Source organism: Prunus avium, chromosome 1 (genome assembly GCF_965620075.1).
Source record: "Prunus avium chromosome 1, drPruAviu1.hap1.1, whole genome shotgun sequence".
Classification (NCBI taxonomy): domain Eukaryota; kingdom Viridiplantae; phylum Streptophyta; class Magnoliopsida; order Rosales; family Rosaceae; genus Prunus; species Prunus avium.
This window is the reverse complement of record NC_142284.1, coordinates 16,592,277-16,664,365: the sequence shown is the minus strand read 5'-3', so window position 1 is coordinate 16,664,365 and position 72,089 is coordinate 16,592,277. Positions and strand designations below refer to the sequence as shown.

Here is a 72,089-nt window from a genome sequence, read left to right as displayed (position 1 = left end):
TTTGTCCTTAAGGTACTTTACTGTTATAATTATATTATTAAGGAGCTAACTAAAGTTCAGATACCAAAATTTTCAGCGGGGTCCTGGTCAAGGTTTCTAAAGGCCAAAATAATAACCAGACACCATGCCTAAAACATGGAAATGCAAAGAAGCCAATCTAAAGGGCTATCGAGCATAACTCAGAGGTTCCTTGACAGACATCCAGTTATTGTTATGGCAAATATCAAACATGACCAAGTGCACAAACAAAGTATAGATCATCAGTTCAGCAAGATAATAACAAAATTATTAAAGTGTTTCCCTATTTTGGACAAGAAGTCTACCAAGAAAGCCAAAAATAAAAAGGAAAAAAGGCTTACTTAATTGCTTTTGTCGCTGGAATTGTTAGCTCTAAGTATTAACAATACATATGCAGGTACATATTAACAGTCGTCGAGATATTAATGGTGTATTAATAGTGGTCAGAGTAAGAGAGTATGGAAAATATTTGTAATAAGAGAAAGTATATGAACAAAGGGAGTTTTATTGAAAGCTGAAGGAGAGTATATGAATAAAGGGAGTTTCATGATTTCCTACTTATATACAAAATTCACCTTCCTCAAGTGTTTACTTCCAAAATGCAATCACTGCATGTAACTCCACCTATTACCACAACATTGTTCTTAACTTGAACAAAAATAATCTTAGGAATAACCTCATTCCTCAGCTTCAACTAGTGATGCTTTCACCACCCGTCAAACTCCCAAGACTCAGTTGAGAGACTCAACAGTCTTAATCTTTTCCAACCTAAACACATGCACTCCACTAACCCCCTACTCAGTCATATGGAACAAGGTTCCATTAAACTTTCAATCTCAAACCAAATGGTTCCCTCACTAATAGAGATGTACTTATCATCTAGTTAGTGATCTCCACTACCCTCCTTTGGTTAAACCCATGACAACTTCTTGCACAAGTTTACTCCGAAACAATCGAACCTTTTTCCTGAAAATAATCTGCAAAACTCCTTCCAAGTTAACCTAGGGCTCAAACCAAATGAACCAAATTAGACCTTGGTCTAACCATTTCGATACCACAAGAGTTACCTTAAGGCCTCCATAGCACAATAATTAAAAAAATTATTTATCCCAAAAACCGTTATTCTTTCATTAAGTTTGCAAAAACTCCCAGTTAACTCAAACAACTTTAACAGCCCAAACCTTAAAATTCACTACATGTCAAAGGATATCCACGTTGAAGAGGTATCATTTCAGAACAGATCACACTACACTTAACTATACTAAGGATGCACACGAGGTGCGGAGTAGTCTCAATTCAGAACTTCATTTCAAATGTTCATACCTGTGCAGAGTAGTCTCAATGCACATGCTCAAGAAACCTCAACCTAGAAATAAATCTGCATATACACGTAGACTAACATCCCGACACACCTCCCAAAGACTATATGTGTGCCCTAATGGGTCCTAAAGACCAACTTTAATTCTTTTCCATAATTCCATCATCCTTTCCATAACGAACCAGGGGAAGGTACAACAAATGGTGCGTAGCCACATAAGTCCCATATCCCAAAATATATCCAAATTCCATATACTTAAATAATAAAGTAATAATCCCTGGAAATCCCATATCACATTGTAAACGCCAAGACTAGCCCGATAATAAAATCTCATAATCTTATTAACCCAAAATAACCAAATTCCAATCAAACCACATTTATGTAAGCAATTCCATATTTGAAAAACAATGCTCATTTAAAACAAACGTGTTGCGTCGATTCAGCTGCAGCAAAATGGATTCAGCTGCATCCTCAACTTGTGATACTCGTAAGTGCACGAGCCGTTCGGTAGTATAGCATATGTAAGTGCGAGGTTGATTCCACAAGGATTGGTGATTGAATAATCCAATTCAGTTTTTCTACACAAAACAAAAAAACAAGAAAGAAAATAAATAAAACAAGAAAGAAAGAAAAGAAAATAACTCAAGCAGATAAGTTCCCAAGTTCAATTAGATTAACGGATTGATTCTAGCTAAAGTATGATTAAGCCATGGTGTCTGGTCCTAACCTTGTATTCCTAATTCCCTAATTTGATCATCTATTGTCTAACCTAAACTAAGCATTAGGAATCCATTAAGCATAGAAGAACGTTTTAAACAACTAAGTATGTATCTAATCCCTGTTGTCGAATGTCCATACATACTCTTCCTATTCATAGTTCAATTCGAATTAAAGCATGGTGTCTACTCTTAATTCAAACCAAGATAGCTAACATGCAAGCCTAAATGGTGATCAATCATTCAAACTAGCATATTAACTTATAAGCATAATGAATAAGAACAAAAACCATAATTGAAACTTGGAAACTAATCAAACTTGAAACTAAAGAAAAGAATTTACATAACAATGAAAAGTAAAGTGGAACTAAGAAAAACTTAAGGAGAATTTCAGCACAAAGATTTCATTACAACAATTGAAAACTAGAAAGAGAAACTAAGAGAATTTGAGGGAGAGAAGGGAGGAGAGCTCTAGAGAAGTGTTTGAGAGCTCCCCCCCTTGGGAATGTTTTTGAAGCTTGAAGACTTCTCTATTTATAGGGCTAAGAGGGAGGAACATCATGATGAATTTCAACACCACAATTCCTCTTTTAATACAACTCATAACTCTCACTTCATCTTGTCTATGTTAGTGTGGTTGGAATCAATTTCATCCCATACTTCTTTTACTACTGCACCTCAAGCTTTCTTCACATGGGTTATCGAAGGTGTTCAATTGTGGCTGCCTTTTGCTGCCAACCCATGTGGGTTTTCTTTTGGTTGCTGGAAAAAAGATTCTTCTGAACCAGGCTTGGTGTAGGAAGGCCTGAGGTTTCAATATGTATCCAATGGAGCTCAAATTTGGATATGTCATAATAGACATGTAGGAATTTCAAAACATTTTTCCGAAGTTCATTTGAATATTAAACATGCATTTAATCAAATTAATCGCAGTGGAGGTCTATGGTGGTTGTTTAAATTCAAAAACAAAACTTCTTCCAAGTATCTTAAGCCATGAACATTGATATGTTTTTCATAAATGGAAATTCAAGAGAAAGGATAAGATCTAATTACCCTTGAAGCAATTATATGAACCAATTTGTGTGTTGGTCTTCTCTTGATGATTTCCTCTTTGTTGATCTCCTCTTTGATCTTTGATCTTTGCTCCTTGATCTTTCTCCTCCATGTGAGCCACAAAAGTATATGGCCTCTAAGTCTCCACACCAATGGAACCTTGAGATGAGAAGAAGTATCTTGAGAATACTTGGATGCTAGTGCAAGATTCTCAAGATTGGTTTCAATCTAAACCACTTTGAAAGATTAAAGTGTTTCACTCTTGAAAACTCTATTTTATCTCTCTTTGATCACCCAAACACATTTGGTTGACGTTGGATTGTGTTTGTGTGTTAATGAGCTTTTGGAAATAATTCCCATACACATTCACTTAACCATTTTCGGCCAAACCCCATTGGGCTTCCAAAATTGGGCATTATGACACTTAAACCATAATATTTAGGTGTCTTAAGCCCTTGGGCTTGATACCCAACCATTTGGACTTTCCTTAACTATTATCGAGGCCCAAATACGTTTTTACACGTAGTAAATCATCCACATCAAATCAATCAAATTGATTTCCTCATTCTCATTTGTATTACTCAAAGTTAACCATTTAAGGTGTGCGATCCATTAGGTTCTAATTAGCAAGGCAGTGGGAAAATATTAGAACTCTTTCTAACCAACTGGAATTAAAACCCCTTTTTAATTTTTCCTTTATTTGGATCGATCACAATCAATCCTAGGACTTCCACAAGCCAGGAGTGACATCTAGCAATATATCAAGGCTACCCGAGCTAACCAGAATAGATGAAGAACCTATTCAGTTGGAATTGCAATGCAATACGGTCCTTCTCTTATACAATGTTTCAAATCATATTATTAGGGTACGGATTGTTTATGTCAAACCCCTAATATGATTTATAACCTCATGTGATTCAAAAGAACATGATTGAGAACAACTTTCTAAATCAAGCTCAAAATACTTTGGCCAAAGATTTACTGAATCACATCTTGAAACATTCTCCTTCTTTATCGAAAGTAGAGATTCCTTATTGTACATTCACATGCCCCTATGATGAATTAAGAGATCCCAACAACACTTAAGACAAATCTTTTACGGCTTGCCTTTAAAAGCTATCAAAGATCAATAACGCATCATAGGACAACCATGATGCCTGAGGTCTAAGGACTAATTTGCATTATTGCAACTATGAGTTCTCATTTGACATGTAGATAAATACTCCATATGAGAACTACGGTTGATCGCATTCAGTGTACTCATTCACTAATGAGCACCCACATACTTGTATTAGTGTCAACTACACAAATGGTTTGAGACTAACCATCCTCCCAATTGAGCATACATAATATGTACTAATCTTGACGGTTTATCAATGCCCATTTGATAACCTATGATTAGGAACATTTTAGGATGCTATAGTTAGAGATTAAAGGTCTCCCGAATCTAATCTTCTTTAGATTACTTTATCTCTTATTTAGCATACCCTGGACATTTGTTTCTTTACACGATGTAAAAGATAACAAATTAAGTTTGCCTTTTATATATCATATATGAAATGTATTCTCACTACTACAAAAATCGAAATAGACGACGGTAATCCACTGTCGTGTATTCGGTTTTTCAACCGTCGTGAAATCGAGCGACATCTTTTGATGCATAAAACCACGACGGTAAATCCCCGTCGTCTATTATTTGTAAAGACGACGCTTTTACTCAAAACCGTCGTCTATTATGAAGTAAATACGACCCTTTTTATATGAAAATGGTCGTCTATTATGAAGTAAAGACGACCCTTTTTATATAAAAGGGTCGTCTATTATATGTAAAGACGATGGTTTGTTTATAAAAAAGGTCGTCTATTATAAGTAAAGACGACCCTTTTTATATAAAAAGGGTCGTCTATTATATGTAAAGACGACGGTTTTTTATATAAAAAGGGTCGTCTATTATGTGTAAAGACTATAAAAAGGGTCGTCTATTATATGTAAAGACGACGGTTTTTTTATAAAAAGGGTTGTCTATTATAAGTAAAGACGACCCTTTTTATATAAAAATGGTCGTCTATTATATGTAAAGACGACGGTTTTTTTTATAAAAAGGGTCGTCTATTATGTGTAAAGACGACGGTTTTTTTATAAAAAGGGTCGTCTATTATATGTAAAGACGACGGTTTTTTTTATAAAAAGGGTCGTCTATTATGAAGTAAAGACGACCCTTTTTATATGAAAATGGTCGTCTATTATGAAGTAAAGACGACCCTTTTCATATAAAAAGGGTCGTCTATTATATGTAAAGACGACGGTTTTTTTATAAAAAGAGTCGTCTATTATTAAGTAAAGAACTATGTTTTATTATATCAAAAGACGTCGGTTTTGTTAAAAAGCCATCATCTATTAAATGTGAAGACGACGATTTCTTGAAATATTGTCGTCTATTAACTCTAAGACAACGATTTTGTAGTAAAACCGTCGTTGATTGTATATAAAAAGACGTTATGGTGTTAAAAGAGGTCATTGATAATATATACAGATGACGGTTTTTCCAATAAAACCATCGTTTTATTATCTTTAGTTTTTTGATGAGTCAATAGTTATTACATAGTCAACCAATCTTTATTCTATTACATACATACTTCCTACCTATAATTAGAAATAATGGAGCTCACAAATTCTACTAATATGATTTTAACTTCATCAATTTGTTCTTGGGTTGACTTAGCTCTGCCTTTTTGCACATTTTCCAAGTTGTTGGTGTCGGAAAAGGAAAGACCTGCACGAAAGAGACCCCAATACTCTTAAACATAAACTTGTTTAGCAGTAACCTAACCTTAGCAAAAAGATCTATGCAACTCTAGAATGACAGCAGAACACAATTGGCATAATTGGCAAAGTACCTGTTCTTGTGGTGGCACCATAACAAATGAAAAATCAGAGATTCAGAAAATTAACAATGAAATTCCAAAATAATTATAGTAAACAACAAAAACAAAAAGTATTTTGGACCTGATGATGTTGTTGGTCCAAAAACAAACGGATCTAGTGAGGGATGGGTATGTTTTGCCTCATCTTCTTCGTCAGCTTCTTCTTGATTACGAAGGCCTTGTGGGACGGCTGTGCATATTTGTCGAGCGTGAATTCACTTAAGTAGCTTTTTTTTAGCGTGTTTTAAAAGACGACGCTTGTTAATGAGGGATAAGGTTTTCAAAGACGGGTGAAAATTTGAAAATTTGTCGAGCGCGAATTCACTTAAGCGGCCATTTTTTAGCGTGTTTTAAAAGACGACGCTTTTAAAAAAAAACCGTCATCTTAACATATAATAGACGACCCTTTTTATATAAAAAGGGTCGTCTTTACTTCATAATAGACGACCCTTTTTTTAAAAAACCGTCATCTTTACTTCACAATAGACGACCCTTTTTTTTAAAAAGCGTCATCTTTACTTCATAATAGACGACCCTTTTTTAAAAAAAACCGTCATCTTTACTTCACAATAGACGACCCTTTTTTATTTATACTTTCATTAAATACAACATAAGATTTTGTGGTATCCACTAGTGTAAATATTTTAAATTGAAGATCAAATTGAGTCATTGTATTCATATAGGGTCAAGGAGTGTAGCTGTAAAAAATCATCAAAATCGAAGTTAAAATAACCGTTAAATCTTGATTTTTCATTTATAACCGTCGAAATGTTTTGTCCCGTTACTTGATATCTAATTTATTCTTTTTTTCGATTTTTGGCGTATATGATCTCGATGTGTAAACAAACAAGTTTGACGGTTGGATTGTTGAAATTAGTTTCGTGGAATGCGTATGCCATCAAAACAATATATTCACTAACAATTAAGAGTTTATTTATACTTTTATTAAATATAACATAAGATTTTGTGGTATCCACTAGTGTAAATATTTTAAATTGATGATCGAATGCAGTCATTGTATTCATATAGGGTCAAGGAGTGTAGCTGTAAAAAATCATCAAAATCAGAGTTGAAATAACCGTTAAATCTTGATTTTTCGTTTATAACCGTCGAAATGTTTTGTCACGTTACTTGATCTCTGATTTAATTTTTTTTTTTCCGATTTTTGGCGTATATGATCTCGATGTGTAAACAAACAAGTTTGATGGTTGGATCGTTGAAACTAGTTTCGTAGAATGCGTATGCCATCAAAACAATATATTCACTAACAATTAAGAGATTATTTATACTTTCATTAAATATAACATAATATTTTGTGGTATCCACTAGTGTAAATATTTTAAATTGAAGATCGAATGCAGTCATTGTATTCATATAGGGTCAAGGAGTGTAGCTATAAAAAATCATCAAAATCAGAGTTGAAATAATCGTTAAATCTTGATTTTTCGTTTATAACCGTCGAAATGTTTTGTCACGTTACTTGATCTCTGATTTATTTATTTTTTTTCCAATTTTTGGCGTATATGATCTCGAAGTGTAAACAAACAAATTTGACGGTTGGATCGTTGAAACTAGTTTCGTAGAATGCGTATGCCATCAAAACAATATATTCACTAACAATTAAGAGTTTATTTATACTTTCATTAAATATAACATAAGATTTTGTGGTATCCACTAGTGTAAATATTTTAAATTGGCGATCGAATGCAGTCATTGTATTCATATAGGGTCAAGGAGTGTAGCTGTAAAAAATCATCAAAATCAGAGTTGAAATAACCGTTAAATCTTGTTTTTAAAAAACCGTCATTTTTACTTCACAATAGACGACCCTTTTTAAAAACAAACCGTCATCTTTTCATATAATAGACGACCCTTTTTAAAAACAAACCGTCATCTTTTCATATAATAGACGACCCTTTTAAAAAAAAATGGTCATCTTTACTTCATAATAGACGACCCTTTTTAAAAAAAAACCGTCATCTTTACTTCATAATAGACGACCCTTTTTATATAAAAAGGGTCGTCTTTACTTCATAATAGACGACCATTTTTATAAAAAAAACCGTCATCTTTACTTAATAATAGACGACCCTTTTTATAAAAAAACCGTCGTCTTTACATATAATAGATGACCCTTTTTATAAAAAAAACCGTTGTCTTTACTTAATAATAGACAACCCTTTTATAAAAAAACCGTCGTCTTTACTTAATAATAGACGACCATTTTCATATAAAAAGGGTCGTCTTTACTTCATAATGGACGACCCTTTTCATATAAAAGGGTCGTCTTTACATATAATAGACGACCCTTTTTATAAAAAAACCGTCGTCTTTACTTAATAATAGACGACCCTTTTTATATAAAAACCGTCGTCTTTACATATAATAGACGACCATTTTTATAAAAAAAACCGTCGTCTTTACTTAATAATAGACAACCCTTTTATAAAAAACCGTCGTCTTTACTTAAAAATAAACGACCATTTTCATATAAAAAGGGTCGTCTTTACTTCATAATAGACGACCCTTTTCATATAAAAAGGGTCGTCTTTACTTAATAATAGACGACCCTTTTTATAAAAAAACCGTCGTCTTTACTTATAATAGACGATAGTTCTTTCAAAACAACCATGTCTTTACCAAAAAAAGGACACTTGATTTTTAAAAGACGACGCTTGTCATACCTGCTGTCGTTGTTTTTTGGTCAGATTTTAACTCTGAAGAAAAGCTTTTTAATAAGACGACGTTTTTTTATTTGTGTGCGTTGTTATAAAAAAATTCTCAACAGTATCTCCATTTTTTAGTTGTTTATGTCACTTATCCACGACGGTTTTTTGTCACCGTCGTCTTTTTAAAAACAACGACGGTTTTTTGTTCTACCGTCGTCTTTTTCTGGTCGTCTTTTGCCCTTTTTGTAGTAGTGTCTAAGGAGATCACATCAAATGTATTGGCTCTTAGGGCACATTTCTAACAAGACACCCATTGGAACAACTTTTATGAAGAATGTATTCCCATCTGAGCAGTACAAGTGTACGTTTTGGGCCTTGCAAGTTGACTGCCGAAAATAGACTGGAAATGACTTCATATCTTTTCTTTCCTTTCTTTTTGCTTCACATGCATGCATATTCTTTCTCTTTAATAGCTCCAACATGTACCAACTAATCCCACTAGCAGCCTGGAAAGTGCTTCTTGATTTATCCAAACATGTTTCCCACAATGTCTTGTTTTTGCTCCTTTAGACTTTCATAGCTGGAATGTCTATGTCATGCATGACAATGCATTGCAGTCAGCTTGTGGGCTTGTTTTGGACTTGATCTTCCCTCCTACAAAATCTGGAAAAATTTGGATCTTCAGACCCTTTGAATTATCTTTCCAAGCATATGTAGCCCAACTCAAGAAAAAATCGGAAAGACCTTCAAATGTCATTTTTGGCCCAGTAACGCAGATGCTGCCGAATTTGACCTTAAGCTGCCAAAACTTGCATAACTTCCTCTAGGAGACTCGGAATCATGAACCGTAAAATGCTCCAGAAACTAGACTTCTGCATCTTACCAATGATATAGGGCTCATCATCTGGTTCATCCTGAGCAAGTACAGTCCAATCCGTGAAGTTGACAGATTTGCAGACACAAATGAGCTAACTTGTCTCCAAAATGCATTTAATGAGTCTCAAAGCTTATAACACTGAAACAAACACAAAAAAATATTAAAAGCACAAGTTTAACTCAAAAACATAACCAAATCATAAGTTAGAAAGGTACAAAATGATATGTAATTATGCACCGATCAAAACATCTACTCACAACAAGTCCAATGCTAGCTCAACCTTGAGAGAGTTCATCCTAAGCGATACATTGCGCCTAGGTACCTATTTGAGAGAATAACCGGACTTAGTAAATAAAAGTAACGCACAACGAACTTTAACTCAAAACTCTAGTTTTCAACCTCAAAGTGTGCCGAACCTTTAAGAAGGTTTATAGAGTCATTCTAGTACTTCCTGAAGGATGAGACGGTCTCAGAAGACTCATGGTCAACCAAGTGTTCAAACTTTCCATAATGGTCAACCGGGCCTGCAGCGCCTACGAACCTATCGAACCTGGATATCACATAATAGACCCAATATCCATTCGATAGGCAAACGGTAACCAAATTCAAATCCAAGCATACCGTTGTGCAAGGACTTTTGAAGGAATTCCCTACTTGCACCATCCAACAAGTTCCACGGGCAGAGAATACTCATGTAGATGCATTGGCAAGCCTAGGATCAGCACTGGACACCGAGTTCAAGCGCTCTATCTCAGTTGAGCATCTTGACCGGCCAAGCATTGAAGAAATAGAGCTAGTCGACTCAATGCATGGGTCATTTTCTTGATTCGGTGGGTTAGTGTGATTGTTCAAACTTGTGCCTAGAATGAGTTTCCTTTCATTGTGGTTTTTTTTTTTCTATTCATTTTGTTGGACGACTTTTGTGTTAATTAAGGTTTTTTTGAATTCTGTCTCCGTTTCAATTTTTATACACACACACGCGTATATTTATGTGTTTTGCATTGAGTACGATCATTCATTCCTGGATGGTACAGATATAGGCTATTATGATATGCACGCAAGAATTATATTATGTGAGGCATTTTGTTACAAGGGACTTATTCTTCTGCTCCTCTTCAAACAGGTCAAGAAAATGATTGTTCATGCTGTTAACGATGTGATGTATTTGGATCAGAGTGCAAGGTTAGTCGATTTTTTTTTTTTTTTTTGGTCAAGCAAGGTTAGTCGATTAGTATGCTATATATATGCGATGGCTTTGGATAAGAATGTTAGTCAACCTGTACTCAAAATTTAGCAGTGTTCTCATGACATTTGTGCTTTAATAGCCAATGGATGGTGGAAAAGAGACGGTAGGCAGTCGAGAGCAGGTACCACCGTGGTGGCCTCCCCCTTCCGGCCTGCTTGACACCTAGGTACGAAACTTGATGGGAAGATAGAAAAGTTAATGGAGATAGAGAAGTGAAGTTGAGAACATGGAAAAGTTACATGGGCATATTTATTTAATTATTTTTTTTGCGATAACAAGGATTTTCCATTGAACAAATGGGTCAGATTACAAAATTTGCAGAAGACTTAAGCCCCTCTAAATGAGGAGGGTTGTAGACATGCCTCTCGTGCAAGTTCGAATTTTTAGGGCTGTTTTTGCAATTTCTGAAAATTACAGTTTTGCCCAAAACATTAATTAACACAAGTGAGAATAATGATTTTTATTTTATGTTTTATGTAAGTGTTGAATGTGTTTCCTATGAGGGATGAGACTTGTTAAAGTAGTGTTTGATAAAATGTTAAAGTAGGGTTTGAGATATTCCACACTTTACATACTGCTAAAGTAGGGTTTCAAGGCATCTTGAGGAGACCATTCCATTCCATTATAAAAGAATTATATCAGGAGAAAGTATTAGAAATTAGAAAGTCAGTTTGAGATTGTTCCAAGGAGAGATTTTATCAAGGATTAGAATTGTTTTATACAAACAATTATGCAAGAGACACAAAGGGATCCCGTCCTGCTCACTCCTAAAAAGAATAAACAAACCAAATTGGATCCTAAATGAACAAGGTTTAATAGGGAATAATAGATTCACTATTATACCCAATATAGGAGCCCAAATTATAAAAAAAAACCATATATGAAATGGACTTTAAACATACCCAAAGCCCATTTACAACATAACAAAAATGTTTTTAACTTCTTTTAAATTACAAAACTGCTATTGATTTCTTAAAACAAACTCAACCCCAAAACCTCATAAAAAAGCTCAAAATAGTCAATAGGGCATCAAAGTAATTTAATAATCTAAATTAAATTAAATAGGGTCAGTTGTCATTTTTTGGGTGTTTTTTGAGTTTGTTTATAGAAATTAAATGGTGTAGAGTTTATTTGTAGTTTTAGTGCTAAAAATTGGTATATAACTAAATATCTCATAAATAAATATGGTTATTTATTTTAGGGATTGAGTACATCTTTCAAAGTGATTCGCTGGTAACAATCTGATACTTTCCTTTCTACTCTAACCTTTATGTCACGTTTCATTGGGTTTGGCCCAATTACATACGCGCATTTATATATATATATATAAATAATATTTGGAATAAGATGTCTATTAGTTACGCTTCTCTCTCTCTCTCCCCTACTTATCTATCTATATATATAAAACAAAAGGCAGAGAATGGTGAAACATTCTAAATACCAGAAAATGCCCTTGGTTAATGCAAACATTAAGAATTGAAATTATTAATTAAGTGAGGATAATATGGTAAATTTACACTTTTTCATATTAAAAAAATTTAAAATTAAAAGAAAAATGAGATAATGGATCCTCTTTTTATGGAACACAACTACCCATTATCTTTTTTAATTCTAAAATAAATTTAATTTTTTCTTTTAAAAAGCCTCTCGCAGCGTGGAAGCGCATGCAGAGAGGCTAGTAAATTATAACATCCGAAATCTGCCCTCAACTCTCTCTCAGCCTCTCCTTCGTTTCCTGACCCTAGCCGCACACAACACTCAGTGCTCTCATCTCATCGCATCATTCATCTCCATCTTCATCACCTTTGGTAGAAAATGTCATCACCTTTGGCCTCTTCTTCTCCCCAGTGTAATCTCTCTCTCTCTCTCTCTCTCTCACTCACTGTTTCTCTGTAGATTTGATGGTTCTCTTGTTCAAGTTTCTGATTTGCGTTCATATCTCTCATGGCTTTTGACTTTAATGGGTTCATAACTTCATATCTCTCATGTTTAATGTGCTGTAATGTTTAATGAGTTTGAATGTTTAAATTTCTATTTTTTCTTTTTTCGGTAAAATTAATGGATCTTCCCATTAGTGAGATATATATATGGGTTGTCTTTTTTCTGGTATGCATTTATGTGCTTAATCTTTCTTATTTATTTATGATTAACAACTTTTAAAATATGCTGGATTGTTTGGGTTTGTTTTGTTGGACTAGCCACGATTCTTTGAAGTGAGTTTACCTCAGTAGAATCCGGTAAAAAAATAGGACCTTTGGCCTTTTCCTTTCAATTAAAAATTAAGATTTTGGTGCTTGTGTTTTATGCATGATATTAGTGGTAATCGAAGTCAACTGACTCACATGGTATACAGGGTGAGTATTGCACTTTCTTAGAAATAAATACTTGAAAATTTGTAGGGTCCAAGTCTACAGAGGGATGGCAAGTGATTAGGTCTTTGAACAAGGTTGTGAAAACTTAAACAACTCGCTTACCTTGAGTACTAATAATTTCTGCTCTCTGGTTCTTTGTGAATAATTTGCATTTAACTAAGCCTGAAATCAAGCAGCATAGATGTACTGGCCTGAAACTATTTTCTTTTACTTAGTAAGATGCTCATACTTGTTTAAGGTCTTAAAATCAAATTTTAATGGATGAAATCTGGTGTTTGTTGGGATTGAATGTGGCTTTAATAGAGGTCTCTGTGTATGCATGGTTGCGACTCCAATTATTTTGAACTGACACACCAACTCTCTCTTTGCATAGTTTTTGTGAGTATTTATTGTCAAGTTTTGTACTGTATAGGTATCCTCAGAATTCAGAGGATGCCATTTCTGAGTCTAGTCCAGTATACGGTTTAAGTTTGTATTTTTTCAATTCATTTTAATTTTTTTAAAAGACAACTCACCACCACTGCAATTTCTCTCTCGTCTCTTTTTTCACCCAGCCATGAGCGTGTGCGAAAAGAGGTTGTCAGTCAGATTGAGCGAGATCGAGCCCCAGAAAAGACCTCGATCAGAACCCCCTTGCAACAAAGAGTCCAGGCCCATACTGGATCTAGAGGAGGTGCGGGGTAAGGGGACTTTCGTATGGCAACCTTACGACAGCAGTGATGACGAAGATGAGGGCGATGGGGACGTGCATTATATATTCAAGGGTAACTTTGACAGCAGAAGGGAGGCGCTACGGGAAGAAAAGGCAATACGCAGACGTCTTAGAGGAAAATTGCCCGAAGAAAAGCAAAAAACCACTGGTAATTAATTACCCAAAAAATTGAGACTTTTGATTTTGATTTTGATTTTATTATATCTTTTTATTTGGGACGGATCGTAAACAAGGTGTTGAAAGGGAATTTCTATTTCAATTGCGGAATTTCATAATTAAATCGTAAATTGGACGGGATCAGATTTTCGGAGAAAGCTTATCTGGTTTTGTTTTGTTTTGTTATGTTCTTTTTTTTTTTGTTCAGCGGAAGCGGAAGAGCAAACCAGAAAGGGGCGATGGTTTTGTGTCGTCAAAGGTATGGTATTATGTGTTGTTTTATCCTTCATTCTTTGTTTTTGAGACAAATTTCATTAAAAAATTATGGAAACCCTCCATCCCAAAAAATATTCTAAAACCCTAAACCCCAACCCAGTAATTTCAGCTCAAACAAACTAAAGAAGAATAGTTTCGGTTTCAAATGAAATGTATTTTTGTTGGATGAATTTATGAAATTGGGACTTAACTAGTGAGCTAGCCCTTAAATTCTTAACTGTGTTCCTGGTTGTCCATAATTTTCAGATGGGATTTTTGGGTCTTTTAAAAGTATGTCAGGAACTGGAACATGGTTATGGTGTCATAATAATGGGATTAATTACCATGCTTGACTATAAATAACCCAAATGCTTGCTTGTGCAGACCCTGGGGATCCTGTTCACTGTCTGGTTTGTTTGAAGGATCACCCGCTCAACATTTGCCCATACCTCAATTATGTCCCTAAGGGCGCAGAACTTGGCCCCAAAGCTATGTTAGTTTGTAAATGTTGTAATCAGGAGGATGGCCACGGTAACCGTGATGACTGGGTAGGAGTTGCTGCTTATATTACGTGTTTTAAGTGCTTTGCTAATTATGACCACAGGACTAAAGACTGCCCCTTGGGAAACTACAATATATGTTGGTATTGTCGCCGTAAGAGCGAGCAGCTGAGTTGTGACTGCCCCAAGAATTAAGCAACGATCGCACGCTGGGAGTCAATATCGGTTGCCGACTGTATGCAGAGAGGCCTACGACCTATATATATAACTAGTGGATCTGAGTCCATGCTCGGTTACAAATATTAATTAGTGGAACTGAGTCCCTGCTCCAATTCGATACTTTGTGTAAGGATTGTAGTTGTTGCTTTGTTTGACTCTTCTCTTTTTTTGGAACAAAACCATTGTAACCTCCTTGAAAATACTCCATTGCCTTTTTTTGAGTGGATTTGGGGAGCAGCTGTATCTTAAGTCATTTCTGAAATCTTAATGGTCATCCCTGTTTGTTGTTGGTTGTATAAGATTTAATGGTATCTTCTTGGTGGACTGCTGTTTACTGTTGTTCAGTTTACATCTATAAAATCCTTTTTCCATGCTTAGAAAGATGAAGAAACGTAAATTTCAATTGCACTTGATCATTTCTGCATCATATATTCTTCCAATTTCTAAATTTTAATGCTAGGTACAAATTTTCAATGGACACCTAAACGTTAATATTTTTTGTCATAGAACCAATCAAGTCCTAGCACTAATGTATTCTACTCTCACTATTTACAAGTTTGAGTAATCAGAGAAACTATAGGACTACCTATTGCACTAGACGTGTTCTTTTCTCTCTACACAAAACTTAACTTCTTTTTCTGGTTCCCAGAATCAGACATATAAAACAAAGATTCACTGAGCTACCAAAGGAACTAACATGATAGAGTTAAATTATTTGGGAAATTTCCTATATCATAGATGGAAATTTCCTAGAAATCAAATTCTGGAAGTGAAGGCCACCAACGTCATGAATAAGAACTAATCTTATCCTCTATTCAAGTTAGGGTCCATTTGGCATAGCTAAGTTTATTTCAACAAAACATCCTTAAGGTTCACGTACCTGTCACAAATGGTCCCTACGAAATTTTTTTATTTTTTTATTTAAAATTCATAAGAAAATACCACAAAGTGTTTACTTCCAAAATGCAATCACTGCAGCTACCATCAAAATGATTAGGGTAAGATCTTGCCCAGCTTCCCAGGGAAATGTCTATCAAACAACACAAGGAAATATTACAACAACACAAATCTATCTTCTTCTTCTTCTTTCCTAATTATTTCTAATTCATAAAGCTCAAATAATCACAATTGTAACAAAACTTACCCATAAACTCCTCGCTTTTTTTCCGATGATATGTGTTTGTTCTAAATTCACTTTTCCGTTTTAGTAAATCAGCATCATCTTCATGAATTTCCTTATCTAGATTTGTCTTCAATTAATCTCCCAACCCTTTGACCTGATATAAGAAAATAACCAAAGAAAAATATAAGCAGCAATGTTTATGTATCAAGTCTGTCACGCCCTGAATTTTCAACCACAAATAACCCTTAAGTTATTACAAAACAAACCAATCCGGGACGCGAAGCTCGAAACCTAGTACATAGAAAATTTTATTTTCCTACAATCCGTTCTATACCCACAATGTAAATACACACTCAACTCTTCTAATTCAAATATTACATCACACGAATTAAATAATAAATTGAATAATCAACCTATTACATAAAGTACTCCTTAAGCTCATTACACACAACAGAAGTCTTCACATTATCACACAAGCTTTTTCATTAGCATTACACAATACTTGTATAATCAATGTACACATAATCAACAACATCATCACGATCACTATTCTTTTATTTTGAAAGAATTGTCCGGTCAACCACACTCACAAAACTGTTTCAAATCCGTTTTGAAACAGATAGGGCCACTTGGGCCTCTTGGTCAAAATTGACCAAATTGACTCTTCTTAAGCCCCTTTTATTAAAACTCAATAGGCCTTGGTTCTCAAACCGGTTTCTTAAGTTACTTTTCATTTCTTATGTTCCAACATAATCAATTAACTATTTAATTAATTATCTCTTCAATTAATCTAATTAATTGAATTATCATTGTCTTCGTCATCATCAATTATTTACCCAAATGACGAGCTTATCGTTGTGCGATCTATTAAGATTAACGAGGTCGTGGGCGATCCTTGAACTCTTTTTTTAACGAATGTGAATTAAAACTCCCTTTTAATTCTCCCTTTTATGAGGACCCACTTACGGAATGTTCTTAGGACTTCCACAAACCTTGAGTAACTTCCAGCAACATGTCACGACTATCCAAGCTAATATGGAATGTGTTTGGAGAACCCATTCAATTGGTATTGCAACGCAATTCGATCATTTTCTTTTATCAATGTTCTTGATCTAGCTAATAGGCCTGGGCGAGGTCCGGTTTCCACCTTACATCGAAATCGAAACCGAAACCGGCACTATTCAACTAGTGCGGTTCGGTGCAACTTTTAGAATAAATGGGTGGATAACCGCACCAACCTGGACTGCCAATTTTCGGTGCGGTTTTCTGGTTTCCAGTTCTGCAGCAGCTTCTTCTTTTATTTGTCCAGGTACTAGCTCCAAATTTCAAAAATTTTAAATAAAAAAAAAACCTATAATACCATAGCTGGACAATCTGTCTTCAAAAGTACATCAAACAATGTGCATTCCCTGTAGATTATACCCTTAATTTCCACAAAAAACAAAACAACCCGACTAAAACAAAATTCCCAAATTAATTTCTACAAACCCTAATTTTGCAATCAAACAAACTAGATTTGCAACCAATGTACGAAGGAGATGGACGGCCACAAAGACAAAATCGACGAACATCCATGGAAACAAAGCCCATCAGTTATATCAAGGAGAAAATGAGAAACACATACAAGAAAAATCGGAAAAAAGGAGAAAAACAGTGATAGAAGAAAGAAAAAAGGTAGGGTAGAAGAAAGAAAAAAGGTAGCGAGAGAGAAAAAAAAATAGAAGAGAGAGAGAGAGAGAGAGAGAGAGAGAGAGAGAGAGAGGATGTTCTTATTGAGTCAATCGTATTTTCTTATTGCAATCATTGGCCAGGTCGGGTGGTGGTTGTTTGGGATCCCCCAAGTGTTTACATGCAGTGCAGCAGACACATTTTTCAAGCTCTACAGAAAATCAATTCTTAGGACAAGCATTTTGGAAAGATATCACTAAGTTACAAAGTTGAATATATACAGTGCTTAATGGACTGGACAGGCAACATTAGAAAAGGAAATAGGAAAAGAGGGTGGTGATATGGGATTTTATGTCTAACTTTTACTGCAGGCAATTAGCACTGTAAGCATATAGATTAAAAGGATAACACCGAAACAGCCGGTGATTATATAAACAACTAACAAAGTGGGATATTACCAGCAATCAACACTATTATAGCAGAAAGAAGTGAAAACAGGAGGATTATGACAGCTTTGGACTAAAATTCTTCCCCCAAGAATTTTCACCATGTGAAGAAACCAAATAAAGCCAATGGTCATGTATCCAACCAACAAGAGAAATTAGTCTCCTAACTGGCCACATATAAGAATAACAAAGCCAGTTCCATACAACTCTGAAGGTCTCACAAATTTTTGTCCATGGTGAATTCACAGTGGTGTGATCAAGTTAAAAAGAAGACTAAAGCTAATATATAAATTTAACTGTAGTCCCTCGAGATGGACAAGATGTGATTCTCTAAAGAGCCTAACACACACAAACACAGACATATAAGCAATAACGGACTGAAGCCAAATACAGGAGGGATGTTCAATAAGATGCAAAGGACATCCTCTCACGGCCCACCTGAGATTTATATAGATTCTTAATTTGTCCCTTAAAAGACAACTTCAATGGAAAATATTCCCTCCCAGACTCTTTTTCAGCTGTATCCCAGAGTGAAAAAAGTCCCTCAGACCCAGAATGTTTCTCCTATCCAGATGCCCCAACCCCCAGACCTAGAATGTTCTTCATTCTCTTTCTTGACATACAGCTCACCATACTCCTGGCTAACCCATATGTACACACACAAAAGAAAATATATGTATAGAATCTATGGATATCATAGAGACTCAACCAAAGAGGGGGAAAGTTAAGAGTACACTCTTCACCCCCTTTCTTCTTCTCTCCCAAGAAAAGAAAAGGGTGAGAAGTGTGCATAAAAAGCATGAAAATTGAGAACTTTAAATTAAATACTGTATAACTCAAAAACTTCAAAAAAACATCTGATGCATTAGAGGAACAGGAGGTCTGGTGGAAAGTTTTTCAGCCATCTCTTTGAAATATGTAATTTGACAAGAAGGTTCCTTAAATGTAATGAAGGAAATCAGACCCACACTTTTAACTTGTCATTTGTTTTTTGAAGTTCTATACAAGTTGCATGTGTAGGAAACTGTTGAAGAAAGCTTGTGGCTCACACACACCACGTGTATAATGGTTAAGAAAGTTCTTTCTTGGAGAGGCTATGTAAGATAATCACATGCATATTAGAAAACATCGCATCAATTACAATATACAAAACAAAAATGCATTTATACAACAGGTGAAAGCACACATAAAAGAAGTCAATAGCCATACCACAATCCACATAGTATGGAGAAAAAAAGTATCTTCATTGACGACTTTTATTTATCTCGATCCCAATGAGTTCCTGAATGGGTTGACGGCAGATAGGGCATTTATTGGATTGAAGCGTCAACTCTTTTGCACAATCGCTGCACATACACTGGAAAAGACAAATAAAATGAGAATAAGAAACTGTAGTCTTAAAAGTGAAAAGCAAAAGAATAGAGGTGTTTATCCTAGCTTGCAATGTTGTATACAATTCTTGGAGTTATGAAGGACTCAAAACTATAATAAAAAATTTGATTTCTCATCATCTAGAGAAAATACATTTAGGGTACTTCAAAAGAAATTTGAAAAAGAGATGATAAAAACCAGGGTACCATGTTAGTGACCCAACCATCCAATGCTCTCACTCCTACTGATACTTTAGCAACTACTAAGATGAACTAAGAAAACTTGAAGGTTAGCAGTAATCTCCTCTAGGACCAACTAATGGTAGATGGTGATCAGATGAGTCAAGCCCATGTGCCGCGATGAGTTCATTCACAAGACACATGCTCGAGCACAATGTGCTTGAGCCTTCCTGATCATTATTCTTAACAGCATTTCTACCATATGGTACTAGTACAGATTCACCAGCATAATCTATGGTAATTAGCTCTCTCTCTCTCTCAATATAAATATCTAATCTTAGATAAAGTCTCACCATATGTCGACAAGGTAGCACAGCAGTGTCCTTAGGTTCAGTCATGCATATCACACACTCCTTCCCAGGGTCATTGTCATCAAAGCCTTCCACTGTCGAGCTTGCTATTCCATATATCTCACGTAGCTCATAACGAACTTCATCAATCCACAGTATCTGCCTAATTACTCTCACTTGGAAATGGTCACCATTGTTCTTTTCTAGTACAGCTTGAGTAATCTGCATACGAGGGGATGTATCTGGGGTAGCCTCAACAATATGCTCATCTGTTGAATGAGGTGGAAATGTTTCAGCAGATATTACAAGCGGAAATACATCTTCTCCGGGTGATGGTTTTGAAAGATCATCCAACTCAAAGAAACCTAAATCAATGCCTGTTCCTGAGGGCTGACGAAATTTTTGCCCGGAAACCTTCTGAAAGGGGACTCTCACTGGCACAAATGCTTCAGGGAATAGTGGAACAAACCTACAATCTGGCTCTTCCTTGGCAAAGTAGAACACTGTAATGCTGTCAATAAGAAGACATGATCATATAAACAGAACATGATATACCCCATAAGAAATGAAGATCACAAAAGCACTGATAATTAGGAACAAAAAATAACCAATAGCCTCTGATGCGAAGGCCTCAATTTTTCGATTTGCCTCACCCAGCTCCTTCTGAGACTCGGACAACTCTGCGCCTAGGCCACGCTTCTCTGCAGTTAACTTATTTACCAACGACAGCAGATCGGCATTCCTTTTCATCTCGGCATCAAGACGACCTCGCACGAGCTCTAGCTCCTCCTCCACCTTGGCCTTCTCCCCATAGGTCCTGTTCAGCTCGGCCATAGTCATGGCTTGCTCGTCCCTCTTTCCTCGGTCGAAATCTCGATGAGCAGCTACATTCTGGGCAGCGACGAAGAGCTTGAATGTAGCCTGCAGCAAGACAACAGAATGGGGACAGGTCTGCAGAGCAATATACAGCCAGAATGAGGTCAGAACCTGTTACCTTCAGTTGATCCTCCAGAGCCGACATGGTCATGCCACTACCCAATTTCCTCAGGAAACATGCTCTCCCCAACCTCCACTTTCAATACTCGCCTAGCCGCTTCTTGATAGCCACTCAACGCTCGCTCACTGTCCACCCAGGGTTCCAATGGTCCTGTCACAGGGTCCACACTTGACCTCTTTCCTGCCTGAGGAACTGCCGAGCTCATTGCCCGCTTACCCGTGTCTCGCCTCGGCTCACCCTCAGCACGCCTCTTGCCCGTGTCTCGTGCTGAAGCCTCCTCGGCTCGTCTCTTTTGCCCTGTTCGAGATGACTTAGCAGCCACGCTCGCGCCTTGACTCCTGGCCACTGATATATGTGGCGACCCTCCCACCCGAGGCGGTTGTGATGCACAGGCCGACCCGCTTTCCGACCCCTTGGCCAGCTTCATAAACTTCGCTTGCATACTGGGGTCGTTTCGATTAGGCCTCATCCCTGCGTATACACGAAGGGGAGAGCAGTCATTTACCTATCGATTTGCTTAGTCCCTCACTCGCTAGAAGAATGTCTGCAGCTCTCTCACTGCTCAGCAACGCAAGCACTTGACCAACTTGCTCTTGATCGGTAGCGGACAGATCGGCTCGGCAACGCAAGCACTTGATCAACCTGCACTTGATTCCACTGCAGTAGCCATGTGTTAGCACACCAAAAACAAAAAAGAAAAAAATAACAGCACAAGGGGCGAATAGGCAAATGAAGCAAAAACCACCCAACCCCTAGCAACACACACAAAGGCAAAAAGACCCGAGGCGTAGAACCAGTGCGGTTTCCATGTCTTTTAGGAAGAGGGATTGCTCTCTATCATTTTCCTCATCGCACTCTGAAGATAGCTGAAGCCGATTTGGTATGGACTCCTCTTCAATAGGAAGCAGTGCAACATTTGATGTGGAGCCACACCGACCCAAGCCATCCATTTCTGTAGGAATGGAGATAACAGTAGCTGAACCACTTGCGTCAGCATATCAACACACAACGTCACCCAGCCAAGGGGGGCGTGCTCGGTTTCTCATTCCCGGTCGGTGCTCTTAGCCTCACACTGATCGGAATGGCATACTCCTCTCTCAAGCGTTGTAACTTTTGTTGGGTCATCGTGCTCGGGTGATCGTCAGCTGACCATCCGTCCTTGATCTCCTCTGAACCCACATGACTGTCTACTCCACCACCCAAGCCAGATACGGCCACTGTGACTACCTCTGACTCCTCCCTCACCTTCTAGTTCGCCGCTTGCTCGGATGTACCCACTTCACCTTGCTCGAAAGTACCCATTTCACCTTGCTCGGCAGTACCTACTCCACCTTGCTCAGCCAACCCAACCCCTTGGTACTCGAAATTCCCACTGAGACCAATGGGCATGTCCTCTCCCATCTGATCGGCCGCCTCGCACATCTGCTCCACCACATCATCGTCCTCCCTATCATCCCTAAATACAGACCTATGCTCGGCGTCTCTTGCGAATCAGACATGTCTGATGGGCTTGACATCGCTCTACTGCTTATAAACACTTCAAACAACCGAAGAGGGGCAGGGGTGGAATCTAAGAATCAAACCGTACCAAAACAAGAAAAAACCGACGAACACTAACACTCCAAACCCAGGAAAACCAACCTACACACAGAAACGACTTTGGGAAAGGAAGAAGGATGAGGAAGGAAAGAAAAGAAAGAGGAAGGGCGAATGCTTACCGGAAATTTTTATTGCCGCAACGTCGGACCAATTCCTTCACTAAATTCGCTCAAAAATCGCTCAGAGCTCTCGCACGGCAGCAATGGTAGAACACTCGCACGAACGTGCCCTCCTCTTCCATTTATATCAACCACCCGATCATCCCCACCGTCCATTTTGAGCCTGCCCTGATCACGATGCTTGCACGTGGTCACACCACTTGAGCCGTTAGTTGAAGCGGCAGCAAATGTATCTGATGCGACCCTTCGGAAAGGCCATTAAATGCTTGGCGTAGCCAATCAACCAGAGCCACGTCACTCGTACTCGAGTATCTCCAATTTAAAACCTGGCACCACAACCCATCTTCCAAGGACCCTGATCAGCTGTAGACTTGGGGGCTATACTACCCGACCCTTGCTACGGCTTGGATAATGAGGGCTCGACTCATCTGAATTGGAGAGGCTAAGCAACTCCCCACCCAAGATTGGCTCCTTGAGTTAAGAGTTGGGGGGCTACTGTTGATAGGCCATACCACCACTATGAGACGAGCCCACTAGAAGACACCCCGTGGCATTGGTAAGCCAGGTCACTTAAACATACCGAGCCGATCTTGAGGGCAGGGTGTGACGAGGGGCTCGACCAGTGGTCGGAAGTCTAGAGAAATCGTTATACGGGTTGAAACAAGCTCCAAGGGCATGGAACTCAAAGTTCACTGGATACTTACCTTCTCTGGGTTTCAAAGTCTCTTAATCTGATCCCAATTTATTTGTCAAGCATCGTGGTTCAGATGTAGTCATCTTACTTCTTTATGTAGATGATATCATTTTAACGGGTTCTAATACGAGTCTCATTCAAGAAATCATTGCTGATCTTGGTTATGTTTTTGAGTTGAAAGATATGGGGCAACTATCCTATTTCTTGGGGCTATAGATTTCGTATCATAGTAATGGGGCTATTTTTGTACATCAGTCAAAGTACGCAAAGGATTTGCTAGCAAAGGCTGGTATGAGTACATGTAAAGCATGTTCTACCTAGGGATGGCAACGGGCCAGGTATGGTCCGGGTTTGCCAATACTATCCCCGACCTCGATTCCCAAACCCTCCTCCGTCCCCGCCCCCATCCCCGTTTAATAAGGTTTGGGGAATCCCCGCCCCGTACCCGTCGGGGGACCATCCCCCATACCCACCCCGAATCCCCGATTTTTTAAGGAAAAAATATAAACAAGAACTCCATGAAACAAATGAAGCCCCTTGAATCAGAACAAAAAAAAACCGAATCCCCCTGAAACTAGGGATGGCAACGGGCTGGGTATGGTCCGGATTTGCCAATACCATCCCCGACCCCGATTCCCAAACCCTCCCCCATCCCCGTTTAATAAGGTTTGGGGACTCCCCGCCCCGTACCCGTCGGGGGAACATCCCCATACCCGCCCCGAATTCTCGATTTTTTAAGGAAAAAATATAAACAAGAACTCCATGAAACAAACGAAGCCCCTTGAATCAGAACCAAAAAAAAACCGAATCCCCCTGAAACTAGGGATGGCAACAGGCCGGGTATGGTCCAGGTTTGCCAATACCATCCCCGACCCCGATTCCCAAACCCTCCCCCATCCCCGTTTAATAAGGTTTGGGGACTCCCCGCCCCGTACCCGTCGGGGGACCATCCCCCATACCCCGAATCCCCGATTTTTTAAGGAAAAAATATAAACAAGAACTCCATGAAACAAACGAAGCCCCTTGAATCAGAACAAAAAGAAACCGAATCCCCCTGAAACACTAAAGAAGAAACAAATTAAGAACAAAATCGATATCAAATGAAAGTTTCAAAAAAAAAAAAAAACCAAAATAACACAGTTATCAATTACTCTCCCCAACTCAAAAACTTCAAACCCATAGCGATAGAAATAGCAGACCTCCAATTCAGCAAGCATAAAATAATATAAAGAAAAAAAAGCTGAAATGTGCTCAATCATGCAAAATTCAAAGTGCCCGTATTATCAAACACTCAACCAGATTGATTTGCCAATATTCTAATAAGAAAGAATAAGAGGAAAGAAGAAAGAAAAAAGAAGAAAGAAGAAAGAAGAAAGAAGAGAGAAGAGAGAAGAAAGAAGAAGGAATAAGAAAGAAGGCGGCGATGGAAGAAAAGTAAAAAGAGAAAGCGCAAATGATGTTTGTTAGGGATAGGGTTAGTGTTTTTTATTGTAGCTGGAATGCAAGTATTAAATAATTTAAATATTTCACTAAAACACAACGTTTGTTTGTGCATTGATGGTAAGCATGGGCTTGTAATTGAGAAGTCAAGGGTTCAAAACACACAACCCATCTCCAATTTTTTTTAAATATAAATATACTTTTTCCAATTTTTTGAATTAATGACATATAATTTTTGTGAATCTTGCTAAAGTCTCATTATTTTTCTTCTTTTTCTTTCTCATCTTAACACCAAAATTGTACATGGATATGGTTCTTCTTCTTCCCGCCATATATGGATATGGATACCTTGATTATGAGAGTAATTTGTGTTTCTTGTCTACCTCCGTCATATACCCATAGAGTGGTATGTGATTACCAATCTACGTTAGTCATCTAATTGATGAAGAGTTCTAATCTATGTATGACTTGGTGTTTGATTATTTAGTGTTTGATTACCAATCTACATTAATCATCCAGTTGTTGCGATAGTATATTGTCTAATGTAAATGTGATGTTTGGTGTTTGACTATTTTCGCTATCTTTGGATTATTTGAATTTGTTGATTATACATGTTTGCATATGAATTTTATTGTTTAAAATCAATGTTAGTTATGATGTTTGATTATTTCGTTATCTTTGGATTTATTGATTATACATGTTTGCATATAAATTTTTTTTTTTTTTAAATCAATATTTGTTGTGGCATTTGATTATTTTTGTTATCTTTAAATTGTTTGAATATGTCGATTATACATGTTTGCATACGAATTTTGTTTTTTAAAATCAGTATTTGTTATGGTGTTTTGATTTTTTCCATTATATTTGGATTGTTTGAATTTATTGATTATTATAAATGTTTGCATATGAATTTTGTTTTTAAAATCCATGTTTGTTAGCTGGAACTGGAATCATGACCATTAAATTAATTAATTGTTTCTTTATAACAAAAGGACCCTTAGTGGAGTATTGGTAAGCTCTTGAGTTTTAAAGGAGGAGGTCATGGGTTCGAAACCCCTTGCCTCCATCCAAAAAATGTTTAAAGGTTTTTAAAATATATATTAATTAAAATTATAAATATATATTTCGGGGCGGGTTCGAGGACGGGAATATGTTTACCATACCCGGCCCGAACACCCGTAGAGGATTTTTTTTTTCGGGTTTCACCCGTACGCGTACCCGATTTGGCCCCAAAAATTCCCCCCCGTTAGAGCCGGGGACCCAATGGGGACCCGACCCAAAGTAAACCACATACTCAGATTTTGCCAACTAATAACTATTGAAACTTGCTATTTCCCACGAGATATGGTAATGCGTGGTTGTGATTTAACAGTTTTGCAATGTCCTAGTCTTGGATTTTTGATAATAAATTGCATGCGTTCATGTTTCGAGTGTTCTGGTTGACAACGATGGAATCTTCTAGTTGCACCTTGGTTGACAAAATCAGACTTATCGGATGTTGTAACATCAAAAATCAAGTTAGCAAATATGATCCTTTCCATCAAAATTTTGTTAAAATTGAAAACAATTCAATTTAAAATAAATTAAAAAAATTGTAATTAATTATTAAATATCCAAATTCAATCTAAAAATGAAATTAATAAAAAAAATTGTCTCCCCCAATTTCAAGCTCAAACCTCAACCACCTCCTAAACCCATAGCCACTCTCACTACACCCACTTCAACCCCAAAAAGTACACATTGTGTTTTGGTAGTGGAAAAGAAAGATGATTGATGGGTATATTTTATATTATATATTTAACTCCATTCTTAGTATATTTTGGTTGATATTTTGGAAGAATTTTGATACTTTGAATTATATTTCCAATATAGGACTTTCGACTTCTTCTGGAGCAAAACATAATCAAATGAACGAATTTTTGAGTAATTTTAGTTGGAGGACGTTCATGAGTCACTTAGCTTGATCTTAGCAGAATTATAGATTTTTATACCAAACGGTTATTCTCTGGCAATAAAATAAATGAGCAGTGCGCGGTGCTGGAATAGTGACATTTTGGGCCTTTATTGCGTTTTTGGAGCCCAAGATGACCTCAGATGGGTTCGTGGCCTTCTGGAGATATGTTCAGAATGTTTTTATATTTAAAACAAGCTATTTTGGGCCAGATTCGGAGGAGAGTTGAGCCCAAAACGTGGCTGGGCAGATTCTCCTAGTCCAATTTGGACTTTATTTTCTAGTATTATTTTATTTTAACCTAGTTTCCTTGTGGAGATTGGGCAGCTGGGTTTTAGGAGGTATTTAAGTTATGTTTCACAGAATTTTAAGAACTTCTCTTTTGGCTTTTGAACGCGACTTTGGCTAGGGTTTTTGAAGAGCTTCTACTTCCAGGTGTTTTTATTCTTATTCATTCAAATGATATTTTCTTGGATTTTAGTTATGAGTATGCGTAACTAATTCCTTTTGCTAGGGCGAGGCCATAAGCCTTAGCATGAATATGTAATTTTATTAATTTGCTTATGAATGGATGCATGTTTGCTTTGAATTATTAATCACTGCGTTTAAAACTATCTATCTATTTTAATGACTGATCACCATTAGGATATTTAGACAAGTAATTTGATGTAATTTTTGTTGGAACATCACCCTGAAATTGAGGAGGGCTTCTTGTGATTAGTAATTGTAGGTTCACTTACGGCGAACATCACGCTCTTAAGGACTGCATGGTTTTTCAAAGGGTTTTCACAAAGCTTAATGAGTTTTGCATGTTTATATTTGATCTGAACATTACGGACGGATTGCATGTAAGATATACGGTTTCGCTTGAACATCACAAGGAGAATATGCATTAGGAAAACCTAACCTTCCAAGCAAATATGTGGAAATTCATAAGTAATTGATAGAGTTGCATAGGATTGTGACGGTGATGGCTAAACCCTAGTTTTCTCTAAATTGTTAAGTTTAAAAATCCTATTACGTCTTTGCTGTTATTATTTCCTAACTTTCAGATTTCTTTTATTGTTAATTTAATCTTTTCAAATTCATAAATTTCAGATCTTTGATAAAATCTATTTTAATCATTAACTAAGAGTTAGTTTAATTACAAATTAGTCAAACAATCTTTGGGGACAACGACCTTGCATGAGCATTTATACTACAATTACCACCGTTTTGAAAGCTTTTGACCGGAGTGTTTTTTGGGCAAATTCTTTGGTGCGTGAAGGCTGTGCAGAAGGCGTTCCCAGTTCGACATTTGTTTCTGGTAAGCTTCCTTTCTTCTCTTTTCTTCATTCCTTCCTCTTCCTTCTTTGTACTCTGTGAGAGAGAGTTTATAAATTCCCGAGTCTTTCCTTATGGGTTTCCAGATTTTGTTCGTCGAGTGTTCTTGTTTTGGTGCGTTTGATCCATAGACTTGTCCTGGTCTTCCGTCGTACTGTTTGGTGGTGGAGTAAAAATGTGTAGCCGATCAGATGGGCGAGGATATGCCCGTCGGCCTCGGAGGGACTTTCGAGTACCGTAGAGCTGTAGGAAGAATAGAGGGTGAGGAGGCAGAGAGTGTCGACCAGAGTGGCAGGGGCACTGAGCTAGGGGAGCGAGGAGAGATACCCGGCGTGGTTATCGGGTCGGATGAGGAGGGAGACGATGACGTGGCGCGTATCCACCCGAGCACAGGGGGAGATAGGCGAGAAGCCAATGAGGCTGACACGAGGGTGGCTATAAGCTCGGATGACGTTCTGAGACAAGCACAGGAGTTGATACCAAGGATATATGGTCAGCTGATGAACATCCAAGCAGTATGACGCAGCAGAAGTTGGATCGGTTGCGGGTGGAGTATGCTATACCGAGCAGTGTGATACTGAGGGCGCCTACGGGGGATGAGAGACCGAGCACGCCTCCATTGGCATGGGTGACCTTGTGTGCAGACATGCTGAAGCAGGGGGTTCGTCTGCCATTATCCCCGTTTTTGCAAGAATGGATGAGTCGACTCGGTGTAGCCCCACACTAGATGAACCCCAATGTGTACAGGACAATGGTAAGTGTTCAAGCGTTGTGGCGACAAGTACATAGGACCGAGCCGACCATAGACCAGATGCTGCACTGCTTTCTGTTGAAAAGGAGCCCACACCAGGTTGGATTTTGCTATCTTCAGAGCGCAATGGGTAAGATAATTGAGAGCAACCCTTCCTCTCAGAAGACGTGGAAACCGCACTGGTTCTATGCGTCGGGTGCGTGAGAATTTGCCGAAGGGATAGAGCCGAGGCTCAAGAGGATACAGAGGCACTTCAGAATGCCAGGTCGGGCGGTCGGGCGAGATTTCGTCCATTGAGCCTTTGTTTGCTTATTATCCATACACATGCATACATGAATGTTTGTCCATTTATTTCTTTTAGTTGATGTTGACAAATCTAATGGGTAATGCAGTTGGGTTGGACCGAGCCGACCTCTCTCCCGCCGAGCAGGAGCAGTTGAACCAGGTGCTGTCGCTGCCTAGCACCGAGAGGGCTGCAGATAGACTTCTTGCTAGTGAAGGCCTGATCAGTGCTGCAGGTAAGGTTTATTTTTATTTTTACGCTACTCAGCGTTAATCGTTTGTGTTGGATGTCTGCAGTAATGAAACCGAGCAGGAACGACCCCAACATGGTGACCAAGCTCACGAAGATGGCCAAGAAGGGTCCGCTTGCTATGGTAGCTGGGGGCTCGCCTGCTACGGTGGCCAGGGGCTCGCAGGCAGTTCGGGTGGGGGCTTCTCCCCATATGTCAGTTGCTCGGAGTCAAGGGACCAGTGCAGCTGTCGGTCCTGCCCGAGGAGCGCCAAAGAAGCGAGCAGAAGAGCAGATATTCAAAGATTCGAGGAAGAGGCAGGCAGAAGAAGAGCCGAGGAAAGATACTGGGAAGAAGCCCATGGGCTCCGCCACCTCAGAGGGAACGAGGAGGGCGAGCGTGGATCCCATAGGCGAACCATTAGAGCCATGGTTGGACGGTGTAGCAGCAATTGGGAGGTATCAGGAGGCAGTGGGGTGTATTATGAAAGTGGATGTGATCGAGGGCTTGTTTACCGAGGAGATGGGCTATAGTCGGATGACCATGTCTACTCTGGAAGACCACCTGCGGGTAGGGTTTTCTGTCTTTCCCTCTGTTGAACAGGTTTTGTGCTTTTTCGGTTGTTACTGTTTGTGCCTGATAAATCACGGTCGTACACTAACCGAATGGGTTTTCCCCCTTGGCCTCAGCACCTATTCGGGATCCAAAACGCGGCGCTTTTGCCTTCCTCAAAACAAAGGAAAAGTTGCGAAGGCATAGTCATCTCGGCCTAACAACCACGGTATCATAAGGCCGAGGCTGAAGGACGAAGGGGACACCGCCGAAGATATTAAGAGTCAAATCATCACATGGCAGCAGGGTCCCACGCTTCATTTAATGAAGTAATGCCTCTGACTAGCAAACCCACTAGCCGCAAAAGGGCATTTAATGCACGAGGGAAGAAGGGAAGTGACTATGTCAGACTCCTAAGGACGAGTACCCCATGCCTATGTCAGACTCCTCTGCTCAAACTAAAGGACACGGAACGGTTCGTATGGGGAGCAGAACATTAAGCTGCCCTTGACGATATCAATAAATATTTATCTCAACCACCGGTCCTTATGCCGCCGAAAAGAGGGAAACCCTTAAGGCTTTACATTTCGGCTTCAGAGGGCTTTATCGGCTGTCTGCTGGCTCAAAACAACGAGTCGGAACGAGAGCAAGCAGTGCACTACCTGAGCCGTACCCTTAACATGGCCAAGCTAAACTACTCGCCGATCGAGAAATTATGCTTAGCGCTTTATTTCGCGGCTACCAAGTTTGGCCATTATATGCTTCCCTCGGTCGTTCAGATCATCTCCAAGACCGATCTCACCAAATATATGCTCACTTGGCCGATCATACGCGGCCGAATTGGGAAGTGGACGATGGCATTGTCCGAATTCACCTTCCAATATGTGGCTCAAAAGTCGATCAAGGGTCAGGCATTGACCGATTTCTTGGCTCACCACCCGGCTCAGGGGCAGGAAGAGGAGTTGGAGGTCGAGATCGGCATGGCCCGCGTGGAAAAGAACTACTGGACCATGTACTTCAACGGCTCCAGTACCGAGGCCAGGTCCGGAGCCGGAGTCGTGATCGAATCCCCTCAAGGACAAAGGTGGCAATTTGCGTTCCAGCTTGATTTCAAATGCACCAACAATCAGGCCGAATACGAGGCACTCATCATCGGTCTCGAAATTCTGAAAGAAATGAAGGCGACCCGTGTCTTGGTCTACGGTGATTCTCAGCTGGTAATTAACCAATTGACCGGGGAATACCAGTGCACAAGTGAGAATTTAACTATGTATTATGTAACGGCCCTCAATACGGCTGATGAATTTTCTAGGATTTCCTTTGTCTACGTACCGCGCACCGAAAACCATGAGGCCAATGAGATGGCCCAGGTGGCGTCAGGCGTGAATATTCCGGACAATGACCACGATCGTGTGATAAGAGTCGAGAGGCGTACCTTGCCAGCTTTGGCTGAACGGGGAATGACAACGCAAGTGTCATCGGCCGAGATCACCGACGAAGTCAACACGGCCGAGGCCGATTGGCGCTACCCTATAGTGAAGTATTTGCACGACCCCTCCGGCAGCCATGAGAGGACTACGCTTTTCCAGACTCGGTGTTATTTGATTTATCAAAACGAGCTGTATCGAAAGTGATCGGACGACTTATTGCTCCTATGTCCCAGTGCCGAAGACATCAAGGTTATCATGACCGAATCTCACGAGGGGATTTGTGGTGCTCACCAGTCTGGCGTCAAGATGAGGTGGTTGGTTCGGAGGCACGGCTATTACTGGCCGACCATTTTAAAAGATTGCATAGAGTATGCGAAGGGGTGTATCAAATGTCAAATCTACGGCCCTATACAAAGGGTACCGGCCGAAGCCCTCCACCCGGTTACTAAACCATGGCCGTTCAAGGGTTGGGCCGTGGATATCATCGGCAAAATCTATTCGGCCGCGTCCAACCAACACGCATGGATTTTGGTGGCAACCGACTATTTTACTAAATGGGTCGAGGTGGAGTCCTATCAGTCAATTTCTAGCGCACAGGTGGTCAAATTCTTCGAGAAACACATCGTCCACAGGTTCGGTATACCTGAAACTATCACGGTTGACAACGGCCCAGTTTTCACATCGGCCGAGACTCGGGAGTACACCAAAAAAATGGGGATCAAATTGGTTCACTCAACACCTTACTACCCCCAGTCTAACGGACAGGCCGAGGCGAGCAACAAGGTAATCAAGGGCATCCTTGAGAAAATGATTGAGGAAAAACCTAGGGCATGGCACGACTTACTCCCCGAAGCCCTTTGGGCTTACCGAGTCTCAAAACAATCGACCACGGTCCCATCTCCTTATGCCTTAACCTACGGTCATGACGCCATCGTTCCAATGGAGTTAAAGGTTCGGTCTCTCCATATGACCGAACAGCCTGGTGAAGAAAGGAAGGACTATGCGCAAGCTATGGCTCAGGAGTCGGAAGATTTGGAGCAATCCAGACTCGATGCTTATAACCTAATGCAGGCACAGAAGCAAATCGCGGCAAGGGCCTATAACAGAAAGGTCAAGCAGAAGACTTTCGCCGAAGGCGACTTGGTATGGCGAGCCGTGCTTCCTATCGGGACTAAGGACCCTCCGTTCGGCAAATTCTCACATAACTGGGAGGGGCCGTTTATTATCGAACGAATCCTGGGCCGAGGCGCATTCCAGTTAAGGGATAGGGATGGAGAATGGCACAGCCTACCAATAAACGGCCAGTATTTAAAGAAGTATACCCTGTCATTATGGGAGATGGCCGAGAATGGGTTATGAGGTTTTGCAACTGGAAGTAAACAACACAACGAAGATGTAAGAAAAAGCACGCTTTCAGACAAAAGGAAAGAGAAATCATACTTCATTTAGTTTAAAAAGGGGTCACGTTTACAAAGGAACGGCCAGGTCATGGCCGATTACAACATATAGGTATACATATGAGAAAAGATTAAATCCTAAGTCTGCGAACATCAGCTTCGTGGTCCCCTCGCCGGACAGGCAGACGTTTCTTCCTGAGGCAATATCTCTGCCACCCATGCCTTCACTAACCACGGCCCCACCAGGGGCGTCACTCAGGACATGGGTGCGACCAGGTGAACCCAGGGCCGTCATTCCAGCCAGGGGAAGGGGCGGCACTCAGGACACGGGTACGACCAGTTGAACCCAGGGCTGTCATTCCGGCCAGGGGAAGGGGCAGCACTCAGGACACGGGTACGACCAGGTGAACCCAGGGCCGTCATTCCGGCCAGAGGAAGGGGCGTCACTTTGGACATGGGTGCAGCTGGGTTGGAGCCAAGGCCGTCACTCAGGCCATGACCAAGGCTGTCATTCTGGGCATGAACGTAACTAAGCGAAGCCAGGGCCGTCACTCCGGCCATGGGTGCAACCCGGGTGCCCAGCCGAATGAACACGGCCACGTTGGAATCATCATACCAGGCCCTCCCATCTTCATCAATCGCATTGCAGTTTCTCCTCGGCCTCATAGGGAGGAAGGTCATCTTCCTCCGGGGCTGGGAAGGAATCTTGGCCGCATTTTGGTTCTGGCTCACGTCGACTTTCCAAGACGAAAGACAATTGGTGGACAGCAGGAGAGGAAGAGCCATCTGGTTCTGGCCAAACTGCCAAGTCGCAAGGTTCAGCGGATATGGCTCCTCGGTTTTGGAAGGGCTACAATAGGGGCCACTAGAGCAGGTTAAAATGAAGGAGAAAAGGGGTAGAGGAGGAACGAAGCACAGGAATCAACGAAAGGCTCAAGAATGTTTAAAGACAAGTAAAGAGGTCACTAAGCAAGAGGAGAGTTTCAGAATCAGAGAGAGAAGGCTGAGAAAACTAGGGAGTTTAGAGTGAACTTTCGAGGAGCGTGGACTTAAGGATTTTGAAGGCGTGAAGAAAAATGAAGGAAGGCAGGGTTTTTATACTAGCGCTGGAATTCAAAACAAGAGGTGTGATTCTCGAAAGACGAAATGACCTGACAACGCACTTGGAGCACGCGAAGATATGTCTGAAACCTGGGGGTCGACGTTTCGATTGGCGAGGCAAAATGATGGCTCGCACAAATCGAAAGCACGATGACATGTCGGAAGCCCAGAGACCGTCGTTTCATCTGACGAAACGAAGCGACGCCTCGCGTAAGTCTGGGCAATGATAGCCTGCACGACGTGCTTGAGCATTAAATGCGCCGACTGACCTGCGCATTTAATACCCCAGTTGTCAATCACTTCAGAAGGAATGCACAGGGTCCATCCCCTGAAAATCCATTCGGCCTCTGCCCATGCCGAGACCGAAGAATTCGGAGATGTGGGGGCAATCTTTGTGCCTGATAAATCACGGTCGTACACTAACCGAAGGGGTTTTCCCCCTCAGCCTCAGCACCTATTCGCGATCCAAAATGCGGCGCTTTTGCCTTTCTCAAAACAAAGGAAAAGTTGCGAAGGCATATTCATCTCGGCCTAACAACCACGGTATCATCAGGCCGAGGTCGAAGGACGAAGGGGACACGGCCGAAGATATTAAGAGTCAAATCGTCACATGGCAGCTGGGTCCCATGCTTCATTTAACGAAGTAACGCCTCTGACTAGCAAACCTACTAGCCGCAAAAGGGCATTTAATGCACGAGGGAAGAAGGGAAGTGACTAAAGTCAGGATTTGGTGACAAAAATCAGAGTGGTTAGGCGCAAACATATTTACAAATATTCTTGCAAATTGAGGTCAGATCACCAACCACCAAACAAGGGCATTAAATGCGTCCCCACGGCCAGAAGCGCAGAACCCACGATCAGGGCGGCAGCCGAGATTTACCAGGATTCATGGGGTCACACCACCATGCTTCACGATCACAAATGTCGATTGGACTACCCACTTGCTCTGATCAGGCTCCACCATGCAGATTTTCAGCCTCAATTACTCCTCCAAGAGCTCTTCCTATAAATACCAAGTTCAAGCTACATTCAAAGGGTTCAAACACCAAACCAAAAGACTCCCACGGAGCGAATTATATTTTCCTGTAATGCACTTTCAATATCTTTACTTACTTTCCTAGGAGTAGTGTTAGATTGTAAGGAAAATCCGTTCATCAATATATCATATGACCCTTGATTTTCAAGGCGCCGGAGCACCACCTCTGTTACTCTTTCATTCATCCCATATATCATACGACCGTCGCTCCCTGAGCAACGAGCCGGAGCAACGCCCAAAATCCACCATCAACACCACCACTAAACAGCCTTGTAGTTCAGGCCGTGAACCTGACGGCCGAGATCAGTTCCTCTCTCGGCCACAGTCGTTTGATAAGGAGTCGAACCCAAACAGGCGCACCAGTTAACCATTTCATCTACATCACCATCTCGACGCACGGTAGACCGTGCTGGCACGCCCGTGCAGAACCGCACCGCATCCAAAAGAAGGAAGCCACGTGTTAACGCATATCCCTTCGGCCCGGAACCCCAGGCCGTGAGATTTGCGCAGCCAACAGTTACTGAGTCCATTGTGCAGGCAACTATGAAGCTGTTCATCGCGGCCTAAAACGTAGCTGCGCATTGTGAGTTTGAGCGAGGCAAAAGGGATGAGCAGGCTGTGACCCTAGCCGAGCTGAAGAGGACGATTGGTGAGAAGTCAAAAGCGGAGGAGGACTTAGAGCTCGCGCAGGGTCGTCTTGAGGCGGAGATGAAAAAGAATGCAGAGCTACAGTCGTCGGTGAATAAGCTTACTGCGGACAAGCATGGCCTAGCAACAGAACTGTCCAGGACACAAAAAAGCCTGGACAAGGCCAATCGAAAGATTGAAGCCTCTGCATCAGAGCTGCGGTCCTGTTATGATGATGCGGTGAAGGACTACCTAGGGTCGGCTGAGTCCTAGGAGAAACTTGCCGCTCAACGAGTCGAGGGATACTTCGACCTAATTGAGAGGGTTGGGGAGAAGTATCCTTCTTTGGATTGGGGTTTTCTCTCCGAGGCTGAGGATACCGAGGGCCAAGCTGAGGTGGTGGTTGCGGAGATTGAGGCCGGGACTTAGGGTGGTGACAACATAAGTCAGACTGCTCAGGCATCTACCGATCCTATCCCACCACCCGAGGTGCCAAGTGATGAAGTGGTGATGCCCATTTCAGATAGTGCTAGGAATGTTTATATTTTACACGTTTTATGTCCCTGTAAATAATATTTTTGAACAATTTGGACGAGCCTTTGGTCGGCTCGGTGAATGTGAACGTGTTTTGAACTTTATTTGCGCTTGGTTTTTAATTAACATGAATGACTTGTACGATTTTGACTTTTGTTGAACGGGCATGTGCGTAGTTGGTGTAAGCAGAGCCGACCAGAGGCTAAAAATAAAAACAACCTATCAAACGCAAATGCCAACGCGCACTCGGGTGTCTAGTCGACTATCTTTTTATTCCCTTTGAGTGCTTTAAAGAAGGGAAGGCATCGGTCAGTGGCCTTGGAAATGAATCGGTTTAATGCTGCTACAATTCCCGTCAGGCTCTGAACCTCTTTCCTTGTTTTGGGTTGGGCCATGTTGATAAGAGCCTGGATTTTTTTTTCTGGATTTTCCATTCTGTCAGGCTGCTCCATCAATGCCCTACTGGTTTCTGGGATTGGGAGCCACAATGATGGGGTCGGTGGAAATTCCTCCGATCATTGTTCAAGTCCCCACTCTGTCATATCCCGCTCTAAGGATTGGGTCGGTATGTTTAGGTGACCCAGTCTGTCAAGGCCACGTGGCGTCTTCTTGTGGGCTCGGCTCATAGTGGTGGTATGGACCGTTAACAAATGTATATTGAGCTCTAAGAACTTGAAATATAAATTTCGGCTCTGTATAAAAAATGCACGTTTGTAATAAAGGAAGAGAGTCTTACCTCCCTAATTTCGTTCCATAAATTTTCTATTCTGCTCTGAGGCAAGTGCAGTTCAACCAGTTTTTTCGGATTAAAACTTGATAGTAACGATTTTAAAGGATATCCATACCAATCCAAGAGCCGTAGCTTATCTGAAAGAGATTCATGGCATCCAGAAAAATTGACGTTGAAGATCTTCAACAATCTTAAGTTGGACATCCTCACAAATGGACCAGTGGTCAAGTCCGTATAGTCATATTGTTGAGGGAAGCTTAGGAAAATGCCTTCAACAAATTTTGTTCCCTAATAGCCAAAGGTCAACAGAATGATCAGGTGAGGTGCATGATATACGCGTATACTACACTTGAACTATTGCATCCTGATGTTAATATTCTAACAAAAAAACAGAATATTTAGGAATAACGAGTTCATCACAACACGTTAATACCAAGTAGAAGCTAATTACAAATACATAGAAAGAAAGATTGTAAATCATCTATAGTTCATGTATTGATCTAAAAATAGGGCAACAGCTTGGGGGTGATCTATATAGTTGACTCTAAAAGCTCGTATTCACTCACTTTTTAAAAAAAAAAAATTTACTCACTAGTCTAGTGAACATGAAATATGTCAGAAGCTAAAGCGAATATGAAACGAATTAGGCATTAGATTCAGATGTTGGTTTCTGAAAAGCTTTTAATGATTAGTTTTATGGAAATTATATATTTACAGTATTAGTAGTACAAGTTGAGTCACAAGTTATGAATAATTAAGGAGTGTATTATTGTACTAAGCTTCAATTACCTCGTTCTTGCAAAGTACTTCAATGGTATCTTCATGAAGCCACAACCAGCTGCGTTTTCCTAGCTCTTGCTGAGATTGTTTGCGGACAATATCCTTGCCCATTCCTTGTAGTAAATGATGCATCCACAACTTTCCTCCAAAAATCGTAAGTAAAGAATTCTCAAGGAGGACTCTTATACTTATATCCGGATAGTAATCACAGCTTTCAAATATCCTTTCCACACGCTTTACACTCTCTCCTTTAAAGAAGCATGCAATGTCCAGAAATATATCCTTCTCGTCCGAAGATGCTAATCCATCAAATCCTACTCTCAATGTATGAAGAAGTTGTTCACCAAGATTCTTTTTTAATATGTCCACTACACCATTCAGTCAAACTTCTCCTGAATAGAAAGGAGCCGAAAACTGTAAGCGCCAAAGGAAGACCACCAACGTAATCTACAAACTGGTTGGACAAATCAACATACTCATCAAGAGGAGGGTCTTTGCCAAAAGCTCTTCGAGAAAAAAGTATGAGAGCTTCATCAAAGTTAAGTTTTCCAACCATGTGTATTTTTGGCTCATATGCTTTTAGCAGGCTTTTATCTTTTGTGGTTACAATGATTCTGCTGCCTTGACCAAACTGATCATACAATCCTCTGGCACCACATCCAACTATAGCTTCAATTTGTTTTAAATTATCGATGTCGTCGAGAATGATAAGAACCCTCTTGTGACTCAATAATCTACTCCTTACCCCATTAACATCCTCTACACTTACTTTGGTATTGGAAAGGTTACCATAAAGTTTCTTTAGCACAAGAGGCAAAATTTTCCATTCAGACATCTCTCTAACATCATGGATGAAACAGCTAGCTTCAAATTTATTACGAATTCTTTCAAAAAGAACTTGTGCGATGGTTGTCTTACCTATCCCCGACATCCCACAAATCCCGATCACAGTAGCTTCATGTTCATCCAACCCTCTACTCATGTACAATTCAATTTTGTTTACACGATCCATTCCAACAAAGTCCTTGAAATCACTAGTTGAGAATGTGTGATTCAATTTTCTTGAGATATTTTCGATTATTTCATCAATAACTATTGCCTTGTACCTGCAAAAAGGGTAGAACATGAATGTCTTACTTATTCCAGTCCATCAAAAGTAAACAAAAACCAAGGTGCATCGGAGATTGTAAGTATATATATAGTATGATATGAGAACTACAAAGCCATTCAGCCTTATGTGATAGGAGAAACTATCACATTTATGTGTCTGTCCTTCATATGCGATAAGTCTGCCTTGTTTTTTTTTCACTTGAGAAAGAATGGTTTACAGAATTCCCTACAAGGTGGGTCTTCCCTACAAGGTGGTGACTGGCTCTTTTTTGCCTCCCGAAAGGTAGAAAACTTGACATAAAAAAAATGTATTAATGCACCTCCTAAACATTTTAATTATATTCTGGTAGAGATGTTCATTCTCATGTGAACCCTTCCTCTGCCAGCTTGCAAAACTCAGACAGCTAAAGCAAATATTCTTAGAACATAACACCTGATAAATCAAACGAGACAAAGGAATAATTTCAAATGAAAAAAATTACCTATCTTTTATATCCCATCCGGAGATGCTGCCTACTTGAGCAAAAGCCTCCCTCCACTTTTTTATCCCTTCTGCTTCGTCTTTGAGAACTTGTTCATGTTTAACAAAATCCTTCTGTCTGCCGCGCAAATCTCACGGCCTGGAGTTCCGGGCCGAGGGGATATGCGTTAACACCCGGTTTCCTGCTTTTGGGTGCGGTGCGGTTTGTGCGCGGGCGTGCCAGCACGGTCTACCGTGCGTCGATGTATTGATGAGTGTTGGATGGTTGAGTGGTGCGCCTGATTGAACTCGTCTTCCTAATCAAACGATTGTAGCCGAGAGAGGAACTGGTCTCGGCTGTTAGGTTCACGGCCTGAACTACAAGGCCGTTGAGTGATGGTGTAGGTGGTGGGTTTTGGGCGGTGCTCCGGCGCGCTGCTCAGGGAGCGATGGTCGTATGATATATGGGGTGAGTGAACGAACAACAAGGATGGTGCTCCGGCACCTTGAAAATCAAGGGTCGTATGATATATTGATGAATGGATTTTCCTTACAATCTACCACTACTCCTAGGAAAGCAAGTAAAGATATTGAAAGTGCATTACAGGAAAAAATAAGTTGCTCCGTGGGAGGCTTTGTTTTGGTGTTGAACCCTTTGAATGTAGCTCGAGTCTTGTATTTATAGGAAGAGTCCCTGGAGGAGTAATCGAGGCTAAAAATCTGCATGGTGGAGCTGGATTGGAGCAAGTGGGCAGTCCAATCGACATTTGGGATCGTGAAGTAAGGTGGTGTGTGATCGGTTCATAATTGTATATCATTTTGTACCCTTCTATCTTATGATTTGGTTATGTTTTTGAGTTAAACTTGTGCTTTTAATCCTTTTTGTGTTTATCTTTCAGTTCATTGAGCTTTAGGTAATAATGAGGGCTTTGGATAGTAAATGATGCAATCCATGCATGTTAGGGCCTAATTTGGATGAATGGATGAAGAGCTTAAAGACAAACTCAATTTTGGCTACAGTCCCCTGCCAGCCCAGTTTCGTAGGTCATATTGCAAGCTTTGTTTCAGCAACCTACATAGCTCGGATGAGGCCACATTCTTCATGAAAGTTGTTCCAATGGGTGTATACTATAACATATCCGAAATTCAGCCCCATTGGATAATTGTGGAGTCTGTTACCTAGCAAACACAGAGCCATGCTCAGGATGGATTTTATCAGCGCGCAAAATGAGTTAGCAATTTGTTTTGGCCTTAACTTCCTCCTCCGACCTTGGATTGGCCCAAATGATATATGGCTGGAAAGAAGACATTCTGAACTTCAAGTTTGAGTGCTTAAAGTCTTAATTTGCTTAAGGGAAGCCCAATTCGCAAGCCCTTGAAGTTTCTGGTCATGCTGACCTCAGGATGAGCTATTATTTCTGGTTGGAAGCTTGGTCATGGTGACATGAAGATGAGCTAGGGCTGCTGGTGGGATTTATTAGTGAAGTGCATCAACCATTTCAGATTTTATAATGGAAGTGTTGTATGCATTAGTGAAGTGCATCAACCATTTCAGATTTTATAAAACAAAGTGTTGTATGCATTAGCCATACTTAATTCAGATTTTCAGCTTCCTTAGGCCTATATATAGTGAGGTTTCCCAAGCTTGTAAACACACCCCAAGGGGGGGAGCTCTCAAACACTTCTCTAGAGCTCCCTTCCCTTCTCTCCCTCAAATTCTCTTAGTTTCATTTTCTAGTTTTCAATTGTAGTAATGAAATATTTGTGCTGAAATTCTCCTTAAGTTTTCCAAGTTCTACTTAATTTTCATTGTTATGTAAATTCTTTTCTTTAGTTTCAAGTTTGATTAGTTTCCAAGTTTCAATTATGATTTTTGTTCTTATTCATTATGCTTATAAGTTAATATGCTAGTTTGAATGATTGATCACCATTTAGGCTTGCATGTTAGCTATCTTGGTTTGAATTAAGAGTAGACACCATACTTTAATTCGAATTGAACTATGAATAGGAAGAGTATGTATGGACATTCGACAACAGGGATTAGATACATGCTTGGTTGTTTAAATTGTTCTTCTATGCTTAATGGGTTCCTAATGCTTAATTTTAGGTTAGACAACAAATGATCAAATTAGGGAATTAGGAACACAAGGTTATGACCACACACCATGGCTTAATCATACATTAGCTAGAATCAATCCGTTAATCTAATTGAACTTGGGAACTTATCTACTTGAGTTAGTTATTTTCTTTCTTCCTTGTTTTATTTATTTCCTTTCTTTTTCATTTCTATTTTGTGTAGGGAAAATGAATTGGATCATTCAATCACCAATCCTCGTGGGATCGACCTCGCACTTACATATGCTATACTACCAAACGGCTCGTGCACTTGCGAGTATCACAAGTTGAGGATGCAGCTGAATCCATTTTGGTGCAGCTATATCGACACAACAAGTTTTTGGCGCCGTTGCCGGGGATTGGCAACATAGTTTGGTTCTATTTCTTTTCCCTACTTGTTTTATTTTTATTTTTCATTTTCATGTTTTTCTAGACAATTTCAAGTTTTAAAGTTAATGACGTTAATGGACAAGTTGTGTTTGTAGTCCAACAGAAAAGTACAATTGCCCAACAAGCAAGAGAACTGGGTTTAAGTCCCAGCTTACACAACCCATTGGTGCTTGTTGCTTTGAAGCATGGAATTGGATCAATTTATGATAGCTTAATAAAAATGGAGAGAGATGGCAACCTCAATCATAAGAATGGGAAGTGTGGAGCAATGGGAGAAGTCGCGACCTCCAAGTGCATCACATTCGACCTAATCGCTTCAAGGGGGAGCACCTTTACTTTACTTTTCTTTTTTTTTCCTCCGTGTTTTCTGGTGTTTAATGTTTTTGCCCGTTACTTTCATTTTCTAGAGCTTTGTGTTTTTGCTTTTCCCTTTCGGCTATCATCTTTAGTTTATTTTAGTTAGGGAAATGTGTTTTCTTTTCCGTTTGTCGTCTTTGTTTTATTTTAGTTGGGAAGTGTGTTTTCTTTTTCTTTTTCTTGCTGCAACCTTACTCTTTTATTTCCGAAACAAAATAACGAAAATACAAAAACGACAAAATAAAATAAAAACAACAATAATGCAGTAGGAAATCATTTCTTCTCGGTGCTTGGTGTCTCGACCATTGGAGCTTTGAGTTTGGCCCTCTGGCTGTCCTCTTCCGGGGCTTCACGCACAGCTTCTTGGGGCTCATCACTTGAGCTCCCAAAGATCGCAATCTTAGCTTGAGCGTAACTACTCTCGCGATCTGCTTGTTTGCGTTTACCCGGTCGGTCTAGGTCCTCCAGCTGTTTTCGCATGTCGCGAGAGTACAACTCTACCATTTTTGATAGGTTTTTATTCTCGTCCCGCAATACTTCTAGCTGGTGTCGATTCACCTCCACTATCCTTGACCTCTCCCTTTTCAAGCTTTTTATAGCAGTCTGACACTCCTCAACCATACTTCGCTCCGCCGCCAACTGACCTTTCAGCACCTCTACCTCATAGGACTTCGCAAGTAGGCGATGACCCAAACTTGCGACTGTTGCCGTACTCTGCACGCTCAGTGCCAGTGCATCGCTCACGACCCTGTTGTCATCCCTTGTCCCCAGAACACGTATATCTTTAGGAGTCACTAAATTTCTAGCCACTCCAATGGCAACATCGTTGTCCAGGAGTATTGAGTCAGTTACTGTCACAGGCCCCCGTGCGGAAGCAAAGTAGGGCATCCATACTGGTGCCGCTGCTTGGCCTCGTGTCTGAGTCGGTGGAGCTAGGTTGAGATCCAACGAAAATGGGTAGTTAGAGGCCATTTGATTTCTCACTCTCTTTTCTTCTTTCTTTCTTTTCTCTTTTGTGTGTTTTTACCATTTCTTTTTACCTTTTATAGACTTAGTCTGCTAAACCCTAGCCGCTGCGGTTCTGAGTTCTGTGCGGCCCTTACCGCTTATCTCTATATGTCGCCGCACCCGTTTCCCAACCCCCTTAATTGCATTTTCACCTTTCACCACCTTCTAGTGAAAAAGTCGTCCCGCTTCACCCAAGAAGCCAATAATTCTGGCTTGGGGGATGTGACTGCTGCCTCTGCACGCCGACACGTCCCTCACCCCTTTCACCCGTGACTCCCCAGGAACCAAGGCATCAGGGACCACGCTCTTCCCTTTCAGAAATCACACTCTTTGCGCTCCCAATGCACATTTTTTTTTTAAATTAAAAAAAATAAAAATAAAAAATAAAAAATAAACGTCTGGGCTTCGGATTTTATTGTGGGTCGGGTTTTCACCGTTGTTTAGGTTTCAAGGTGGGTTAACTTTCTTTTGGGTTGGGCTTTTAATTGTTTGGGTTTTGGTTTGCGTAAGACTGTCTGTTTAGGGCTTTTTGTTTCGACTGTTTTACTGTTTCATTTCTTTTTATTTGTTTGTTTGTTTTGTAATTTTTATTTTGTAATTATTTTATTTTATTTTATTTTTGTTTTTTGTTTTATTTATTTATTTATTTGCTTTAAAACCTTCAATTGTTATGTTTGACATTGCTTGTGCCTAAATTTTAAACATTGAGGACAATGTTCATTTCTAGGTTTGGGGGTATTGGAGTTTAGCATGTAAATTTGGTTTTTCCTTAATTTATTTTTTTATTTTTTTATTTGCTTGTTTTTATTTTTATTTTATTTTGTTAAGTCTTGCTTTTATTTTGATTTTGATTTTGATTTTGATTTTATTCACTTTCCGAACACATTTGATGAGATTGTGATAAATGTTTGCATGACTTAAATGAAAATTGAATTTTATTTATTATTTATTTTGTTTTCCTTGTAAATTTTTATTGTAAAAAAAAAATTAATTAATTAATTAATTTGGCATCGTTCTAGCATGACATGTTCGAAACCTTCTTTGCACTTGCCATTTGTTTCATAATTTTCCAATTAAAGGATTTGCATGACCCAAATAATTGTATCAAGCATAAATTAGACTTATATAACCATATAATGTGAGCTTTTGAGCCTTGTGCTTCATTTCATGAGTGTTATACACATACTCTTATTTTCTTGTCATCAAAGTTGTTGTTTGATCTCATTATTCATTGATTTGGTTGATCACTTAAAAGTCATTCATTCTTATGCAATTTGACTTCATGACATTTTAAGAAGTGATATATTAAGGCCTTCTTTGGATCGTTTGTGCCTTTCAAGCTAACCTTATGCATGCTTAAGCATGATTTTCCATTGTTTACCATTTTGAGCCTACATGTAAACCTTTTCTTTCATTTTACCAATTATATTTCCTCACCTTAGCCCGAAAAACAAATATTTACCTTTCTAAGGAATTTATGAGCTCTAATTCGGATGTGTTTTTCAAGCTAAGTTTGGGAAGGGATTTTACATCCAAAAAAAAAAAAAAAAAAAAATCACACAATTGGTGAAAGAAAAGAGAAAGTTGTGATTAAGTGGCGGTTGTTTGAAAATTCATTTTTGGGCCTTCAAAATAATTTGGTGTTTGGAAAGGAGTTTGAATCAATGTAAATGAAGGTATAAGGAGTTTTGATCATGTAAAAGAAAAAAAAATCTAATCGTGATGATTCGAAGTCTTGTAAACAATTGTTTTATGCTCTTACATTGCGAGTTCCTTGGACTTTGTATTATCCATACCTTTCATTTCTTACTCACCTTACACCCTTGGCCCCATTACAACCTATACTAAAGACCTAAATTGATCTTAAATGTCATGTGGTTAAATTGCATCCATTTTTCTACTTTTAAGTGTTTGGCATCCTTCTTGAGATCATATTAATGCAAGTTCTTCATTTTCCTATTTTGAGTTAAGTCCCTTATGATTTAACTCTAATCTCATGTTCATAATTGAGTGTTGCATTGTAGCCATCTTCTGAGTGATTCATTTGTGAGAGGACAACTTCGGTGAGATTTGAAGTAGCATTTGTGCTTGGTATGATTTTTGAAATTGTGTGAAAACTAAGATTGGGGAATTTGTTGCATTTGGCTATCACACTAATACACTTTGAACATGTTATGTTTTGAACTTTGCCGCCTTGTAAATAATGTCTAAAATTGAGCTTTTAAACTTTTGAGTCATGTGCATGAGTCATTTATCTTCATAAAATGTTCGGAAAGATTGTTTTGAGTTTTTATTTATTTATTTTTATTTTTATTTTTGTTTTGTTTTTGTAATTATTTTTGTTTTTGTTTTTTATTTTGCTTACGGACTAACAATCTTTTAAGTTTTCTAATTACCTTGTTTTACAGAGTCAGTAAAACGTTTGTGGGTATCGTATCTATTAAACCCTCAGGAGACACAACTCCTCCTACTAGGGATGCCTAGAGGTTTAAAGGCTTGTTGCATATGCTCAATGCAATCGAGTTACCTACGAAAGTGGTCTAGTTAACTTCTTGTTTGTTTTTATCTTTGTTTTCCTTTTGTTTTGCTCGAGGACTAGCAAAATCTAGGTTTGGGGGTATTTGATCGGTTCATAATTGTATATCATTTTGTACCCTTCTATCTTATGATTTGGTTATGTTTTTGAGTTAAACTTGTGCTTTTAATCCTTTTTGTGTTTATCTTTCAGTTCATTGAGCTTTAGGTAATAATGAGGGCTTTGGATAGTAAATGATGCAATCCATGCATGTTAGGGCCTAATTTGGATGAATGGATGAAGAGCTTAAAGACAAACTCAATTTTGGCTACAGTCCCCTGCCAGCCCAGTTTCGTAGGTCATATTGCAAGCTTTGTTTCAGCAACCTACATAGCTCGGATGAGGCCACATTCTTCATGAAAGTTGTTCCAATGGGTGTATACTATAACATATCCGATATTCAGCCCCATTGGATAATTGTGGAGTCTGTTACCTAGCAAACACAGAGCCATGCTCAGGATGGATTTTATCAGCGCGCAAAATGAGTTAGCAATTTGTTTTGGCCTTAACTTCCTCCTCCGACCTTGGATTGGCCCAAATGATATATGGCTGGAAAGAAGACATTCTGAACTTCAAGTTTGAGTGCTTAAAGTCTTAATTTGCTTAAGGGAAGCCCAATTCGCAAGCCCTTGAAGTTTCTGGTCATGCTGACCTCAGGATGAGCTATTATTTCTGGTTGGAAGCTTGGTCATGGTGACATGAAGATGAGCTAGGGCTGCTGGTGGGATTTATTAGTGAAGTGCATCAACCATTTCAGATTTTATAATGGAAGTGTTGTATGCATTAGTGAAGTGCATCAACCATTTCAGATTTTATAAAACAAAGTGTTGTATGCATTAGCCATACTTAATTCAGATTTTCAGCTTCCTTAGGCCTATATATAGTGAGGTTTCCCAAGCTTGTAAACACACCCCAAGGGGGGGAGCTCTCAAACACTTCTCTAGAGCTCCCTTCCCTTCTCTCCCTCAAATTCTCTTAGTTTCATTTTCTAGTTTTCAATTGTAGTAATGAAATATTTGTGCTGAAATTCTCCTTAAGTTTTCCAAGTTCTACTTAATTTTCATTGTTATGTAAATTCTTTTCTTTAGTTTCAAGTTTGATTAGTTTCCAAGTTTCAATTATGATTTTTGTTCTTATTCATTATGCTTATAAGTTAATATGCTAGTTTGAATGATTGATCACCATTTAGGCTTGCATGTTAGCTATCTTGGTTTGAATTAAGAGTAGACACCATACTTTAATTCGAATTGAACTATGAATAGGAAGAGTATGTATGGACATTCGACAACAGGGATTAGATACATGCTTGGTTGTTTAAATTGTTCTTCTATGCTTAATGGGTTCCTAATGCTTAATTTTAGGTTAGACAACAAATGATCAAATTAGGGAATTAGGAACACAAGGTTATGACCACACACCATGGCTTAATCATACATTAGCTAGAATCAATCCGTTAATCTAATTGAACTTGGGAACTTATCTACTTGAGTTAGTTATTTTCTTTCTTCCTTGTTTTATTTATTTCCTTTCTTTTTCATTTCTATTTTGTGTAGGGAAAATGAATTGGATCATTCAATCACCAATCCTCGTGGGATCGACCTCGCACTTACATATGCTATACTACCAAACGGCTCGTGCACTTGCGAGTATCACAAGTTGAGGATGCAGCTGAATCCATTTTGGTGCAGCTATATCGACACAACAGTGTGACCCCAGAAATCCCGGTGAATCTCGGCCGCCGCTCTTAATCGTGGGTTCTGAGCTTCTGGCCGTGGAGACGCATTTATGGCCTGGATAGCTGGTGAACCAATATCTCAGGCTGTCACAATTCTTGTGAGAATGTCCACGTCTAATCACTCTGATCCTCATCACCAAATTCTGACTTCAGTCACTTCCCACATTCCCTCATGCATTAAATGCTTCTTTGTGGCCAGTGGGTTTGCTGCATTAAACAGGCACTACTTCATTAAATGAAGCCTGGGTCCCTGCTATCACGTGATGATCTGACTTTAATATTTCTGGCCGCGATTTTGCTTGGCCTCGGCCTCGGCCTGCGCTTGAGACCGAGATGATCATGCCTTAGCATTTCTTCTTTTGTCTTTAGGAAGGCGAAGTACCTTGGCGAAACGCTGCGTTTCAGCTTTTACGAACAAGTGCCAGGGCCGAGAGAAGGGGCTCCTTCGGCCAACTTATGGCCGTGATTTATCAGGCACAAACACCTTCTCAAAATCTCCACTCTACTTTCTTACATGGGTTGGTTCCACGTCATAGAACACAGGCAAAATTGTTAGTCCAGACACAGTCACGCGTTCAACAATCTTCAAAAGCTCATCCAAACACCACGTAGAAGAAGCATAGTTTCTTGAAAGAATAACTACGGAAATACTGGACTCTTCAATGGCTTTCAAGAGTTCTGGTGAAATGGATTTTCCCCTCTCAAGTTCTTCATCATCCTTGAAAGTGTAGATTCCTCTTCGATTCAAAGCAGCGTATAAATGGCCCGCAGCCGGGACTAGACTTGATAAACCATAAGCTTTGGAGGAAGAGAATGTGAGAATCTCAACTTTCCAATGTGGGACTCTTTATCTTCACATTCTCACACGCCCCCGCACGTGTGACGAATTTTCAAGCCTAACACGTGGACAATACATATTGCGTGATGTGGAGCACGTGTGGCCGTTGGGCTTTCACATGTGGGCTAACCCGCTCTGATACCATGAAGGAAGTTGAGGTTCCACCCCAAAATCAATTGGCAATGGGGGGAGTAGCCCAACTCCTTATAAGCCCTTGCTAGGTTTCTCAACTTTCCAATATGGGACTCTTTACCTTCACATTCTCACAGAGAATATATACACACTAAGGCTCGCTTTGTTGAAAGCAAAAGCAACTTGCAGAACAAAAAAGGAAAAAGACAGAAGAGAGGAAAAGTTTCCACAACTTTGCGGTGTATAATTGAGTCTTTGATTTCACAAATCAATACAACATGGTAACTCAACCACAACAAAGTCTCATGTCAAATAATGGTATTTAGGAATTTTCTGATATTAATCTTCTTCATAGGAAGATAAAAAGATATAAGGTCACATTATGCTACAAGAAAAGTAATTGATTACTAATTATGTACTCTCAAATAGGTCACACTAGCACAACGGAGCAAGTCTTACATATCTTATTGTAGTGCGGCAGCCTCTCATAGATGTGTGGGACGCAAAAGCTCACGTAGTGTGAGGGATTGCCGCGCTACTATAACTAGTGCATAAATGATTTCTTGACATTAAAGAGATACATATAGCGACAAATAGATACCAGACTCGTCAAAAATGGAGTGTTGAACTCACATCCTTACAAATCAAATTTGAAATTTAGTACAACTAACAAATTATTGACACAAAGTTGATTGAGAGGAAAACCAAGTCAAGCAGCCAGTGGAAAACTAAAGAAGCACAAAGTGGAATCGATGATGATAAAGCAACGTATGCTTTCAGAAAGTTAATTAAGAGGCATTGCCTCATTATGGCTTGTCTTTCCCTTTTGTGGTCGAAGAGATGCTCCATTGAATTTGAAATGTTGATGAATAGCTCATGTGCGGTCTTGTGTCTATAGAGCCATAAATTCTTCATCTTCAACTCCTAAACCCTTAAATCTTACGAACCCTTAATAAACTTCATTTTTATATGAAATGAATAAAAAATGGTAGCTCATAATGCCTTAAGCAGGAAGCTTCATTTTTAAAAGATTTTTTTTTTCGTAAAGTTTTGCCAAAAGAGGAAAGATCAATATATTACAGTAAATTATAATGAGTAATGCTATTTGAACACACAACATTGACACACTTAGTTGACACCCGCTGATGTGTCAATGTATCATTCGCTGAACAGAAAACGAGGAGAAAAGAAGAGCAAATGATACATTGACACATCAGCGGGTGTCACTAAGTGTGTCAATGTTGTGTGTCCAAATAGCATTACTCAATTATAATGTTTATTGTGGGAATCGAATTAAATCACCCTAGGTCAAATAATTCCTTCCATTTGGGGATTATTTGACCTAATTGGGAGTTACTCAATTTAATTGGGGGTTACCAATTAAATTGGGAGTTACCTAATTAAAATTGGGATTGATTTGATTCCTATCCCAATTAGGGATTTGATTTAAATCAAATAAATCAAATTCCTAATTAATCAAATCTCACCTAATCAGGGAGGAATAATTCATTTCCATCTACGGAATTATTCCTCTGAAACCCTAGCCTCCGAGGCTCCTATAAATACTTGGCTACGCACAAGGGTTAAGGTACGTCTAAATTCCTACTGAAACTCTGTAGAAATTATCCTTCACAAACCCTAGCCACCATATTCTTTCTCTCTCTTACACAAGGCTCCGGCCACCACACACGGCTCCGGCCACCCTGTTTTTCTTGAAATACCCAACCTAACTTAGGCATCGGAGGGCCTTTCGCCAACACACCCCAGGTGTGGTCCTTTTACTTCGATCTATTTTGCAGGGAGAAGGAGACGGCTACGAAGGAAGAGGAATCTCAATAGAATATTCTCGTGGAAAGAAATTTGCTCCCACAAATTGGTGCTTTCATTGAGAGCGCGAAATTATACTTAAAGCGTGCTCTAAATCCATTTTCCACACTTTTTTCCAAGCAACCATGGTCGATACAAGACATACGAAGAGTAACGCCACCAAGACGAGCCCGTCTCATGGTTTCGTGGTGGAAACCTCTCTACAACCTCACGGAATCGTGGCTGCCAACACTTTGCGGCCACCTCCAACTGCCGGAATTGCAGAACAGCCGCCGCAGACAGTTGCTGGAATTGCAGAACAGCCGCCACATGGTCCTGTGACCTGCACAGCCTTGTAGCCACAAGCGCCAGCGGCCGGAGCTGCTCTGCCACGCCATCCTGCCTTCGGAACACAGCAGCAACCACACCACCCAGCTGCCGGGCTTGCTGCACAGCCCCATGGCTACTTCGACACTGTCCCAGTCTTGGAGCAAATACATTCTCTCCCTCCTCTGCCACCACGCTTGACGTATGCACCTGTGTACGCATCAAATGGAGCCCTAGCCCATATGCCGTTGGGCCCGATGCACACCTCTGGTCAGGTGGACCTTAACTCACGGGTTGATCAGCTCACACAAAGAGTCGACGATCAAAACAACCTGATTGGCCAGCTACTCAGGCAGATCAACTTGAACCAAGGCCCTAACCTTGGACCCCGTGACGAGGAGAGGAGGACACACGAGCATGCCCGCGAGCAGTTCGAGAGGTCCCAAGCTAGTTAGACAGGAGCAAATAGGCAGGGAAGAGAACGAGATCGTGCTGACGAGACGCAGACAGCTGCAAGTCGTACTCTAAGCCGGTCCACGATCCGTTCGAGGTTGGGTCTAAGGACCAATGTACGCGATAGGTTGGGCCCACAATCCAATGTCCACGCTCGCTTGGGCCCATAAGGAGCTCAAGTTCATGAACAACCGCGTGACGAGAGCAGTGATCGACGCTCACCAGCCCGCTCGAAAACCAATACACGGCGACAAGCCGCAGAGGACTCCTCACAAGCTAAATCTCCTAATCTGCCCCATGGGCAGAGCAACCAAGGGGATCAACCCTTGGGAGCTGAGGAGGAAGTTAACCAGCGGCGCTCAAGGCATTGAAGACATCAACTCGAGCCGCCAGCCCTGCGGGCAGAGGATGTCGAGAAGTTAGTGAATGACCGACTCCAAGGACTCCAACTTAAAGGAAGCATGGAGGAGGCCTCGTGCAAGGAAATTGATCGAGTCGACTGCTCGCCCTTTACCGACGAGGTGGAACGGGCTCCGCCGCCAAAGCGGTTCACAATGCCATCCATCACTCCGTTCAAGGGAGACTCTGACCTTGAGAGCCATTTGAGGCACTTCAAGAGTGCCATGATCCTGTACAAGGCAGACGACTCCCTGATGTGCAAAGTGTTCGCGATGACTCTGCGAGGAGCAGCTCAAGACTGGTTCCACACTCTACCATTCGCGTCGATAGGCAACTTCAAGGAGTTCGCCCTCATCTTCACAAAGGAGTACACCTCTTACAAGACGGTCAGAAAGCATGTAGACCACTTGTTCAACCTACACAAGAAACCAGACGAGTCTCTTCGAGACTACCTCAGACGGTTTAAGGCTGAGAAGGCGAACATCATAGGATGCAATGACCAAGTTGCATTCTCAGCTTTTAAGAAGGGCTTGCCAACCGAACACAAGCTATACCGTGAGCTGGCCATAACGCCAAGCCAAACCTTGGCAAAGGTCTTCGTGATGGCAGAGCCCTACGCACTTTGGGACAATGACTGTATTGCGGCGAAGAAAGCCAGCCAGCAAGCTGATCACCCGATAAGGCAGGCGAGCCAAAAGAGCAACAAGTTCGAGCCCAAGGCCAGAGACAAGCGCATATCGCGACCCCAAGAGGGAGGCTCGGAGACAGGAACCTTCACTGAGTTCACTATCCCGATCCACCAGATCCTGGCACAAGTGAAGGACAAGCCATGGGTGAGAAGGCCGCCACCCCTGAGAGGAGACCCATCTAGGAGGGACACCAATAAATACTGCGCATTCCATGGGGAGCATGGTCATTACACCAACAACTGCAATGCTTGGAAAAGGCACCTCGAGGAGCTGGTCAGAGACTGCCACTGCACGAAATTCGTCGCAAAGAATGCCATCCAGCAGATCAAGGACCGCGATGCAGCTGCCAAGGAACCTTCCCAAAAGGTCATACGGATTAACACCATTCTACCTGATTCCCAGGAGTCCGGGCTGACCACCAAGGAGTGTAAGAGAAAGATCGCGCAGGCGACTTACATCTCCTAAGTAAGTCCTAACTAGCGATCCAGTCATTGAAGATACACCCGTCATTGGCTTTCAAAAGAAGGACTTGATCGGGCTTGATCTACCACATAATGATGCCCTAGTCATCTGCATCCAAATTGAACAAGCTGTGATCGAGCGAGTTCATGTGGATGAGGGAAGCGCAGCCAACATCCCGTAACTATCTGTTATCCAACAGATGGGATTGGAGCCCAAGATCAACAAACTAGCTAGGTCACTCACCGGCTTCAATGGGGCCGCATCGATCATTGTGGGAACGATTGACCTTGACATCCACTCACCCCCGATGGTCTGCTCGCAAACCTTTATGGTCATCGATGAGATCTCCCCCTACAATGGAATCTTAGGCCGACCGTGGATCAACAAGATCGAAGCCATCACATCTGCTCTATACCAGAAGATCCGCTACCCCATCCCTGGTGGCGGGATCGGGCAGATCAACAGTGACCAAGCCATGGCAAGGAGATGCACAGCCCAAGAGCTCAAGAAGAGCAAGCAGCTGCAATTCACACAAGTAATGCAGGCTACTGACGTGGCAGGAAACACTCCCAGCAGACAAGCAAGCCCGAACGGGAAGGGAGTTGTTACCTCAAAATAGCAATTAAGGAGCCAGGATCAAGGCGAGGGAATCCACACGGAAGACTCCCCTGAAAAAGGGTTGGAAGCCTGAGGATGACGTTGAGTTAGTACCCCCTGATCCTGGCACGCCAGACAAAGAAGTGCAGGTCGGCTCGCGCCAGAATCCAGACGAGAAGGATCGAGACGAGGGAATCCGCCCGGAAGGCTCCCATGAACAAGGTTGGAAGCCTGAGGAAGACGTTGAGTTAGTACCCCTCGATCCTGACCAGCCAGACAAAAAAACGCGGATCGGCTCGCACCTAAGCCTAGACAAGAAGGTGGAGCTGACCACCTTCCTCTAGAAGAACAAAAACATGTTCGCCTGGTCGCCATCTGACATGCCCGGCATCAACCTGAACATCATCTGCCACTGACTCAATGTCAACCCCGCCAGCAAACCCGTAGTGCAGAAGAGACGCAACTTCGCTCCCGAGCGAGTTGTGATCATTGAAGCCGAGATCGATAAGCTTCTAGTTGCCGGCTTCATTGAAGAGGTCTCCTACTCAAAATGGCTGGCCAACGTTGTACTGGTGGCGAAACAAGAAAAGGGCAAATGAAAAGTTTGCATCGATTACACCGACCTCAACAAAGCTTTCCCTAAAAACAACTTTCCATTGCCGAGAATCGATCAGCTCATGGATTCAACTTCCGGCAATCAGCTGCTCAGCTTCATGGACGCCTACTCCGGCTATAATCAAATCCTAACATATAAGGATGACAAGGCAAAGACTTCTTTCATCATGGAGAGAGGGACCTACTGCTACAAGGTTATGCCTTTTCGGCTGAAGAATGCCGGAGCAACCTACCAAAGGCTCGTGAATAAAATTTTCAAGGAGCAGATCGGCAAAACGATGGAAGTCTACGTGGACGACATGCTGGTCAAAGCCCCTAAGCGAGCAAACCACATCAAGAACCTCACTGAGGCTTTCGGCCTGCTCCGCCAGTATCGCATGAAGTTGAATCCAAGTAAATGCACATTCGGTGTATCATCCGGCCGATTCCTGGGATACCTAGTAACTCAATGAGGTATCGAGGCGCACCCACGCCAAATCAAGGCCATTCTCGAGATGAAGTCACCTTCAACAGTAAAGGAAATACAAAGTCTGACGGGCAAAGCAGCGGCCCTCAACCGATTCCTCTCGAGATCAACCGACAAGTGCAGACCATTCTTCAAGGCTTTGAAGAAGGGGCAAAGAGATAAATGGGACGAGGAGTCTGAAGAAGCTTTCCAGAATCTAAAGACTTACCTCACTTCACCTCTCATGCTCTTGAAGCTAGTTCCTGGTGAAGACTTGTTCGTGTACCTGGTAGTGTCCAACTCGGCCGTCAGCTCAACTCTCATCCGAGAAGAACTGGGGCCCAACATCCGGTATTCTACACGTCAAAAGCCCTTCTCGATGCAGAGACTCGCTACCCAAAAATGGAGAAGCTCATTTTGGCCCTTGTAGTTTCCGCGAGAAAGCTGCGACCCTACTACCAAGCTCACCGAGTCATCGTCATGACCAACTTTCCTTTGAGGTCAATCCTGCACAGCCCTGACGCATCTCAACGACTCATGAAATGGGCTATAGAGCTAAGCCAATACGACCTCCTCTACCGGCCGAAGACTGCAATAAAAGCCCAGGCTTTAGCAGACTTTGTTGCAGAATTCACGCCATCGACCGAAGAAGAGAAGTTGGTCAGCAAAAGAAAGAAAAGTTCGAGAGCAAATAAGACTTCCGCTGAACCTGACCAACCTAGAGACATGTGGCAGTTGCGCGTAAACGAAGTGTCAAACCAAAAAGGAGCTGGAGCAGGTGTCGTCATCATCAACCCGGATGGAACCCTTTTGGGGCAAGCTATCACGTTTGGCTTCCCGGCCTCAAACAACGAGGTAGAATACGAGGCATTGCTCGCTGGCTTGCGCTTGGCAAAGGAGCTGTCAATCAAGAAGCTGGCCATCTACTCAGATTCCCAGCTGATCACAAGGAGAATACATGGAGAAGCACCCAAGGATGATCTTGTACCTTGACAAAGTCCAAGAGCTGTTGAAGGCATTTCCTACCTTCACCATTCAACAAGTGCCTCGAGCGGAGAACGCGCACGCAGACGCACTAGCAAGCTTAGGATCAGCGCTTGATACCTAGTTCTGATGCTCCATCCCAGTCGAGCACCTTGACCAGCCAAGCATAGAAGAGGCAGAGTAGCCAAACTCGATGCAGATCGACAAGGATCCTAGTTGGCAAGACCCTATCATTGACTACCTAGTTAACGAAAACTTACCCAAGGACAAGTCAGAGGCCAGAAAAATCAAACAGAAGGCTGCGAGATACTACATGAAAGGCGACATGCTGGGGCCAAATCGCTTGCTCAGAAGGCTCTCAGCATAGGCTATTTCTGGCCTACCATGCACCAAGACTCTACGGAGTATGCTCGAAGATGTGATCGATGCCAACGGTATAAGCCAATCCCTGGCTTGCCAGCTGAGGAATACCACCTGTAGAATAGTCCATGGCCATTCATGCAATGGGCCATTGACCTGGTGGGACCTATGCCAACAGCACTTGCCAACAAGGAGATGATGATCGTCGCCACGGATTACTACACCAAATGGATCGAGGCAGAGGCTTTATCCTCTACTAAGGAAATTGATGTCAAATGATTTATTTGGAAGAACATCATCTGCTGATTCGGATGCCCGCAGTCGATAGTCACCGACAATGGTACACAATTCGTGGGCAGGCAGATCACCGCATTCCTTGCGAAGTATGACATTAAACAACACCTGTCAACTCCCAGATACCCCTAAGGCAATGGCCAAGCAGAGGCATCCAACAAGATCGTGCTGGACTGCCTGAAGAAAAAACTGGAAGACGCATAAGGAAAATGGGTCGATGAGTTGCCAAGAGTCTTGTGGGTTTATCGTACAACCAAAACGAGATCAACCGGTGAGACACCATTTTCTCTAGCCTATGGGACAGAAGCAATCATCCCCCTACACATCACGGTCCCTTCCATGAGCATTGAGGTGGGCAGTCTTGACCAAAACTGCGAGCAGATGAAAGTCAACCTTGATATGCTCGAAGAAGAACGAGAAAATGCCATTGTTCGAGTTACAGCTTACTAGCAGCAGCTCACATCTTACTACAATAAGAAGGCCATTGTTCGAGTTGTAACATACCAACATCAGCTGGCATCTTACTACAACAAGAAGGCCATTGTTCGAGTTGCAGCTTACCAGCTTAACTCCAAGCAGCCGATGAGCCTCCCTTACCTCCATTGAAGGCAAGCTGCTTCTCGAGTACAAACTCAATGGAGCCTTTTTAGAGCGTTATGTCCCCGACATACGCCCACAGGCGACAAGCCTTACCTCCACTGAAGGCAAGCTACTTCTTGAGTATAAAATTCATGGAGTCTTTTTTTGAGCACTATGTCCCCGAAATACGCACACAGGCAACGAGCCTTACCTCCACTGAAGGCAAGCTACTTCTCGAGTACAAACTTCATGGAGTCTTTTTCGAGCACTATGTCCCCGACATATGCCCGTAGGCGACAAGCCTTACCTCTATTGCAGAAAAGCTACTTCTCGAGTACAAACTCAGAGTCTTTTTCGAGCGCTATGTCTCCTACATACTTACACAGGCGACAAGCCTTACCTCCATTGTAGCCAAGCTACTTCCCGAGTACAAACTCAATGGAGTCTCTTTCAAGCGCTATGTCTCCGGACATACACTTACAAGATACAATAAGAATCAAAGTTTAAAAGACAACTGAAAATTCCATTACAAAGCGGCCAAACAGCCATGTACAACAAGAAATGAGCCTCATTCTGCTCAACTAGCACCATTTGCTTGGCAGCCCCAGTTGCCTCCTCCTCCGCATCTGCCCTAACCTCATCAGCTGCACCACCTTTGGCGTCGTCTTCCTCCATTGCAGCTTCATCAGCTACCTGCTCTTCAACTGCTTCTACATCCACAGCATTGATTTGCTCACTTTGAGCAGAGGGCAAGTCAAGATAGAGCTGCTCACCATCCTCATGTTCGAGAGGGCAACAAGGAGGAGCACCGTTCCTGTAGTCCAAGTATCCCAGCTTGTATGCATTAGCAACAATTTCATGCTTGGATGCCTCTGTGGCTTCAACATGAGTGTCAAACTTGACCAGCAGAGCTATCACCAACTCCCGGATCTGTAGTTTACGCAACTGAAGGACTTTTTGCTCGAACAGACGACTCTTTACCTCTCTTGGCTACAACTTGCAACATTGAGTCAGCTCCGTGCTTGACTATTCGTGGCTTTGCAGACGAGTCGTGACTGTTGAACAGAGGTACAGTCCTCTCAGTTTGATCCCCGAATCAGTGCAGGCCACCCAAACCCTGCTTCTATGCAGCCTCTTTATAAGGCAGATCACGGGTTTCGGGCAGTTCGGTCGGAGACTTGAGCGGAATATCCTGAACCTCCTGTATGCTATTGACATGCTTACTGTTCACACTGACGAGGTGCTAGATCCCGGCAAATGAGGCAGAAGCAACTCCCACAAGGACCTTCTCAGCAGACGAGACCCCCCTTGAGGAAGACTTGCTCGTGGCAGAAGAAGGCCTCAGCTGCTTTCGCTGTGAAGACGTATCCCTTGATCGTGAGACTGTGACTTCATCATGGGCAGATCTACTGCTAGCCTTCCTCTCCTTAGGAAGCTCGGTCGAAGACTCCTCCTGCTTAGCTGGCAGATCACTTAGGTCCAAGCCATGTAGCTTCCATCTTTCAACATATTCAGTAGGAGGCAGACCATCGACCTCCTTCCGATGTTCGCTCAGCAACCAGCGCCATTCACTGAACCGGACAGGGATGTTCAGAGCTAGCTGAACCTTGGACATGTTCGGGTCGAGATCGAGCCTTTTGCAGATGTTATTCTCTGCAAGCATAAGATGGAAGTCAGTCAAAGACATAGCAAAGTTTCAGAGAGGCTATAGCAGATCAAAGAAGTACAACTTACCATCACAGTAGATGTGAGGAACGAGCAGACCGCCGCCGACCTCCTCTTCCCATCTGCCGATGACTTCCAGCACACCTTATGCCACGCATGATCTCCTTGACTCAGACTGTCCCTAGTTCGTGGCACAAAAAAATTGAAGCAGTTTGGACCAACCCCAGTAACTAAACTGGCCCGAACTGCCACCGGCTTTAACAGCAGACCAGCGCGCCTCCTGCCCAGTTACAGCTAGACTGCCCAAGTCAAATTCCAATCGGCAAGTCAAAGACCTCCTCTACTCAGGAGCCCAAGTTACAGAAGGAAGCCCAGTTACAGCTGGACAGCCCAACAGATAATTCACATCTCCTACATGCCACCATGCGCCAAGCAGAAGCTGGGGGGACATTTGTGGGAACCGAATTAAATCACCCTAGGTCAAATAATTCCTTCCATTTGGGGATTATTTGACCTAATTGGGAGTTACTCAATTTAATTGGGGGTTACCCAATTAAATTGGGAGTTACCTAATTAAAATTGGGATTGATTTGATTCCTATCCCAACTAGGGATTTGATTTAAATCAAATAAATCAAATCCCTAATTAATCAAATCTCACCTAATCGAGGAGGAATAATTCCTTTCAATCTACAGAATTATTCATCTGAAACCCTAGACTCCGAGGCTCCTATAAATACTTGGCTACGCACAAGGGTTAAGGTAAGTCTAAATTCCTATTGAAACTCTGCAGAAATTATCCTTCACAAACCCTAGCCACCATATTATTTCTCTCTCTCACACAAGGCTCGGGCCACCACACATGGCTCCGAAGGAAGAGGAATCTCAATCGAATATTCTTGTGGGAAGAAATTTGCTCCCACATTTATGCATAAGGTACTTTCCAGGAAATAACCTAGTCTAAATCAATATACTTTGCTTTAGGAATCTCTTTCAACTTGATTGCAAAAGGAAAAATGAGTAATTCCCAATCAAATAATGTTTAAAAATTAAAACATGAGCAACGAAAGATAATATTAAACACAAATATATTAATCATACAAGGAAATGAGCCCTTTCCCTTGTACTCAAAATTAAAAATTCAACCAAGGTGGTTGGTGTGAGTGGTTCGGCACTCTCATTCCTTAAGAGAGGTCAGGGGTTCGATCCCTGCTCTCGTACGGAGTCACCACTTTGGCCAACACTTTACCCCTTACAGGCCGACCCGGTGTGAGTGGGGATTAGTCTGGGTTGTGGTTAAGGCTTAAAGGTGTCACCCATAGTTGGGGCCCATCCAGGACCACCTCATGGTTCAGACCAAAAAAAAAAAAATTAAAAATTCATATCGAAAGTTCGAAAAATTATTATATGCTAGTACTAAAATGTTGTTATCCTGTATGATATAACCCGTATATGTCTATTAATTTGGTCATTAAATTATATTTAGTTCAATATGAAATTCGAAATTGTGTGTAGTCTAAACTTAACCCCAATATATTTCAGAATTTGGAATTTCTCAGAATCTGGAAATACATTCAATTCCAATTAGGGGTGGGCATTGGGACCGGAAAACCGGAACAGCGGACCGAACCAAGCTGAAAAAATCGGAAAAAAATTGGTTGACTAAAAAAGTCAACAAATTGGCACCAGACCAGACCGGACCAATTTGAACCGATTTCGATTCCGATTTCACATACTGCAGAACCGAATTGGACCAGACCGGACCGGCTGTATTAAATTTTTATTTATTTATTTTAAAATATCCCATACTTAAGCCCAATTCTCCTTAACCCAAATAAAAACCCAAACTTTAAAGCCCAAATACCTTTTATTTTCAAAGCCCATTCCATAACCCCACTTCAACTCTCTCTATTTTTCCCTTTCTTTTTTCTTCCCGAAGCCACTCTCTTTTTCTTTTTATCTTTCTCTCTCTCTCCCCCTCTTCCCAATTTCTTTTCTTTTTTTCATTCTTTCTTGTCTGCCACTTCTCTCTCTTCCCTTTCCCGTTTCTTTTCTTTTCTTTTCTTCCTCTCCCTTTTCTTTTCTTATTTCTTCTTCTCTGCGACTTCTCTCTCGCTCTCTCTCTCTCTCCCCCCTCTTTTACTTTTCTTTCCTTTCTTCCTTTCCCTTTTCTTCTTCTTCTCTGCGACTTCACTCTTTCTCTCTGCAACTTCACTCACTCTTTCACTTACTCTCTCTCTCTCTCTCTCTCTCTCTCTCTGATCTGATGAAGAGGATGAAAGGGGTTCTTGCTATGGAGCCTTCTCTCTCTCTCTCTCTCTCTCTCGGACTAGATTCAAGCATCAGAGTCTCATGCAAGGAGAAATCTGGTGTTGTATTCTTTTGTTGTTGTTGTTGTTGTGGGTTTCATTAGATCTGGTGTGTTGTAATTTTTTTTTGGGTTTTGTTTATGGTTTCTGGTTTACCTAGCATTGGATTGTTTAGAGTTATTTTTCTGTCGAGCGATCTAAGAATGAAAGGAAAAATCAAATATTTTGGATCAGAGAAGTAAGAATTGTTCCACTAAATTTAAGTTTTCTTTTCTTTTATTACTGTGTATGTGACTTGCCAAAGAACCGGTTCAAACTGGAAAACTGAAAAACCGGACCGAAAATAGCCAGTTCAGCTTGATCCGGTTTCTCTTCTGTTTTTTTCAAAAATCGGACCAGACCGAACCAGATGAATAGTACCAATTTCGGTTCTACTGTGAGCTGCAAATCGGGCCGAACCGGACCGTGCCCACCCCTAATTCCAATCCTATATCAAATTGAATCATATAGCGGAGAACGATCACGCTAGGGATTTGACATGAATTCCATATCCTATGAGCAAGTAGGAGTGGACATCGAGACCGGAAGCCCAAAACACCGAGCGGCACTGGACGAAAAAAACGGAAAAGAACTGAGATGACTAAAAAGTCATCAAACCGGCACCGATTCAAACCAATTTCAGTGCCCTTTTCACACCTCAAAAAATCAAACCGGATCGAATTGGACCGGTTGACATTAATTTTTGTTTGGGAAAATTTTGAGTCAGCCCAAATATGGGAAGTTTTTATAAAGGACAAAAAATTTAGTATATTGACAATAATGCCCTTATTCATTTTTAGATTGTCTAAGGAGTCCTTTTTCTACTTTTCAAATGGTGCCAAAAAGTGTTGCTTCTTGTTTGCCGCAGGGAGCCAAAGAGTTGCTTTGATAAACTTTGGACTGATGCTGCATCTGCTATTATGTTGTTAGGATGATCCCTTCACGTGAAATGAAGTTGATATGTTTCTATTATCATGCGGTCTTCACATGGAGTTATGCTTCCTTCATGTTGTCTATATTGTGTTCTTCTTCTCCTAAGCTAATCCAATCTGAGTTGTTGTTGTCTTCTACTTCAATTTGTTCTGCTATCTGGTTATAGATTTCATCAATAACTTTTGCTCATGTTTTGCTTATCCTGAATTCATATGTCTCATCTAGTCTGCTGGATGTAGTCTCAGAATATATCTTGATAAAGTTGGATTGGTAAAGGAGGTCCAGATGATCATCATTAAACAATTGTTGCTCAACTATGGTTGCTCCTCTGTATTTTTGAATATCTTGTTTGGTAGAAATTTTTGTATTTACGGATTCTGCCAGACTAAGCAGTTCATTATGAGAAATAATAATACTATGTTATACCCTATCTGGGTAAATACTATCTGTAAACCACTCTGGAAGTATGCTGGTGAAATCTAATTTTACGTTTTTCTATAGAGGGATATAAAAACCTATAACTTCTTTTAACTTTAAGGTAAATGAATCTAAATGATGACTATTTTCAATATAAAGTTGACCTAAATAACCATACTCTGCTAAAAAATCCTGGAGTAACTGTGATAGTTTTTTGGTTATGCTCTAAATGCAGTTCTTTATGTTGGAAATATAAGTACTAAATTGCTATAAAATAAACAAATAAATACTGCAAACAGAACATATTTTTACAAAATGAGAATTGAATTAGAAGAACCTTAATTGAGTTGAGGCAAGTGTTGGACACTCTGACATTAAGACTACTTACACTTTAAACTGGTGCTTATGGTTCACTAGTGCTCGCCTCCCAGGATGCAACGACTCCCTTCCTTGTGAAAGAAGAGGAACCTTGAACCAAATTATGCATGAACCTCTCTTGGAAAGAATGAAAACTCTAATGCTCTATATATATATATATATATATATGGAAGTCTGTATGTAGTGAATTTATTGAATAAAATGACTGCAGGAGGATTGTTCTATTTATAGATGATGAAATACCATTTCCAAAAAGGTATCCCAATCTAAAAGGCAATCAATGCATCCCTAGGTCTTTGATAGGGTTCCAAACATATATGAAGAGTTGCCATTCCCCATTTGAAGAACATTCGATGCTCTACTTAGGCTCCCACACAAACTTCTAAATAGTTGGGCCATTATAATAACCCAATGGTCATGTCTTTAACCCAATGGACTTTATTAATTTCCATTCAAATAGAAAATTAAAATTAAATTAAATAATATTAAATTTCTCACACTCTATATTCCACCATGTTAATACTAGCTAAATAAATAGTATAATGAGAACAAATTTTAGTAATAATTTTTATACCAAGTTGTGGATGATTTTTTAAATTAAAAAGAAACGCTTGAATGTATAACTGAAGAGTTGTATTTTGTTCATATTCTAATCTAATCATATGACCCTTAATATCTTATGGTAAAAACCTATACCTCTCTAGCTAAGGTTTGAAGAAAATATGGATTTTTAGTTTTTTGCTCAAGGGAAAATTCTTTATTGTTCTCGATTAAGTTGAAGTCATTAGCCTCTTGTTCTTGTAAAATCATGCTTAAATTTTGACATCTTAAATTCATAATTCTAAAATTTCTTACTATTTTTTCCTGCTTTTTCTTCAGTTCTTCATTTTTAGCATGCAAAAAAGAAAATTGTTGTTTTGCTCTTTTATAATCATAATTATAAGCTAAAAACTCTTGCTTAATGGCTTTAATAAGTTACTCATGCCCTCTTTCATGCTTTCATTATTAATTATAATGTTCCAAAAGTTATCCAGAAGAACATTTTGTTTTTCTGCCAATTATGCTTGGGTACGGTACTTTAAAACAAGATTTCTAATTTCTTGTATTGGAATTCCATTATAATTTAGACCAAAAAAAAAAAAGAATTCCATTATAATAATACATATTTACTACTCGTCGTGTTTGACTACTTATGCTTAATGGACTACCACCCTGTGATGGTGTACAATTATTTTTGCTGCCAGACGATGATACTCCAAAATATTGCATACTTGTTGATGAATAATACGAAATAAGATGTCTGCTAAAGTATTATCTGTTGAAGTGAGTCTCCTAATTAATCAAGGAGATTTATTTCCTTGATTAATTAAGGGATTTACTTTCCTATTTTATATAGTTGTCAAATAATTGTATAATTAGGAGATACTTTCCTAATATTTTACCGTATCTAATTCCTTGTAAAGCACTTATGTAAACTCTTATATATACCTCCTTATGGAGAAGAATAAAACTCAACCTAACATATTCAAACCAAATATCATATTTTAGCATGGTATCAGAGCAATCGATCCTCGGTTGTCTCTAAATCCTCATATCAAAGTTCTTCAAACACAAACCGTAAATCCTCATATCAAATTTCTTCAAACACAAACCCTAAATCAAATTCCTCATATTTACATATTCATATTCAGATCTTCATACCCACATCCTCATATACTCTTATTCTTACATCCTTCCGCTGCCATGGGTATCGTCTCATTTACCTAAACCACCGCCTCCTAAATTGCCACCACAGGTACCCAATGTTATGTTTTGCATAGTTCTTTAAAGAAACACACATGGGTCATTGACACCGGAGTCACTAACCATATGACCTTTGATCTTGAACAAATTACCTCTCATACACCGTCTTCTCAATCGGTGGTGTCTAATGCCAATGGTACCCCCTCTCCAGTAATTGGGGAGGGTTCCCTCTCTCTCTCTGACTCCCTCACTTTGGATTCTGTGTTGATTGTTCCATCCTTACATCATAATGGCTTGTCTGTTGCCCAAATTACTACGGTTTTGAATTGCACTGTAACCTTTTGGCCTACTCATTGTGTTTTTCAGGACATTCTCAGCAGCAAGACGATTGGTTGTGGTACTAGGAGGGGCAAACTCTACTATTTGGACTTGGCATCTGCCAATGAAGCCAGCCTCAGTCAAGCTTACAAAATTGGGGGTGCGAGTGTTGAGAAGCAAACTTCTGAAGTATGGTTGTGGCATCGCCGTCTTGGACATGCTTTGTTTGGATATTTACAGAAGCTATTCCCTTCCTTATTTTCCAATTTAGATCTTTCCAGTTTTAAGTGTGACATTTGTGAACTAGCTAAGAGCCATCGTGTTCCTTTTCCCTTAAGTTTATATAAAAGTTTGGTTCATTTTTCTCTTGTTCATTCTGATGTTTGGGGCCCGACTAAAATTACCACTCCAGGGGGAGCTAGATGGTTTGTCACGTTTATTGATGATTGCACACGCATGACCTGGGTTTCCCTTCTCACAACAAAAGGGGAAGTTAGTTCCAAGTTTCAACAGTTCTATCAAATGGTGGAGACACAATTTCATACAAGAATTCAGGTTCTTCGTTCCGACAATGACAGAGAATTTCTCAACCATGATCTTACCCAGTTCTTACAAAATCATGCCATCATACATCAACGCTCATGTCCTTACACTCCCCAACAGAATGGGGTGGCTGAAAGAAAGAACAGACACTTATTGGAAGTAGTTCGTGCCTCTCTCTTTGGCGCCAATATGCCACGATCTTTTTGGGGTGAAGCTGTCGTCTCTGCAACATACCTCATCAATTGGATTCCCTCTAGTATCCTACATTTCAAAACCCCCCTTCAAACACTCCACCACCATCTCCAAATACCTCCTACCAAAAACCTGGAACCATAGATTTTTGGCTGTGTGGTCTTTGTCTACTTACATGATCACCAACGTAGCAAATTGGATCCCCGCGCCGAAAAATGTGTTTTCATTGGTTATGCCCCTCATCAGAAAGGGTACCGGTGTTACCATCCTCCTAGTAAAAATTCTATACTTCTATGGATGTTATGTTCCGGGAACAAGATATATATTTTTCAGCCGTAGAGGAGGAGCATCGCGATGCCAACACTTCCCAAATTTCAGAATTTGTTCCTTCATATTCATTTCTACCTGAAAACGACTGGTCGTAGGATTCACGGGACCAGTCGCAAGAGACTCTGCCTGAAAGCGCCCGGTCACATATGAATCGACCTGAAAATGACCAGTCGCAACTTGGAAGCGACTGGTCACTCCCCGGAAATCCTCCTAGGCTTGATCTACTTCAAAATGACCGGTCGCCAGAGGACCACGACCGGTCGTCTGAGGACCACGACCGGTCGTCTCCTTGCTGCCAAACTCATGAGGAGAAAATTGAGGAGTTTTTGCCCGCTCCGGAGAATTCTTCAGATCCAGTACCACACCAATCACCTGCTGAGGATGTCATTCAGGTGACATATTTTCCTGAAACTGAAAACATTAATGAACTATCCCATAATGATTTGATTTCAGAAGGCACAGAGCCAGCATATCAAATTCCAAAAAGGAAGAACCGTGTCAAACGTCCAGTCCACTACGAAGCAGATCCTAATGCAAAAGGAAAATATCCCATCAACAATTATATGTCTCTCAACAGATTATCAGAGTCACGGGTATACTTTGTGAAGCAGTTGGCCGACATATATGTCCCCAACAGTGTAACTGAAGCACTAGAAGACCCCAAATGAAAAGAAGCCATGAATGAAGAAATGCGAGCTCTCCAGAAGAATGACACATTGGAACTCGTGTCATTACCTCATGGAAAGAAGACAATGGGATACAGATTGATTTATACTGTGAAACTCAAAGCAGATGGATCCATTGAAAGATATAAAGCTAGATTGGTGGCGAAGAGGTACACACAAAGATATGTGATCGACTACCAAGAGACCTTTGCCCCAGTAGCCAAGATTAAAACTATCAGAGTCCTTTTGTCTCTAGCAGCAAATCTCGATTGGTCATTACATCAGTTTGATGTAAAAAAATGCATTCTTACATGGAGACTTGGAAGAAGAAGTATATATGGACTTATCACCAGGATGTAACTTAGGTCGTGACAAGAAGAATCAAGTTTGCAAGCTCAGAAAGTCATTGTATGGGTTAAAGCAATCTCCCATGGCATGGTTTGGCAAATTCACTAAATCCATGAAGAATTTTGGATATATACAGAGTAATGCAGATCACACTTTGTTCTTGAAGCGTGATGGAAGAAGACTTACTGTATTGATTCTTTATGTGGATGACATAGTCGTAATTGGAAACGACACAGAAGAGCAACTGAAATTGCAGAAGTATTTGTCTTAGGAATTTGAGATGAAGGATTTAGGTGATCTGAAGTACTTTCTCGGAATTGAAGTAGCAAGGTCCACAACTGGTATATTTCTGTCCCAAAGGAAGTATGTATTAGATGTACTCACTGAAACAGGAATGCTTGGATGTAAGCCTGTTGACACACCCATTGAGATGAATAACAAGTTATGTGAAGACATGGATCAAGAACCAACTAATAAGGAACAGTACCAACTCCTTGTTGGAAGGTTGATATATTTAGCCCACACAATACTAGATATTGCATATGCTGTGAGTGTGGTTAGTCAGTTTATGCATTTTCCCAATGTGTCTCATAGGAATGTAGTTGATCGGATCTTAAGGTACTTAAAGTCAGCCCCTGGAAAAGGATTAATGTTTTGAAAAACTAGAGATCACGAAGTTGTTGGATATACAGACGCTGATTGGGCTGGCTCCATTACTGATCGACGCTCTACTTCAGGTTACGTCACTTTTGTGGGAGGTAACCTAGTCACTTGGCGGAGTAAAAAACAAAAAGTGGTTTCTCGGTCTAGTGCTGAAGCAGAGTATCGAGGAATGGCTCACGGAGTTTCTGAATTACTATGGATCATAAGGCTATTGACAGAATTGGGTTTCAAGCCAGAAAAGCCAATGGAGTTACAATGTGATAACAAGTCAGCCATTGATATTGCCCATAATCCAGTTCAACATGATCGAACCAAACATGTTGAGGTGGATAGACATTTTATCAAAGAAAAAATTGAGAAGAAGATCATCTGCCTACCATTCATAAAATCAGAAGATCAACTGGCAGATATCTTAACCAAAGCTGTTTGTGGCAGAGTATTTCATGACTCACTTACCAAGTTGGGCATTGGTGACGTATATGCACCAACTTGAGGAGGAGTGTTGAAGTGAGTCTCCTAATTAATCAAGGAGATTTATTTCCTTGATTAATTAAGGGATTTACTTTCCTGTTTTATATAGTTGTCAAATCATTGTATAATTAGGAGATACTTCCCTAATCTTTTACCGTATCTAATTCCTTGTAAAGCACTCATGTAAACTCTTATATATACCTCCTTATGGAGAAGAATAAAACTCAACCTAACATATTCAAACCAAATATCATATTTTAGCATTATCCATACCTTTATTATGCTCAAATACTGGTCTAAATTCATTTCCTGTAATAGAATCTACAGAATTAACCCATCTTCAGGTTGCTTGTTTGTTAGTAGTAATTTTATTATAATGAGAAACAATATTCTGACAATATGTTCTAATAGTAAATATCTCATTATGTAAAAACAATGAAAATGCTTCAAGGGAGTTAATAACTCCTAAAATTTCTAAGTCAGTGGCTGGAAGTCTAGCCTGTATATCACTAAATTTACCAGATGCATATCTACAAACTTTTTTCTTCAGATTTTGGTTCTTTATGTTTCTTCTAATTTAAAATTCCTGCTCATCCTATTGATGATGCATCTGTTTCAACTATTTTGTAATTATTGTCTAATGGTAATGCTAAATGCTTAAGTTTATATCTTGTTTAATATTTTGAACTTATTTATTATATTCACTATTAAAATATTTTTGACCTGTTTTACTGGTTTTACTATGCATTGCTACAATTTTTCTTCCTAAATAAAAAAAAAACTTCTAGCATAATTTAATAATCCTAAAAATGCTTGTAATTGTTTTTTAGCTTCTAATTTATCTGGAAATTCTAACACTTTTTTAGCTATGTGTTCTTGTAATTGTATAGTTCATGACTTGATATACATACCTAAAAATTGTATGTCTTGTTTTTCAAGCTCTACTTTATTCCTACTTATTACTATACCATTATCAATAAATTCTTGCAAATTTATTTCTAAGTGATTTCTATGTTCATTTCTATGAACAAGTATATCATCTACATATACACTACACTACAAAAATGATCATAACAAGTATATCATCTACATATACACTACAAAATTTATCAAACTTCTAAAAAATCTGATCCATCTTTCTTTGAAAGATCGGTGGTACATTTTTCAATCCAAATGGCCTGACAAGCCATTTAAAATGTCATTCTAGACAAGTAAATGTTGACCATTGAATTGATTGTTCAGCTAGTCTAATTTGTCAAAATTCTGATTTACAATCAAATTTACTAAAATATTTACTTTCTTGGATTTTATTCATAAGTTCATCTTTATTTGGTAATTTATAACTATCTTCATAAGTATTATCATTTAATCTCCTATAATTATACACTATTCTAGCTTTACCTATTTTAAGCTCTGAATGTTTTCTAACTACAAAGGATGTTGATGATCTATGACTAGATTTTGAAGGTCTAATTACTTTTAAATTTAAAAGCTCTTTTATTTGTTGTTCAAATTCTTGCTTATCTAATAAGTTACGTGGCATATATGTTGTTTTAATTGTTAAGTCTAGATTAATAATGTCTAATTTTGCCAAAATCTTATTCTTATTCCAATGTAATTGGGGATCTTCTCCTATAATTCTAGTTTGTTCAACTAATTGTAATAAATCTTCTAAAGTCTTTGGTCTATGTATTTGCATAAGTTCCAAAGGCTCTATTTCTACAACAATTGGATACTTATGTTCAAATATTATATCATCATATTCCAAATTGTTTTGTTAATCTATTTTTTCTTCATTTATTTCTTCTAATTCTTCCATATTATAGTATTCTTTAAAATTTTGTTCTTCTATGTTAATAAAATTGTAATACTCTAATATATTACTTTGATCAATTGTGGTTATGCCTTTCTTTAAAAAAAATGTAATTTCTGGAGGTGCATACAAAAATTCTCCTTGTAAACTTTTCAAAATTTTTAATCTTAAGATAAAGGGATATGATCCTTCTAGGGATATAAAAGTTAAGAGAAAGTTAAACTGTTGCCATTCTGACCTAATAGGTATATTATTTATACGATGCGTTAGATATACAGGTCTTGTATCAAACTGTATTATTCTTACTGGTCTAGCCAATTTTTGCCTAAATTGTTCTGGCACTAACTCTTATTTTATTACATTTTTTGTGCTTCATGTATCTATCATAGTTGTTGTTTGAATTTTATGTTCCTTTGACAATTCTAATTCACAATTAATTGTTATTAACGAACTAGTCTTTTGTTTCTCTATGTTAGGGCTATTGTTCTTTTGATTATTATCTATTATATCAACTGTATTTATTTCTGTTGATTTATTATTATAACAAGATTTACAATAAACTACTGTCTTTGTGAAATATTTTTCTACCACTATTTTCTGTAATCAATTCTTGAGGCCATCCTAAATTTATATATTTAAATTGTTCATGCCCATTTTTTTCTTCAAACATACACATATATTCATTTAATTCATTATTTGAATTACTAGAGTAGCCTGATTATGACTCTAAGTATAAGGCATTGACACTATAAATACTTTTATTATCACTTAAATTATCACCAAGACTATAAATTGGTTATAAGTCTTCATCATCTTCTAATTGAAATGGCTCAATTAATTGTATTTTTTCTCTAGGTTGCTTTCCTAATTTGGGACACTTAGGTCTAATATGTCCTACTTCACCACAAAGATAACATTTACATGTACTCTTATTAGGTACTTTATATTTTCTAATCTATGGTTTACTTTTTCTAAATTATTTATGGATATATTTTCTTCTTCTAAAAGTTTTTTTTGAAGGTTGAATTCTAAAATTTTTATGTTGTTCATAATGTCTATATTTTCTATAACTCTTTTTATATAGCCTTTTATGCTTTTATTTTCTATGACATCCATACAATTTAGATAAATCTATATTTTTACAACTCATGTAAAATTGTTTTCTAATTTGTCTCTTTGTTTTAATTTGACTACATTCTGATCGTATATCATATACAATGTTGAATTCTTGCCTTTATAGATACATCTAATTTTCTAGGGGGTTTTTGTCATTCATTCTAAATTCTTTCTCCTATTGGTCCTTTAATTTTAGTCATCTAAGTGTCTAATAAATTAAGATCATCAATTCTGCCAGTTCTACCTAAATATTTGAAAAAAATCTGAAGTATATTAACTTATATATTGAAAATCACAAATTTGTAATTATTCTAAATTTCTTATGGCTCTAATTTGTTCTTGTTCATTTCTACCATCTAATCTATTATGGTCTAAAAATTCATATTTAATTAATTTAACAAAAGCATCTATATTAAACATTTCTTTTGCTACTTAATGTTGTCTTGGATTTTTAGTTTTCCATGTTTGGAAATAATTAAAAACCATTCCATCTAAAGCATGTTCAAAGTAATCTAACATATCTTTATTATTACTAATAATTTGTGGGTCTACATGATGTAAATTTAATATATTTCTTGCCAAACTAATTTGTTCAATTCCTTTATAAGGGGTTCTATTTTTTCTTAGTCCAATTGTTTCTTATTGAAAGGCATCCTTACCAGCTTCCTCATTATTTTCTCTATATGATTTATTAGTTTGTCTAAGGTTTTGCAAGTCTGTTCTACTTGCATTAACTACAGATGGTCCAGTTGAACTATATTGGTCTTCTGCTTGCATGCATTCTACTTCAATTAACATATTTTGATATTCTTTTTTCTCCTAAAATGTGTTCTAATCCTATATTTAAAATTAAGTCTTTCATTTCTTCATCTGATAATCTATGCAATCCAAAATCATAAGTCTTATATTTTTCTTTATATTGTTCTTCATTTAAATTATCTATGTCATTTATGAGTTTATCAACTATATTATCAAAATTATGCTCAATCATATTTATTTCTAAATTATCAAACACCATATGAATTTCTTATGCTACACTTTCTAAGTTTATCTTCTTTTTTTTAGTATGCCTAAATGCTCTTGAAATGCTTCTATGGATTCTTTACAAACTTCTAAATGATACTAGTTCCTTATTATGCTATTCTGTACTTCTAATTTCCTTTTGGGATAATTACTTACTTATGGTGATTTTATTAATTCTTCTAGATTCCTAATTTCTACTTGGTATGCAAATTTTTGCCTTTTCAATTCTTGTAACTTTTCTTTTATTCTAATAGGTGTCCACCAAGGTCCAAACATGCAACAGGTTAGGGCTCCAAACCAATCCGTCAAAACTGACCAATCCAATCCAATTTTATTGGTTTCGATAATATTGGTGAATTGGATTGGATCCAAAAAATGAAAAACTGATTGGATCGGTTTGGTTAGCGGATCCAAAGTTTGAAATCCAATTCAAACCGAACCGATCCAACATTTAAAAAAAAAATGCAAATATTGACCTTTCTTAGTGTTCGAACCTAAACCACCTTTCACGTTCCAATTACACCAACGCACCAATACAACTATGTTGAAATTATTTCGAAAAAAATATATTAATATAGAATAAAAATTCTAGATTTCTAATTTTTTGGTTGACTTTAGCGTTTCTTGTTTTAAGGAATGGATGTAACTT

General features: G+C 39.8%; 3 protein-coding genes and 1 pseudogene across 6 annotated transcripts; 2 read left to right on the top strand and 2 right to left on the bottom strand.

Moving 5' to 3' along the window:
• The first annotated feature begins 12,525 nt into the window (after positions 1 to 12,525).
• Positions 12,526 to 15,361, top strand: LOC110769081 (uncharacterized). Of its 4 annotated transcripts, none has more exons than XM_021972986.2 (4): positions 12,526 to 12,670; positions 13,748 to 14,053; positions 14,270 to 14,320; positions 14,921 to 15,361. In XM_021972986.2, the coding sequence occupies exons 1-4, from the start codon at positions 12,637 to 12,639 to the stop codon at positions 14,986 to 14,988; spliced, it is 459 nt and encodes a 152-aa protein (XP_021828678.2). In that variant the 5' UTR covers positions 12,526 to 12,636; the 3' UTR covers positions 14,989 to 15,361. The 4 variants fall into 4 exon arrangements, with proteins under 4 accessions (XP_021828678.2, XP_021828675.2, XP_021828677.2 ...); XM_021972983.2 differs by having other exon boundaries at positions 12,530 to 12,670; positions 14,701 to 15,361; XM_021972985.2 differs by lacking the exon at positions 12,526 to 12,670 and adding an exon at positions 13,389 to 13,407 and having other exon boundaries at positions 14,701 to 15,361.
• A 4,010-nt stretch (positions 15,362 to 19,371) lies between these two features.
• LOC110769085 (putative E3 ubiquitin-protein ligase LUL4) lies at positions 19,372 to 21,193 on the bottom strand. Its single transcript, XM_088246996.1, has 4 exons — positions 21,167 to 21,193; positions 20,771 to 21,093; positions 20,176 to 20,683; positions 19,372 to 19,629 (listed from the first exon to the last, which is right to left on the bottom strand). The coding sequence occupies exons 1-4, from the start codon at positions 21,191 to 21,193 to the stop codon at positions 19,516 to 19,518; spliced, it is 972 nt and encodes a 323-aa protein (XP_088103122.1). The 3' UTR covers positions 19,372 to 19,515.
• A 16,546-nt stretch (positions 21,194 to 37,739) lies between these two features.
• Positions 37,740 to 50,820, bottom strand: LOC110760481 (disease resistance protein Roq1-like; annotated as a pseudogene).
• A 692-nt stretch (positions 50,821 to 51,512) lies between these two features.
• LOC110760480 (uncharacterized) lies at positions 51,513 to 52,604 on the top strand. Its single transcript, XM_021962742.2, has one exon. The coding sequence runs from the start codon at positions 51,513 to 51,515 to the stop codon at positions 52,602 to 52,604; it is 1,092 nt and encodes a 363-aa protein (XP_021818434.2).
• Positions 52,605 to 72,089: the final 19,485 nt, after the last annotated feature.

Bases quoted from the DNA above. Each gene is read 5' to 3' on its own strand.
- LOC110769081 (XM_021972983.2), top strand. From the start codon at position 12,637: ATGTCATCACCTTTGGCCTCTTCTTCTCCCCAGT. The intron at 12,671-13,747 runs GTAATCTCTCTC...TTTTTCACCCAG, and splicing joins GGCCTCTTCTTCTCCCCAGT to CCATGAGCGTGTGCGAAAAG. The intron at 14,321-14,700 runs GTATGGTATTAT...TTGCTTGTGCAG, and splicing joins ATGGTTTTGTGTCGTCAAAG to ACCCTGGGGATCCTGTTCAC.
- LOC110769085 (XM_088246996.1), bottom strand. From the start codon at position 21,193: ATGTCGGCTCTGGAGGATCAACTGAAG. The intron at 20,684-20,770 runs GTTCCTAATTAT...TCTTATTGACAG, and splicing joins GAGGCTATTGGTTATTTTTT to CATTACAGTGTTCTACTTTG. The intron at 19,630-20,175 runs GTGAGACTTTAT...TGTCTTTTCCAG, and splicing joins TGCTACCTTGTCGACATATG to TGTATGTGCAGCGATTGTGC.
- LOC110760480 (XM_021962742.2), top strand. From the start codon at position 51,513: ATGGAGGAGGCCTCGTGCAAGGAAATTGATCGAGTCGACTGCTCGCCC.